At 48.8% G+C, this 71551-nt stretch overlaps 1 protein-coding gene across 1 annotated transcript; it reads left to right on the forward strand.

The window, feature by feature from the left end:
• Positions 1-5170: 5170 nt before the first annotated feature.
• On the forward strand, positions 5171-50373 carry LOC125945908 (alkaline phosphatase, tissue-nonspecific isozyme-like). Its single transcript, XM_049668300.1, has 4 exons — positions 5171-5352; positions 47739-47930; positions 49772-49882; positions 50029-50373. Exons 1-4 carry the CDS (start codon positions 5268-5270, stop codon positions 50235-50237), a joined length of 597 nt encoding a protein of 198 aa, XP_049524257.1. The 5' UTR covers positions 5171-5267; the 3' UTR covers positions 50238-50373.
• Positions 50374-71551: the final 21178 nt, after the last annotated feature.

Genomic DNA, 71551 nt, shown 5'->3' on the forward strand with positions numbered 1-71551 from the left:
TCTGCCCGATATGTTAGCACCGGTAGAATTCAATGATGGTACACTTTTCTTTTCAACGACCGTGGTAAGCTCCCAGTCAGGGTCTGATAATGCCTGCCGTATGCACTCCAACCATAATTTAATTTCGGTAAATTTTTTTCCCATGATCCGGGTCCCCGGTGAGTAATTGACCTAGGTAAACGTACTCCTTTACAAACTCTAGAGGCTGACTGACAATGCTGAATCCTTGTTCCCTTGCAGCGCTATTGAACATTATCTTTGTCTTCTGCATATTAATCTTCCACCACACTCTTACACTTAACTTACACACTCACCTCTACGCGGGTCCAACTAACGCGGACGCGACATACCCGGATGCGTCAAAATTTCTGGCACCCTGAAATGTTTTAACACGCCGTGTAGGGCCTGTGATGACATCACACAGGTGCCAGTACCCAGCCCTTAAAAGCCGCACTAGTAAAATTACATCACTTTCAGGTTCGAACGCTGATATTGGTTTCCACTATTAATATTCAATAGACTTAGAAGATTTAAGATAAAAGGCATGCGCTGTGAATGTTATGTTTCAAGAAATTTGTGTCTGGGCTGCCGTTCGCAATATGTTGCGGAATAATTTAGTTAAGAACGTAAGACCTGTTATCAGCAACTTTGTGATTGAATACTGTGGCAACATGACCCGCATATACGGCATGCATAAGCCTATAGCATACATATACCGAAATATATGCGAAGCCCCACGGCTGCGCCGACCGCGACGACGGCGGAAATTCGCTGGGAGTGCCCATATAATGGTTGTAGCAACATCGTAGTGACGGAGTTATGCGAACTCAGCTAAATTATGAAAATCCCACGAATTGTGGAAATCGGTTTAAGTGACGCTGTCGATGGTGCTTGCGAATAATCTGTTTCTTGTTTAGAGACAATTTGAAAGAGCACACGGCGAATCTGGAGACGTTTTTCTTGTGATAATAATTAGGACGGACACTCGAGGCGTTATCACACTGTCGGAGGCCCCGTCCTCGTGTGTTCTCCCTCGACGGCTCATGCTCGGCACGCAAGCGGAGGGTCATAGCGACGATCTCCAAAAAACGACGAAGCTATGTGGACGCACTGCCAATGCTGCACTCAATCGCCTTGGTGGCGGAGGCAGGTCAATCAGTCGGGCAGGTCAGCCTCGTCGGAGCTGGATTTACATCAGCAGGGTGCCTTTCGAGGAGTTCCAAGGACTTGGAGCTCAACGAAAAAAACCTTGCTGTCGCTATTAATCATTCCCACTTTAGGCAACACTGCCAAGTTTTCGCAGTGAAACAGCTCCCCCCACGTATGTAGCGCTCCAACGGCAAATACATGGTAAGGCGGTAAGATGTTGAAAGCCTGTTGGAATTTGGGAGCGAGGGTGCATGGAAGCACCGTTACTCCAGGGTACCTGTGATGTTTTCTGCGATGGCCTTGGCCCAGAGATTGAACACCCGCGGGCGCTCACGAGTTTTTCCGCGAAGGGTCATCTCTCGCTGTTCCATGAGAAGGATGGGTACGGGCGGGTGGAAAGAGAATTTGGGGCGGGACACTCCACCGGATTATGAAACGCCGTCGGCGAGGCTCCACAGCTCGGGCCGGTGTCCGGGTATAGTGTGCAATACAAGAGGTTGAGGAAATGAACGCTGGGAAAGATATGTGTCTACAGTTGTCGAAGGTGTGTGGGCACCGCTCTTGTGAAAGCTGGTGGAAGTGATGAGTATAGGGGGCAGTTTCTAGTATGGTTTTGTTTGACAGCTTGGTATTTCGGTATCTGCTCGGAACCACATGGGCAGGAGTGTCCTCTAGAGCACTGCACGGGCTCGGGCTTACGCGAAAGCCTGGGCCCGACCCGGCCCGTGGGCCGGGCCAGGCCGGGTAGGGCAGTTTTTTCACGGGCTCGGGCCGGGCTCGGGCACGTCATGTGCTTTTTGACCCGGGCCCAGGCCGGGCTCGGGTATTTGGACGCGGGCCCGGGCCGGGCTAGGACTTTTGTTTTCCGGCCTCGGGCCGGGTTCGGGCCGGTTTCGAGCCGGGCTCGGGCCGGACTCGGGCATAAGGTAAAGGGGTGGCGGGGCGGGCGGGTAACGTAGATTATTTTCGGGCCCGGGCCGGGCCCGGGTCTCGCCATCAAACTTTTGTTCGGGCTCGGGCGGGCAGGCCATCGTAAAAACAGGCCCGGGCCGGGCCCGTGCAGTGCTCTATAGTCCTTCCCGTGTGGTGACACCGCTGCCATCACCACTCTTCCCTCGACAAGCATGACACTGCGCCTTCGTCCTCATGACATCGCTGCGTAGTCGTCTGACACTGTGCATCCACCTTATTTGTTGCATGCGTTTCGCGTAGCTTGTGAGCTGTGTAGTACATCAAAATAAATACTGAATGAGATTACAGTTTTGACCACTCTGCTCGATAAACATAAAGAGTGCATAGGACGCACGCTACATAGGATCAAATAGAACACACTTGTTCGCATAGCCATCACTAGTATATAAATTTATTGCGCACATTTTGACTAATGCTTCGCTTCACATAGTTTCTACATATGCGAAGGATCTGCGTATTTCAAAATTTGTTGCTTAACAGCAGTGCGGAGCTGTGCCTCCTTCGTGAAAGTTCATAATCAGGCATTCTGTACACGATGCAGGCACATGTTTATTGATTATGTGTTAAAATTTGTTTAAATGCCACTAAATATCCTCTGACATTTGTCAAAGGTGGTCAGAACCTCCCCAGAATCTCTTGAGAACGAACGCTTCCAGTGCTTTTCATATTTTACTGAAAGCGCTAGGCAACAACAAAAATTAAGTGTAATTTTCCATCGGACAGTGGGAATGACCACACAGTGAACACCGGAAGCTCGAAACCACAGACACATACTTAGGGCTGCAGTTCATTACCAAAAAACGGCAGACAAGCCACTACGACCGCACTAAAACCACTTAACAAAGAATTCAAGATGTCCCCGTCACACATACAAGTTTGGACAGTGATGGCTAGCAGATGACGTGACTCGAAGTGCAGTCCACATTATAAGCGAGGTTCCAAAATGCGTGAGCATCAAAAAGTCTGAGTGAAAAAATTGTGTAGTTTCCTTTCAAATAAAGTTTTTGTAGTGAAAATAGAAATCTTATTACATTTTGTTTTTTTAACGCTTGGTGTTACAGTGCTACATGTGTAACTTGTGTTGCATATCATCATTGTGTGGATTGTTTGCTGGATACACTGAACATTCAAGCATTTAGATTTCCTCGACATCTTCAGCTCTATGTACAGTTACTTCTGATGCACAATACTACTACGAATAGTTATTCCGTACATTCCATGCATTCCGTCTAGAAACGGCCATAGATTTGGTTTTATATTATTATACATAAAGAACTTCCGTGTTGCAGAAACATATTTCCTTTCGTTTCACATAACGGATGAGACGACCATATAACGCACGGTATAGCAAAGTAACTTGCTTTAAGTATATTGCATTTCATATTTTGTAACGTAATTATTCCTTTTCATTACAGGCATTGTAACCATAATATGCCCGTTAAATAAGATATTTTTTACAGCGTATAGTTTGTCTACGGAGGCAGGATAGTAGAACAGGCACAGCCACAGTAGATTTCATTCGCTCCAGGTCAACCCACTTATTCTTCATCATCAATTACTTATTATCCCTGAACGTTGTTAATATGCCCAGCCGTGAGGCAACGTCTTATGTTAAAATGTTCAGGTATAAGAGTTAAACAAATACATAAATAGTCAAATTTAAGGTAAATAAAGTAAATAAATAAGTAAAATGTATGTTGTTTCTTGTGTTTCTTTCTAGTGCTCTACTTTCCTGTCTCTGTCAATGCGCTTCAAAAACAAAAGCAAACCTTAAACTGAACCGCATATTTGCGTCTGCATTTTCCGAATTTCGGCTTTTCTTTCACTTTTTCGCGATATGCTTGTGTCTAAGCTAATCAGGAGGACGGATAAAGTACAGATAATATTTAAGCAGAGCGTAGCACTTTTGGGGCGCTATAACATAAAATGATTCCAAACCGTTTTGATTCCAAACTGCTGACGTCAAATTTACGTAACCACCGACGCAAGCATCGGGCTGTGCCCCGCAGCGTTGTCTGAACAGCCCAATCAAACACTCTCCTCGTTTATAGGATCTCAGCTTTGTTCGCTGTCAAAACCAATAACATTGTCTACACTCAGCGGTTTTTCTTATCTAATTGGCTGACAAGAGGCGAGGAGCACGCTCTAGTGGAGAGGGTTTCGATGGGGCCGAGCCAGCACAGTGAAAATAGATAACCGCATGAAGAGGGTGGTGCCGGCTTCTCCGATTGGTCCGCTTCGCCTTACTTGGCTAACGGTGGCTGGTCGAAAATCGCGGTGGCGTGAAACGGAAGGATAAGAATGCCGCTAAAACGGATCCTCAACAAGGAAGAGTTAACAGAGCGATGTCGTATGCATGCCGAAAGGGCTCGATAACGTTTTACTGCCACACAAAAAGGTTTATCATGCGAAATAAATACATGCTCACCGGCAGGTGCGAGTAGCGAGGGCCTGAGCGATCAGCGGGCAGCCATCTTTGATTCCTTTCGGAACGGAGCAGTCTGTGGCTATTCAGAAAAGTTTTCAGTTTTGTTCGGCATATTAATGCATTTTTTTCGCGTACACGTCACTTTGACGTGGTGAGTTTTCGCGGTTTTATGACGTCGCGTGGCAGACAGGAGAAGTGGGCGTAGCCAGAAAACATTTGACCAATAGCAGATAGCTACTGGGCAAAAGACATCGAATCAGGAATGATTATTTTTCTTTTGTGCGGTTTAATAATGCATAATCAGTGTGTACACGTTATATCAGATGGGGAGCTATTGCGGTTTTCGTGACGTCACCTGACAGACAGGTGAAGTTCGGAGCAGCCCGAAAATGTTTTGCCCAATCGTGGAGGCTGATTGCAGAAATTGGAATCAAAACAGTTTGGAATCATTTTACGTTATAGCTCCTTGAGCTATTTAGAGTGATTCCTACTTTTAAACTTCACTTCTGTGTGATGTAACACCATGACAGAATTATGTAGACCAAAATGTATATAGCATTTCTTTATAATCACTCATCAGCTAATCATATTTACTTAATTCTTTTAGGTCATCATGGGGGGTGGAAGAAGGAAATTTTTAAATTCTTCAGACTGCGATGAGGATGGGCAAAGGGGTGCTAGAACCGATGGACTAAATCTAATAAATGTTTGGAAGGAAATGAAGAACCACTCAAACGCTGTGTATGTATCGAACAAAACTGGCCTTGAAGCGGTTGACACCAAGTCAGTGGATTACTTGTTAGGTGAGTATGCTCCGCTTGCTAAGCCACAAGTGTCTGTTTCACTTCTTGTCGACATCTATGTAGGCCTTCATTTGGATTGCTTTTTCAAGCGAAGCTTGTATTGGCTCACAAGTTTCCGTGGCGTTGTCGTGATCACGCAAAAATAACGGCTGCTACCCGAGTACAGCAGCTGTCCAGCAGCGCCTGCGCCGGATCACGTGACGTGCGCGGCCAATCGGGGGTACTGTGGATTGGGCAAGTTGGTGCATCGTATTCGGGGTCGTTCGATGTGTCGCGGGGAGAGAAAGGGAAGGAAAAGGCGGCGTGCGCTCCGCCGGGCTTCCCTCGCCTCAGATCAGTATATATCGGCAACGGTTTGGGAAGGCCCCGCGTGGTGCGTTTCGCCGAGGAGCAGGCTGCGTTTGAGCAACGGCGCCGCGAACTCGCTCGGCAAAGGGCTTGTAGCGCCTCAGCATGCGGCGCCCGTCAAGGAAGACTAAGTTGGCATTGGAACGCGCGGCAGGTGCAGAGCGAGAATAAAAAATATCAGTTCGAAAACTCAACGCTGTCAGGGCTGGATCTTTCTCGTGTTAGCTCCGACAGGCTCATCGTCGACGTCCCGATTTCCTCGTGAGGGCTTCCGAAGCACAGGCGAAACGTTAGCGAACGGCCACGGATTCCGACTTGCGGAAGCGCGATGTTGAGGCCAAATGTCATCGAAGAGCCGCTGACCCCGAGTTGCGAAAGCGCTATGTTGAGGCCAAACGTCAGTGTCCTCTTGACCTCCAGGAACCCGACAACGGTGTCACACCTCGGCAACGTCAGCGCCAACTTCCCCGGTGCGACAGCCAGGTTTGAACACGAGTTTCTCAACCGGTACTTTGGAGCCAGTTGCAGTGCGTGTTACCGGTTGTGGTTCGACCACAACGTGGTACTCGTCAGTGCAATTCGTTCCGGAGAACACCGAAGAAACACACGACAAGCTTCGCTTACCCACATTTTTCGGTAGGGGAAGGGTTGGTTTTTTTTTGCGTTCATATATTTCTCACAGTGTGCTGATCTGGCCGACTTGGAACAGCTCCGTAATGATGCCTGTCAGCTCACAACGCAAAACAAGGGATGAAAAACCTAGAAGGTAACAAGAACACAGCGTTGCGTCCTCCTTATTTTCTTGTTTTTTTTCCTTGTTTTGCGTATAGTAGGCTGATCGCCATCATGGCTAATATATTTCAGCATGCGGAATCACAATAGTGCACAAATTTCTGAAACCCCTAGAAAAACAGGTGGGAAAGAAAATACTTATTGCCTGCAGAAGAAGGGCATGCATTTGTGGTGGAACGCGTGCGTCTTAATACCTTACATGGGCATTGAGTGAAAAAATAATAATAAAGAAGCAGGCCGCTATAAGTGTTATGAATTTGCTCAAATCCAGTCCATCTGGCTATAAAGTGTTAGACATTTATTTATATACTTCAATGGCTCATTAGATAGAGCGGAAGAAATATTTGGCGATATGCAGCCGTCATTGCGTGGCAGAATCCACAAGCATGACACATGGTACACACTCTCAAATATGAAATCTCGTCCAAAACGTCCTTGAATTAGAGTCTAAAGTTCTAGCACTCACAGGCATATCAGTTTCCTGAGAGCTTCACCCATAGTCGAGTGCACTGCAGCACTTAATAAAATTCGTAACAATATATGCGACGGCTCAAAGCTACAATTCGCCGAGCGACACCGCTGCAATGTAACTGACGCGGCAAAACGACAGCCGTGCGTATTGACGCAGAATAGGCGCTCCAAAGTCACAAATGAATTTCGAATGCCTGTAAAGTGCTCAAAATTATTGATTAGCGATGCTGCAGGTTGAGAAATAGCGAAAACTCAGAACTGTACTTCTTTTGCGCATATTTCCCCTTGCAACAAGGAATTCTTCCGTTGGAAAAGCGTAGATTGTGTAAAACGGGACATGAATTGTGCGCATATTACATTACTAATACTACTAATAAACATAATAACATATTATTATTATTATTATTATTATTATTATTATTATTATTATTATTATTATTATTATTATTATTATTATTGTTGTAGTGAAGAAGAGGAAGAAGTGCTCTTGCGTGTGTCGCTGTGCGCACCATCAGCGTTCGTGGACTGCCTCGATTGCGTGAGACGTCTAATAAATCGTCGTATCACATTTGGTGGCAGGTGCTGCAATCCCCGACCTCACCCTGGAACTTCGCAGCCGAACGTTGCCGACTGTTTCAGCCGCTACCATGCTCGAGCCTACCGACAATCCGCCTGCAGCTTCCGCCGCGCCCATCATTTGCGGCGCCGTCCAGCGGCAGCGGGACCCCCCCCATCTTCAGCGGAGCCGGTGAGACTGACGTGGAAGATTGGCTCTCTACCTATGAACGCGTCAGTGAGAACAACAAGTGGGATGACCCGACGAAGTTACGTTCCGTCATCTTCCATCTTGCTAACGTTGCGAACCTCTGGTTCCAAATCATGAGCGGGAACTCCAAACCTGGTCCGCTTTCAAGGCAGCATTCACTGAAGTCTTCGGCCGCCCAGCCTTACGAAAGCTCCGTGCTGAACAGCGTCTACGCCAGCGCGCTCAACAGCCCGGCGAGACGTACACCAGCTACATAGAGGATGTCGTCGGTATTTGCGTCCGTGTCGATTCTAAAAATGAGTGAAGAGGATAAGGTGAAGCACATCCTCAAGGGCATCGAGGATGACGCATTTCAAAGGCTTCTCGCGCGAAACCCTTCATCTGTCGCAGCTGTCGTCACTCTTTGCCAGAGCTTCGATGAGCTGCGTCGCCAGAGGGTCCCTGCGCGCAGCGCTGTTCCACCCGGCCACTCTCTCTCGGGCCTCACGCTTCCCTCCAACTCCTCGCCAGAATCCTCACTCTCCGTTCAGATTAAGGATTTTATTCGTGAGGAGGTGGCGCGCCAACTGTCTATGCTGCCTCTCAGCGATCAACCCCTACAGCCTGACACATCTGTGGCTGCTCCCATTTGGAGAGCCATTTGCGAGGAACTTGCTGACTCGCTACCTTTGGCTCAACCATGTCCTCCCGTGGCGGCACCGCTGACCTATGCCGCAGTCGCAGCGTGACCTGCGCCGCCGACATTCGCATTTCCTGCGACAGTGCGACCTCAAGCAGTGCCAACTCCCGTGTCGCCTCCTATTCCGTCTCGAAGCCAAGTTCAGAACCCTTGGCGCACGCGCGACAACCGACCCATATGTTTCGCTTGCGGTTTTGCCGGCCATGTCGCGCGCTTCTGCCATCGTCGCATGCCACCTACTAACCCTGCTGTCTCAACGCCTGGGTATGGATATTCCCACGATGCTACCGGCCATTCCTTGCATCCCGACCCAGAGTATCTGCCGTCTTCTCGACGCCCTTTCGGCAACCATCATTCTCCGCCACCACGTCGTCGCTCGCTTTCCCCCTTACGTCGTCGCCAGTCACCTAGCGAGGGAAACTAGTTGCTGCAGTTCTGCAGGCACGAACTGCCAGCTTCGCGACTTCTACAAGGCCTGCACACTCGCCACGCAATTTACTTGACGTTTTGGTCGAAGGAACCGCCACAATTGCGCTTATTGATAATGGGGCTGCGGTTTCTGTTATGGACGAAAAGCTTGGTCGTAAGCTCCGCAAGGTCACCACGCCGTTGTCTGGTTTTCTACTGCGTACCGCGAGTGCGCAGCATATAGCTCCGCTTGCTCAATGTACCGCAAGAGTGCTCATTGCCGACGTTGTTTATGTTGTTGAATTTTTCGTGCTTCCTTCATGTTCACATGACATTATTCTCGGCTGGGACTTCTTGTCTCACCATCGTGCCATCATCGACTGTGCTCGGGCCGAAGTGGCGCTTTTCCCGCTTTCCGAAGCCTCGCTGCCTGACCCTTCTGAACGTAAAGCCGCCAAGCTCACCGTTGTCTCCGATACGATCATACCACCCGAGATTTCGGTTCTTGTGCCCGTATCTTGCTCCGCCGCGCCAGACGCTACGGTTCTTTTTACACCATCGCCTATTTTTCTACGTCGTAAGGCTCTACCTCTACCATTTGCCGTCCTCAACACTGTCTCTGGATTATCCACTATGCGTGTGTGTAACCAGCTTCAATCCCCTGTGACCTTACGGCGTGGAGAATCCCTTGGCCGTGTTCAGCCCCTTGACCCGCTTCACATTCTCGATACTTCCGACGACATGGCCTGTTATGAGCTCGACTCCCTCACTTCTCGATTGCTGTGCGCATCATCATCATCATCATTATCATCATTGTCGTCATCGTCGTCGTTAGACGTTCTTGAATCTGCCTTGGACGCCGATCTGCCACCTCCGTACCGCCAGCAAGTCCTCGCGCTTCTTCAGAATTTTCGCTCGTCGTTTGATTGCGACCAACCATCCCTGGGACGTACGGCGACCGTCACTCACAGCATCCACACCGGTTCCCATCCACCATTACGCCAGCGGCCATACCGCGTGTCGGGTGTCGGCAGCCGAGCGACAGCTACTTACCGAGCAAGTCGACGATATGCTGCATCGTGGCGTCATTCGGCCTTCCCAGAGTCCTTGGGCATCTCCTGTAATATTAGTACGCAAGAAGGACGGCTCAATACGCTTCTGTGTGGATTACCGTCGACTCAATAAGATAACTCATAAAGATGTCTATCCGCTGCCTCGGATAGATGACGCCCTCGACTCCCTACAAGGCGCGGAGTACTTCTCATCTTTGGATCTTCGCTCCGGCTATTGGCAAGTGCCGATGGCTCAAGATGACTGTGAGAAGACCGCTTTCGTCACGCCTAACGGCTTGTATGAATTTACCGTAATGCCATTCGGGCTCTGCAACGCGCCCGCTACTTTCGAGCGTATGATGGACACTATCCTTCGTAACTACAAGTGGAAAACATGTCTATGCTACCTTGATGATATTGTCGTGTTTTCGCCCGATTTCCCGACGCACCTCGTTCGCTTGCGTGAGATCCTGACGTGTCTCACCTCTGCCGGCCTCCAACTCAACATCAAAAAGTGCCATTTTGCTGCCCGCAAGTTAACATTATTGGGCCACGTTGTTTCGAAGGATGGTGTACTTCCTGACCCAGCCAAGCTTCGCGCGGTCGCAGAGTTCCCGATGCCCACTACACTTAAGGCAGTCCGCAGCTTTATAGGGCTCTGCTCTTACTTTCGGTGTTTTGTGCGCAATTTTGCCACTATTATCGCACCACTGACCAATTTGTTTACGGCTAGCAGCGGCATCTCCGCGTGGTCAACTTCGTGTGACGACGCCTTCAAGAAACTACGTCGTCTACTTACTTCGCCGCCGATTCTTCGACACTACGATCCGACAGCGCCCACAGAGCTACACACGGACGCCAGTGGCATCGGACTTGGTGCAGTCTTAGCGCAACGGAAAGACGGCTACCACGAGTACGTCGTCGCATACGCGAGTCGCACTTTAAAGAAGGCAGAAGCCAAGTACTCTGTCACAGAGAAAGAGTGCTTGGCCATTATTTGGGCTCTCGTCAAATTTCGTCCATACCTATATGGTCGCCCTTTTGACATTGTTACCGACCACCACGCCCTTTGTTGGCTGTCTTCGTTGAAAGATCCGTCAGGTCGCCTCGGCCGCTGGGCACTTCGCTTACAAGAATATGACATCCGCGTTGTCTACAGATCAGGCAGAAAGCACTCTGACGCCGATGCGCTTTCCCGATCGCCGATACCTTCCGACGTGGCTTCAGTGTCAACGCCTTTCACATGCATGTCGACCATCAACATCGCTGATATGCCGGACCAGCAGCGTAAGGATCCCCTGCTTTCCGCTATGCTGAATTTCCTCCAAGATCCATCCGTCACACCCTCTTCTCGAACACTTCGTCACCAAGCCGCTCACTTTGCTGTTCGCGACAACGTCCTTTACCGCAGAAATTATTTGCCTGATGGTCGCAAATGGCTGCTTGTGATACCACGACACATGCGTACTGACATATGCGCTTATTTCCATGCCGCTCCTCATAATGGTCACGCCGGCGTTCTGAAAACGTACACTCGGCTGAGGCAGCGTTTCTACTGGCACGGCATGTATCACTTCGTGCGCCAGTACGTACGCGCTTCCACGGCGTGCCAAAGGCGTAAAATTCAACAGCGCCCTCCTGGCGAGTTACAGCCGCTCCCCTGCCCGGCCCAGCCATTTGATCGCGTCGGCATAGAACTATACGGGCCACTTCCGTGCAGTTCCTCGGGTAACCGATGGATAATTGTAGGCGTCGACCACTTGACGTGCTACGCCGAGACTGCCGCACTTCCGGCGGCTTCTGCGCGTGACGTTGCCTTCTTCATCTTGCGGAACTTCGTTCTTCGACATGGACCACCACGCGAACTGCTCAGCGACCGGGGGCGTGTGTTCCTGTCGGAAGTAATACAAGCCCTTCTAGCTGCATGCAGCATCGTTCACCGCAAGTCTACCGCCTACCACCCGCAAACGAACGGCTTGACAGAGAGGTTCAACCGCACACTCGGTGACATGTTGACTATGTAGGTTGCCTCGTACCACAGTAACTGGGACACTGTTTTGCCGTTCGTAACGTATGCCTATAATACCGCCACACAAGATACCACTGGCTCTTCGCCATTCTTTCTGTTATATGGCCGCGAGCCCCCGTGTACAATGGACACCCTGCTCCCATACCGACCCGACGCTTCTGAATGCACGCCAGTGTCTGAAGCCGCCAAATACGCAGAGGACTGTAGGCAGCTCGCCCGTACCCTTACGACCGCCGCCCAAGGTCGCCAAAAGCTGCGGCATGACAGAAACGTGCCTACCCTACATTTTCCGACTGGTTCCCTTGTTTTGTTGTGGATCCCACCTCACAGCCCTGGCCTTTCAACCAAACTTCTTGCACGCTATGATGATCCCTACCGCGTCATCGACCGTACCTCGGCTGTCAACTACGTTGTCGAGCCTATGACGCCATCACACGACCTTAGACATCGCGGACGTGACACGGTTCATGTCAGCCGACTTAAGCCATACTATGACCCCTTGATCCTACCTACGCCGTAGGTCGCCAGGATGGCTCATCTTCTCTCCCGGGGGCCATTGTAGTGAAGAAGAGGAAGAAGTGCTCTTGCGTCTGTCGCTGTGCGCACCATCAGCGTTCGTAGACTGCCTCGATTGCGTGAGACGTCTAATAAATCGTCATATCACATTAATATTATTTTATACTAGTGAGATCATGATTCGTATATAGCATTCCTGGAAAAGAGCGCCTCTGAGCGGCCGGTTAATATTTGGAAACATATCCGGAATCGCTCCAGTAAACGCGGAGAGTCTTTTCGCCGGCTTGACTCAATTTGGGTAGAAGTCTCAGTGCTTGCTGGCTGTTTTGTTCCTCATTTTTCTGCAGTATATAACATTTCTCATATCAACGTTAGTACATGTCAGCAGCAGGCTTCAGGTACGATGCTTAGTACAGTGTTGTTCGATGAGAAGCTCATGCAAGAATTCATCTGACGTTTGAAACCCTCATTGTCTTGTGGTCCAGATGGAATTCCCTCGGCCATTTCAGAAGCATAGGCCAACATATTGCGCTGTTATTTACATCAGTTTTTATTAGCTAACAAAATTATTGCACCTTTCCACGCATTCGAAAACTGCCTCTGATTTTCCTATATAAAAGTCTGGTTCCAAAATTGATGTCTCGAACTACAAGCCGATTTCATTCCTCAGTGCCACATCCACAATTTTTTAGCTAGCCCTTCCACCATAGTGTCTAGTGCAAAGGGCTTCTTAACTCCAAACCAACACGGATTTCCCTGTGGTCTCTCAACAGTCACCATTTTTACGAGCTTCACGACAGAGATCTCGGCACCAGTATTCCAGAGGGGGCAAGTGGACGCCGTGTAATGCAACCTGAGCAAAAGTGTTGGTGTGTTCAGCCATCCAATGCTCCTCGTGAACCTTGCGGATCATGGTAGTCAAGCTGAAGTTGTTGCTCTCCTTCGCAGCTTCCTTCTAGAGAAGTCCGGCTACGTTAGCGTCAATGAAGTCTCCATTCTAGGACCACTTCTGTTCTTGGTATATGTCAGCGATGATTTCTAGAGTCAATAAATGCCAAGAACCCGTCATACCATCGCACTTTGCCTCTGCTGACCTTCCACGTATGGGTGATGTCCAAAGTACGGGTACGTCTATCTATTCCCGGTATTTCTAACAAATAGCGAGTACCTACTGTCGGCCTCAGACATTGAACTATTGAATGTATGTCGAAAGAATATGGCTCTTCGCTGAATGTGTATACAGACGAATCGTGCATCTGGTGCGGCTTTCGTCGTGCCTGCGCATCAAGTCATTCGACGGTTTCGTCTGCGTAACAAGGCAACTCCAACATCTTCGGAACTAGTGGCAATCAGAGACGCAGTTCAATATATTTCGCGTCAGCCTCCTCAAGTATATGGACAGTCTTCAGGGACGCGAAATTAGCTCTGCAACTACTTAAAGTGAAATTGAAAGAAAGTGCTTACAGAGTGTTGTCTCTTCAAACTGCCGAGCTATAGCGCCAGAGGACGGCCACGACATCACATTTCAGTGGATTCCTATTCACTGTTCTATTCCTATTCCTATTCACACGGCAACGAAATGGCCGATACCGAAGCGAAGAACGCGCTCGAAGAACCACAGTCACTTCTTGCCATTACTTTCTCAAGAGGGAACGCCAACAGCCTTCTCTCCAGTGTCATCCGAAAATCGATCGAAAAGCACTGGGACAATCCAGATCATCGACAGAGACAATTGCAGAGATTGGGCCCTACCATAAAATTTAAGCTACCACCGAAAGTTCAACCCAGCTGTGTCAGCCTTCTGCACATACTAAGGCTGGGGGTAGTGTTTACGCGCGGATACGTGCACCTCATGTGACGCACCGAGTCTCCAGACTGAGTTGTGCAATGTGAATGAGACTATAGGTCATGTGCTTTGTGACTGCCCTAAGTACATGGAAGAGCGTCAAAAGTTCAGCAATGCCCTTGCGCGTCTCGACAGCCCACCGTTGTCGGAAGACGCTATTTTACGCCCTTGGCCTGACGTTTAATCGAGCTTTAAGGCCATCCAGGCGTTACTGGACTTTTTAAAAAGTACGGGCCTAGACTGTAGGCTTTGAGTAAATCAAAAATCTAGCAAAATGTTTCACATCCTGCTTCTCTCGTCATCGCCACTCATCATGCGCCTCTTTCTTCCCTTCTTCCCTTTCCCCCAACGCACAGTAGCTGGCCAGAGGAATGTACCTCAGGCCGACCTCTCTGCATTTTGTATCATTAAAGTTTTTCTCTCGCGCGGTGTACTATATAATGCCTCGTTAAGCTTTTCATCTTATACTCAACGCATTGCTATACGTGGTATACGCTCTCTAGATTTTGTTTGCCACGCTTCACTGGAATTCGAAACTCCCAGTCCTTTCCTAATGCTGCATCAGGCCATATGTCTTCCACAACTCGAATACGCATAGGTGGCGTGGAATGAAACTTCCAAGTCTCACAGAGGTAGACTAGAAAGAGTCCTGAAAAAGTCCGCAGCAATTTACTGCCATCGGTTTTGCGATGGTATTGGTCAATGTTGTAGCGCTTGCATGTACTTTACCTTCACTACGCCTGCCTCGTTTTTGTATAAGGTGCATCAGGGAATCCTGATATGCGCTGAGCTACTTAATTATGTCGCGCTTCGGATTCCGCAGAAGGTCACAAGGGAGCACCGACCATTCTTGGTTCCTGCTTTTCACCGGAAACATTCTGTTATGTATAGACTTCAAAATCGGCCTAATACCTATTTCACTGATCTTGATGTTTTCATGAGTCGCTTTCGTCGTTCTGTTCGCAGCTTCGTATTGCAGTGCGCTAGGTTTCCTCGGTATACGTACGTGCTTTCTTTCGCCGCGTGATTACGTACATTGTCAGTTTGCGTGGCGACATGTGTAATGTTTATTTGGTTTCGTTTTTTTTCCTTATACAATAAATGTTATTGGTTTTCTAGTTGACATTAAGCTGAAAAAATGGAGCTGGGCAGTTCATGTAATGCGTAGGATGGATAACCGTGGAACATTAGAGTTACAGAATGGATACCAACAGAAGGGAAGCGCAGTGGAGGATGGCAGAAAACTATAGGTGGGGTGATGAAGTTAGCAAATTTGCAGGCGCAAGACACGGGTAATTGGAGATCACAGGGAGATGCCTTCGTCCTGCAGTGAACCTAAATATAAACTGATGATGATGTTTGTACCTTTAGCTGTACAGTTTTTTTTTTCATTATATTTGCTCACTAACCGTCTGTTCATTTTCGATTTGCCTTACCTTCGTCGATAGATCTCAGCTTGTTTTAGCAACCTTCCACGCCATTTGTTTTGTGCTAATATTACGGCCAGATGACTTTTCTGTACATGCATATTTTCTTTTGCCTATGTATTCTTTTTTTAAGCTGTAAATTATATTTTAGTTTGATTACCTGTACGCCAGTCTTAAAACCTGATGTTTTTTGGCACATAATGTAAAGGCGGGATTGATTACTTATTTTTATTGACTCTCACGCATTGGTCGTGTATATCCTTTATCTTTCTCTTGTGAGTTCACGCAGCTTTTGTTGATTGTGAACTGTTCGTTCTCATAATTGTAGTTTTCTATTTCATGTTTTTCCTGTATTTGTATTCGTATTTTTTTTTACCGTGCGCCACCACTCAGACCTTAGGGTGGTTCCTGGGCTGGGTACATAAACATGATTCATTGATTGGTTGGTTGATTAATCGATCATTATGCTATTCACCTGACAACAAGTGGCGTCCCTGAAGGATCAGTGTTAAGACAACTCCTTTTAAAAATTTTTATTAACGGCGTTCTTTCCGAAATTTAGAATTCTTAGTTATTTCTGTATTCCGATGACATCAAGATTTTTAAAGAAATTTTTACTGTTAATGACTTTTGCATCCTGCAACTCACCTGTTATCTTTTTCTAAATGATGCCTTGGCGCCTCACCCTGAATGTTGCAAAGACCAACGTCATGACTTTCACAAACAAAGCAGCAAGCATTTCTTTATCTTATTCTGTAGATTCTGTACCACTGTGTAAGGTCTGGAAGATCAATGATCTCGGTGTATTTTTTCATACAACTTTACACTTTACTATTCACACTAAACGCGTTGCGAAGCGGAGTATGCGCTCTCTTGGCCCTGTTTCCTTACTATCGAGGGATATCATTTCTGCTTCACCGTTCCGAAAGTTAAGCGCAGTAACCTGTCTTCCACCACTAGAATACGCGTCGGTCATCTGGAAAGGCATATTTAGATCCAACAGTGACATTATGAATGGGGTCCAAAAAACTTTCTAAGCATATATCATCACCGCTTTGCTAACACGGACACAGCACCTTGTTCAAGCTCTGTTGGACTATTGTCATTGCCCTTACTTCGCTCACCAGATAACATCGACCTTTCCGTGTTCTTGCCTGCTATCATCAACACTTACCCATCTATACAGAAGCATCATCATCTTCATCAGATTATATTTATGACCACTGCAGGACGAAGGCCTCTCCCTGCGATCTCCAATTACCCCTGTCTTGCGCTAGCGTATTTCAACTTGCGCCTGCAAATTTCCTAACTTCATTCAATTTCCATACCTAGTTTTCTGCGTCCTCGACTTCGCTTCCCTTCTCTTGGTATTCATTCTGTAACCCTAATGGTCCACCGGTTACCTATCCTACGCATTACATGGCCTGCCCAGCTCCATTTTCCCCTTTTAATGTCAACTAGAGTATCGGCTATCCACGTTTGCTCTCTGATCCACGCCGCTCTCTCCCTGTCTCCTAACGTTACGCTTAATATTTTTCGTTCCATCGCTCTTTGTGCTGTCATTAACTTGTTCGACAAACCTACAGAATACTGAGTCTTTTTTACGCCTATTTTCATGACTTCAACATTTTCACAAATGACTGTCATCGTTCTTTTCCGTGTTTTGCGTTGTTCTGCGGTCGATTCACACAATGTTCAACTGCCCTTTTTCTCATTTTTCTTTTGTACATACCCTGGGCATTGTTGTATGTGCAGTTTTCTGTTCACAATTGTTCTTTTTATTCATTGTATGCTTTTTTTACTTATATTCCTTTCCACATTTTTGTTTGTTTGTTTGTTTGTTTGTTTGTTTTTCTGTTTTAATGTAGGCGGGTGCCAGATCTCAGACGTTCTGGTTGTTGCTTGGTATGGTAAATAAATGATTGATGGACGGATTAGTCATTATTGATGCGAACGCGTGAAATGGCCCACTGAGCGAAAAAGCCGGCGTCTGTCGTCTGTAGCAGCGAAATGGCACCTACACTCGTATAGCCATTGGCTGAGACGCCACCTCACGAGCTGCGCCTCTACGGATGATAGCGGGTGAAAGGGGACACCTGCGACCTCGCTAGCGCGCCAGTTGTTGAGCGAGGGGAGAGGGCACCACCATCGTCGGTGGCATGCAGGATAGGCCATTTACGAGATATGCGCCGTCAAACTTGTAAAAATGCAATGTCGTTCCGCTTACTTTCTTAACGAAACGTCGTTTTATGCATTGACGCAGACAAGTAACTGCAACGCCAATGCATTTCTCCGCAAAGTTTGGGAATTAATATGTCAAATCGGAAGTCACACTGAGAATTCGTTCCAAGTGGATCCGCATTGCGAACTCCCCAGCTAGAATTTGTAAGTGCCATGTGTCGTAAGTTGATTAGTTAGAAACTTAGTGATTTTTTTAGTCTTCGAATATGCATTTCAATTTTTCTTGGAAGTAATGACCGCCTCTTCGAGTAGACCAGCTCACGGTCTAGAATTGTGTTATCTGCCGCAGGCAGTTCTTAAAAAGTTTTGAAAGTGTTAGCTGAAACACCCGGTGTTTGAGATACCTGTGCTACACCCAAGCCTATACAAAGGGTTCTTATGAAGGTAATTGTACTACTTCAGCATTTGACATTCCAAAATGCAACCTAAACAGAGCCATAAGCTATCTGACGCGACATCATCAACTATACAGCAAATCTTTTTTGAATAAGTGCGCATTATTAAGGCGAAACTACACGTACGCTTGCCGGCGCGCGCAAGCTCGTGACCACGCTCCTCACACATACGCAGATGGTGCAGGACATCGTACTAATCGTACTAATCCTCGAGGCTGGTCAGATTAACGCTGACGCTGAATTCTGTATTAGTCCACCATCAGTGCATCCGATGGACAAAGAATTAACGTTCCTCGCGCTTGGGTGAGAGAGAGAGGTTTATTTGAACAAATGCAGAGAGGTCGGCTTGAGCGTTAGTTTGCTCTGGCCTGCTACTCTACACTGGGGAAGGGGGGAGGGGATAAAAAGTTGTCGCAGTTTCACCTGAAAGGCGAAGCATCAATTGCGATAGCAAATTTGTAGAGAGCTAAACGGAGTAATGATAGTAGCTTTATCAGCTGTATAAACTTGGACATGCAGCAGCACCGGCAACACGCAGAACTCTTGTCGACGCCATCGGCGTTTTGCCCACGTTCGCACAAAATGCGTGCGGCGTTGGTGACTGTTGCCGGAGCCTCTGATATAAATAGGTACTTGGTGCCGCAGCTAAACGTCCCCTCCCATCCCTCCCCCCCCCCCCCCCCGACGGCCTTTCGTGCGTCAGAAGAAGGCGCGTTTGCTCTACATATATGGTGATTGTAAAGGAGGAAAGAGACGCCTACTTCTGCAGCCCTTAAGGGAGCACGGCACAGAACGCGCGTTTGTTCTCCGCCGTGCGTTCACTCCCCGTGAAAGCGCGCGTCCCTCGCGCCCTTTCACTCGCACATACAGCGTTCGGCGGCGCGCGGCGACGATTTCATCTCCATTGACGTCATACGGAACCTCACGGCGACGGCGACGGTGACGCCGACGGCAGAAATCTGCTTTGGAGTGTCCATATAATTGCTATCGCAATAAAAGAGCGATAAATGATGATCATAAGATTAGGAATTGCGTATATACATGTCCATCACGTTGAGGTCATACTAGAGCCGTGCATGGAGCCGCGGGGTGAAGTTTCTACGCGCCCCTCTTCCTTTAACCCCCGACGCGCTTTTTTGAAAATATTTCCTGTAAGCCACTTGCACTTGTCGATGTTGGTATAACCCACACAAGTATATCATTATTGATGTAGTGATACCTGCTCGTTTGTTAGGCGGTTTCTTTTTAAATTTAAAATTTTGTAAAAGATATTGGATGTTAGCGAATGCGCAAGAACGCTCCTGGTGGTCTGTTTCTCAAAATAAACTCAGTTTCAAGTGAGCGTCTTTCCTGTCTTGGTCTCTTTTTAGTGGCACGAGCATCGAGTGACACTCTTGTTTCTTGCCCAGCACTTCCGGTTCACAGCCTGAGACGACCGGAGACGAAATTCAAAATAAATCAGAAAAAAATGGGACGCTAGAAAACTCATGAGTGCCATTATAGAATATGATATCAGAGCATAAGTTTAGTTACAAGTTGAGTTTCTGAAGTGTCTGGAATAATCAGAATTAATTTGAAATACTGATTACCACACACCAAAGCACAGAATCGTAGAATTTAGAGAACTGCCACGTGAACACGACTTTGGCAAACTTCTGGAAACCCGGAAACATAAAGCATAAGTAATGACATCACTAATGACGTCACACACATGAAGGTGGCACGATAGTTAACTGGCTAATTAATGGGAAACAGTTGCCTAGCATAGACTGAACATCAGCCTAGCAGAGCTGATGTGACGTCACTCCTTCGTCTCTCTCTTCTCCTCTCCCGGCGTGCACCTGCTCGCTCGCTCGCCACAGATGCGTGATCCTGCTCGTTACACGTTCTGTCGTCAGCACCGGAGAGGGCGCGTAACTAGGGGGCTACGCCCCGCCCCGTGGCGCGCGCCGCGCTTCCTCGTCGCCCTCCTTCGGTACTCGCGCGCATATCGTGCCAGGGGAAAGTCGTTCGCTCGCTTGCTCCTCTAAGTTCGGTTTGTGCGCTGCGTTCGCCATGAAGGTGGTCGACGAGGAAGCCACCGGGCCTAGCACAGCCTACCCACAAAAAGAAGAAGACCTACAGATGATGGTTTTCTGTGTCTCTGTCGTTCTTTCAAAAGATACACCCACATAATTACCCTAAAGAACACCAGCGCCGAGGTGCGGGTGCCACTAAGAGACAACTAAGTCAAAGATTAGGGTGGATGGGTGGATGGATGGAAAAACTTTATTTTGGTCCATTGGGTCGCGCTAGTTTCCTAGCCCGAAGCGGGCCGCTCCCACGTTGGGACCGAAAGGCCTAGCCTATCGGCCGCTTCGCGGGCCCGTTGGACTGCCCTAGCTGTTCATCTAATGTGAGACTGCGTAGAGCTGCATCCCACCGCTCTTCAGTGTGGTCCTTGTCGCTGCGTAACGCGGGGCAACGCCAGAGCATATGAATTAGATCTATGATGTCGTTACATTTATCACATGTTGTATGAGTAGAGATCTCCGGATAGATCTTGTTGATTAATAAAGGGTTCGGATAAGTTCTCGTTTGTAAGAGCCTTAGCGTAATGGCCTGAGCTCTATTGAGTTTCCTGTGGGGAGGGGGGGAGACCCCGCGTTGTAGGTAGAAGTGCTTGGTTAGCTCGTTGTACGTGAGGAGGTGATCCTTGCAATCAGGAACCTCAGCATATCTTCTTGCCTTGTGGCTGCATGGTTGGCAAGTCCTCGTGTAGCATTGTGGGCAGATTCGAATTGCCAGGGCCTGCCTAGAGATGACTCCTTTGGCATATGCTCGGATGGCTGCCCTAGAATCGCTGTCGATCCTGGATCTCTTTTGGTAAAAGTGCCAATGCGATGGCTACTTGGTCTGCAATGTCTGGTTGCGTGGTGTACGTGGAAGCCGAGTTGACGATTTCACCTTTGCAGTTCAGAAGGGCTACTGTGAAGGCTCCTCTGTTTGGTATGAAAGCCGCGTCTAGGAACGAGCATTCTTCAGCCTGATTTTGAGCTTTCTCTAGCAGGGTTTTGGCGCTGGCTTCCCTTCTGCCCACGTTATGAATTGGGTGAACATTCCTTGGAACAGGCATGACTGTGATATTCTTCTGCAGATCTTTGGGAATTTCTCTATGATTATTGCTGTAATTGGTATACCAATTCGTTTGAGCGTCTGTCTTCCTGATCGCGTGGTAGAGAGTCTAAAGAACTGGGCTCTTTCTTGTGCCTCGGCTATTTCCTCCAGTGCAATATGCCTCCCTAGTTGCATGAGTCTTTCAGTTTCCGTGTACATAGGTAGCCCAAGAGCTACCTTGATTACCTTCCTTAACAATGCATTCAGTTTGTGTCTGTCGGATCTTTGCCACTCGCGCATGGATGCTACGTAGGCGAATTGACATAGCACAAAGGGGTGAAGCCGTCGAACGACGTTGTCTTCTTCAAGCCCATGTCGGCGGTTAGTTACTCATTTGATAAGCCTAATTGAGTTGTCCACTTTCTTAGCGATACGTAGAATCGTTTCATTATTGGACCCGTTGGCTTCTATCACCAAGCCCAGGACCCGGATGGAGTCCACCCTTGGGATGACGCTTCCGCTCCTGGTATAGAGCGTTATATCGTTCTCTCCAGGAGGAATTCATCCCCTGGGTTGGCGGCCTCTTCTCTTAGGTCTGTATAGTAGTACTTCCGATTTGTTGGGTGAGCATCGAGTCCCGTTGGGATGAGGTACTCTTCAGGGGCGTTTACGGCTTCTTGTTATCTTTGTTCTATTTCTCCGTCGCTGCCTCCAGTACACCATATCGTGACGTCATTCGCGTAAATGGTGTATTCTATGCCTTCGAGTCTTCTAGTGAGACCTTTCATGGAGATATTAGAGTGGGCGAGATGACTGCTTCTTGGGGTGTGCCACGGTTGCCTAGCTTCATTGTATTTGATGTTAGGTCCCCAGCCTTGAGCGTAGCCATCCTGCCCCTGAGAAAGGCTTCGACGTATTGATGAACGTGACTACCCAGACCGAGGTTTGAAATGGTTTTGAGTATAAATGTATGGAGGATATTATCAAAGGTTTTCTCCATGTCTAGTCCCAGTATCGCTCTCGTGTCCCTAGTCTTGCGGCTGATTATTTGGTTCTTGAGTAGGAGCATGACATCTTGCGTAGATAGACCAGGTCTAAAGCCGATCGTCGTGTGAGGGTAAACCTCGTGCTCTTCCAGGTACCGAGATAATCGATTCAGTATTGCGTCTTCAGCAACCTTTCCCACGCACGATGTGAGTGAGATCGGTCGTAGATTCTCGAGGCCGGGTGGCTTGCCCGGTTTTGGGATTAAAATGGTGTTAGCGGTCTTCCATTCGCCAGGAACGTCACCGCTCTTCCGCATCTCATTAATCAGCTGTGTCAAATACTCTATGGAGTCGTCATCCAAATTGCGGAGCATCTTATTTGTTATCCTATCGGGAACGGGGGCAGATTTCTCATTAAGATCGTGTAAAACCGCCCTGACCTCTCCTACTTTGAACTCAGGATGTAAAGTTGGGTTGTGTGTTCCCGTATATTCCAATCAAGTAGGTGGCTGCTGCGTGTTCTCGACGGATAGGTACCTATTCACTAGCTGTACAATAACTTCTGACTTGGATGAGTCATTCTGTGCCACGTGCAAGATTTCGCTTAACGTGTTGCGTTGATTCGATTTCGTGTTAGTTTCGTCTAGTAGGTGCTTCAGGAGATTCCAGGTTCTTCCTTTTCTCGTTCGGCCGTCCATAGAGTTGCAAACCTCATCCCACTGTTGCTTAGAGAGTGTTTTGCAGTGCTCCGCTATCACTCGATTGGTTTCGACAAAGATTAGAGTTGCCTACAGTTTATTCTGCAACGCTTCCACGCTCCCCGTAGCAAGACTTTTCTGGATACATACTCAGACACGCGCAAACCCATGTACCTACCAGCGCCACCACAAGATGGCACAATGTGTCCAAAAAAAGCACGGGATATGACCCGTCTGCAGTGCATATCCCGTATACCTCGCGTTTGAACAGTGGCAATAAGTTTTTTCACTACATTTCTTCAATGTTCAATGTATTAAGGTCGACAGACGTCCTGAGATTTTCTGCCCGAACTTTAACGCGAAAGCGTTTCTTGGCTAGGTTGGCGAAAGCGCGCACGCAGCTGGCGCACGCAAAAGGTGTCCGCGAAATCCGCGTCCGGAAAGCACGGTACTGACGCCGGCGTCTAGGCCTGCCGCAGCCACAATCGGGGTGCGTTCCATTCCACCGCAGCAACAACCTGCAGCCGCGGCCGCGTTTTGTGGCTAGGTAGGCGAAAGCGCGCACCTCTCACATTGCCACATTCTTTATAACACAACTCGCCAACACCACTTTGCAGCAGCCCTCCGTAACAACAACCTAGCCAAAAGAAACGCCCTCACGTTCTCATCTCATAAGGATATGCTTAGGGATCCTCTGCAACTTTTTTAAAGGGCCCCTAAACCACCTCAGATATCTTTGAACATTTGAAGTAAACAGGCGCATCGAGTTCAGAATGCCGTCATGATCAACGATGCCAAACGCTGCAGTGTTACGCGCCTAGGGCGCGCCACAAGAAAAAAAATCACAGCATATCCATGGGGTGAATGATGATGAGTGGGCGAAGCTCCGGAGGGAATCATCGGATCTCCCGCTTAAGGGGACGCTAGCACAAACGCGTTAGAAACGTGCAGTACTCTCTAGTAAGGGGGAGCAGCCACAGCGTCTTACGCAGCCATTTACACATGCCGGAACGTGCACCGCGTTTGCCGACGCCATCACATGACTGCTGAGAGAGTATACCCCCCGTATTCATAAACGCTCCTCGACTTGAACTTGACTTGCCACCGCTTTGGGCAGCGCGTTCTAAACGCGTTGAAGGTAAGGCGGAGAAGCCACAGCGTCTTACACCAGCTTCTTACACGGGCCGCAACGCGCTAGCACAAACGCGTTAGAAACGCGCTAGAAACGCGGTCTTTCGTTAATGTTGGGTATTTATTGCCATCGTGGTGCGTGTGTTCATGTCCGCTTCGTGGCGTAGTGGGCTAACGCTGCGCGCTCGGAAGCGAGGGGTCCCTGGTTCGATTCCGCGCTACGGACACAACTTCGGAATTTTTTTTCTCATTTTTCTCAGACTGGTTACACACTACTACTACGACGACGGGGACGGAACGGGTGCCGCTATAAGGAGCTTCGCCCCTAAAAATCACAGCATATCCACGAAGTGAATGATGATGAGTGGGCGAAGCACCGGGGGATCATTCTGGTAATCCACAGCTACGGACGAGAGATATAGAGAGCGCGCGTCGGGAACGAACGCCCTTGTGCAATGCAGTGCCCCTAGCTACGGACGAGAAAGAGAGCGCGCGTCGGGAACGAACGCCCTTGTGCACCGCAGCGCCCCTAGCTATGGACGAGAAAGAAAGAGAGCGCGCGGCGGGAAGGAGAGAAAGAGAACGCGCGCCGGGAACGAACGCCCTTGTGCACCGCAGCGCCCCTAGCTACGGACGAGAAAGAAAGAGAGCGCGCTTCGGGAACGAGAGAAAGAGAACGCGCGTCGGGAACGAACGCCCTTGTGCACCGCAGCGCCCCTAGCTACGGACGAGAAAGAAAGAGAGCGCGCTTCGGGAACGAGAGAAAGAGAACGCGCGTCGGGAACGAACGCCCTTGTGCACCGCAGCGCCCCTAGCTACGGACGAGAAAGAAAGAGGGCGCGCTTCGGGAACGAGAGAAAGAGAACGCGCGTCGGCAACGAACGCCCTTGTGCACCGCAGCGCCCCTAGCTACGGACGAGAAAGCAAGAGAGCGCGCTTCGGGAACGAGAGAAAGAGAACGCGCGTCGGGAACGAACGCCCTTGTGCACCGCAGCGCCCCTTGCTACGGACGAGAAAGAAAGAGAGCGCGCTTCGGGAACGAGAGAAAGAGAACGCGCGTCGGGAACGAACGCCCTTGTGCACCGCAGCGCCCCTAGCTACGGACGAGAAAGCAAGAGAGCGCGCTTCGAGAACGAGAGAAAGAGAACGCGCGTCGGGAACGAACGCCCTTGTGCACCGCAGCGCCCCTAGCTACGGACGAGAAAGAAAGAGAGCGCGCTTCGGGAACGACAGAAAGAGAACGCGCGTCGGGAACGAACGCCCTTGTGCACCGCAGCGCCCCTAGCTACGGACGAGAAAGAAAGAGAGCGCGCTTCGGGAACGAGAGAAAGAGAACGCGCGTCGGGAACGAACGCCCTTGTGCACCGCAGCGCGCCTAGCTACGGACGAGAAAGCAAGAGAGCGCGCTTCGAGAACGAGAGAAAGAGAACGCGCGTCGGGAACGAACGCCCTTGTGCACCGCAGCGCCCCTAGCTACGGACGAGAAAGCAAGAGAGCGCGCCTCGGGAACGAGAGAAAGAGAACGCGCGTCGGGAACGAACGCCCTTGTCCACCGCAGCGCCCCTTGCTACGGACGAGAAAGAAAGAGAGCGCGCTTCGGGAACGAGAGAAAGAGAACGCGCGTCGGGAACGAACGCCCTTGTGCACCGCAGCGCCCCTAGCTACGGACGAGAAAGCAAGAGAGCGCGCTTCGAGAACGAGAGAAAGAGAACGCGCGTCGGGAACGAACGCCCTTGTGCACCGCAGCGCCCCTAGCTACGGACGAGAAAGAAAGAGAGCGCGCTTCGGGAACGAGAAAAAGAGAACGCGCGTCGGCAACGAACGCCCTTGTGCACCGCAGCGCCCCTAGCTACGGACGAGAAAGAAAGAGAGCGCGCTTCGGGAACGAGAGAAAGAGAACGCGCGTCGGGAACGAACGCCCTTGTGCACCGCAGCGCCCCTAGCTACGGACGAGAAAGAAAGAGAGCGCGCTTCGGGAACGACAGAAAGAGAACGCGCGTCGGGAACGAACGCCCTTGTGCACCGCAGCGCGCCTAGCTATGGACGAGAAAGAAAGAGAGCGCGCTTCGGGAACGAGAGAAAGAGAACGCGCGTCGGGAACGAACGCCCTTGTGCACCGCAGCGCCCCTAGCTACGGACGAGAAAGCAAGAGAGCGCGCTTCGGGAACGAGAGAAAGAGAACGCGCGTCGGGAACGAACGCCCTTGTGCACCGCAGCGCCCCTAGCTACGGACGAGAAAGCAAGAGAGCGCGCTTCGGGAACGAGAGAAAGAGAACGCGCGTCGGCAACGAACGCCCTTGTGCACCGCAGCGCCCCTAGCTACGGACGAGAAAGAAAGAGAGCGCGCTTCGGGAACGAGAGAAAGAGAACGCGCGTCGGGAACGAACGCCCTTGTGCACCGCAGCGCCCCTAGCTACGGACGAGAAAGCAAGAGAGCGCGCTTCGGGAACAAGAGAAAGAAAACGCGTGTCGGGAACAAGAGAAAGAGATCGCGCGTCGGGAACGAACGCCCTTGTGCACCGCAGCGCCCCTAGCTACGGACGAGAAAGCAAGAGAGCGCGCTTCGGGAACGAGAGAAAGAGAACGCGCATCGGGAACGAACGCCCTTGTGCACCGGTAGGTAAGTGGTTCTTGAGGGAAAGGGAAAGGTTGGCGCTATCTTCTGCAGCCCTTGAGGGAGCACGGCTCAGCGCCAAATTGTGCACCGCAGCGCCCCTAGATACGGACGAGAAAGCAAGAGAGCGCGCTTCGGGAACGAGAGAAAGAGAACGCGCGTCGGCAACGAACGCCCTTGTGCACCGCAGCGCCCCTAGCTATGGACGAGAAAGAAAGAGCGCGCTTCGGGAACAAGAGAAAGAGAACGCGTGTCGGGAACGAGAGAAAGAGATCGCGCGTCGGGAACGAACGCCCTTGTGCACCGCAGCGCCCCTAGCTACGGACGAGAAAGCAAGAGAGCGCGCTTCGGGAACGAGAGAAAGAGAACGCGCGTCGGCAACGAACGCCCTTGTGCACCGCAGCGCCCCTAGCTACGGACGAGAAAGAAAGAGAGCGCGCTTCGGGAACGAGAGAAAGAGAACGCGCGTCGGGAACGAACGCCCTTGTGCACCGCAGCGCCCCTAGCTACGGACGAGAAAGAAAGAGAGCGCGCTTCGGGAACGAGAGAAAGAGAACGCGCGTCGGGAACGAACGCCCTTGTGCACCGCAGCGCCCCTAGCTACGGACGAGAAAGCAAGAGAGCGCGCTTCGGGAACGAGAAAAAGAGAACGCGCGTCGGCAACGAACGCCCTTGTGCACCGCAGCGCCCCTAGCTACGGACGCGAAAGAAAGAGAGCGCGCTTCGGGAACGAGAGAAAGAGAACGCGCGTCGGGAACGAACGCCCTTGTGCACCGCAGCGCCCCTAGCTACGGACGAGAAAGAAAGAGAGCGCGCTTCGGGAACGACAGAAAGAGAACGCGCGTCGGGAACGAACGCCCTTGTGCACCGCAGCGCCCCTAGCTACGGACGAGAAAGAAAGAGAGCGCGCTTCGGGAACGACAGAAAGAGAACACGCGTCGGGAACGAACGCCCTTGTGCACCGCAGCGCCCCTAGCTACGGACCAGAAAGAAAGAGAGCGCGCTTCGGGAACGAGAGAAAGAGAACGCGCGTCGGGAACGAACGCCCTTGTGCACCGCAGCGCCCCTAGCTACGGACGAGAAAGCAAGAGAGCGCGCTTCGGGAACGAGAAAAAGAGAACGCGCGTCGGCAACGAACGCCCTTGTGCACCGCAGCGCCCCTAGCTACGGACGAGAAAGAAAGAGAGCGCGCTTCGGGAACGAGAGAAAGAGAACGCGCGTCGGGAACGAACGCCCTTGTGCACCGCAGCGCCCCTAGCTACGGACGAGAAAGCAAGAGAGCGCGCTTCGGGAACAAGAGAAAGAAAACGCGTGTCGGGAACAAGAGAAAGAGATCGCGCGTCGGGAACGAACGCCCTTGTGCACCGCAGCGCCCCTAGCTACGGACGAGAAAGCAAGAGAGCGCGCTTCGGGAACGAGAGAAAGAGAACGCGCGTCGGGAACGAACGCCCTTGTGCACCGCAGCGCCCCTAGCTACGGACGAGAAAGCAAGAGAGCGCGCTTCGGGAACGAGAGAAAGAGAACGCGCGTCGGCAACGAACGCCCTTGTGCACCGCAGCGCCCCTAGCTATGGACGAGAAAGAAAGAGAGCGCGCTTCGGGAACGAGAGAAAGAGAGCGCGCTTCGGGAACGAGAGAAAGAGAACGCGCGTCGGGAACGAACGCCCTTGTGCACCGCAGCGCCCCTAGCTACGGACGAGAAAGCAAGAGAGCGCGCTTCGGGAACGAGAGAAAGAGAACGCGCGTCGGGAACGAACGCCCTTGTGCACCGCAGCGCGCCTAGCTATGGACGAGAAAGAAAGAGAGCGCGCCTCGGGAACGAGAGAAAGAGAACGCGCGTCGGCAACGAACGCCTTTGTGCACCGCAGCGCCCCTAGCTACGGACGAGAAAGAAAGAGAGCGCGCTTCGGGAACGAGAAAAAGAGAACGCGCGTCGGCAACGAACGCCCTTGTGCACCGCAGCGCCCCTAGCTACGGACGAGAAAGAAAGAGAGCGCGCTTCGGGAACGAGAGAAAGAGAACGCGCGTCGGGAACGAACGCCCTTGTGCACCGCAGCGCCCCTAGCTACGGACGAGAAAGAAAGAGAGCGCGCTTCGGGAACGAGAGAAAGAGAACGCGCGTCGGGAACGAACGCCCTTGTGCACCGCAGCGCCCCTAGCTACGGACGAGAAAGAAAGAGAGCGCGCTTCGGGAACGACAGAAAGAGAACGCGCGTCGGGAACGAACGCCCTTGTGCACCGCAGCGCGCCTAGCTATGGACGAGAAAGAAAGAGAGCGCGCTTCGGGAACGAGAGAAAGAGAACGCGCGTCGGGAACGAACGCCCTTGTGCACCGCAGCGCCCCTAGCTACGGACGAGAAAGCAAGAGAGCGCGCTTCGGGAACGAGAGAAAGAGAACGCGCGTCGGGAACGAACGCCCTTGTGCACCGCAGCGCCCCTAGCTACGGACGAGAAAGAAAGAGAGCGCGCTTCGGGAACGAGAGAAAGAGAACGCGCGTCGGGAACGAACGCCCTTGTGCACCGCAGCGCCCCTAGCTACGGACGAGAAAGCAAGAGAGCGCGCTTCGGGAACGAGAGAAAGAGAACGCGCGTCGGCAACGAACGCCCTTGTGCACCGCAGCGCCCCTAGCTACGGACGAGAAAGAAAGAGAGCGCGCTTCGGGAACGAGAGAAAGAGAACGCGCGTCGGGAACGAACGCCCTTGTGCACCGCAGCGCCCCTAGCTACGGACGAGAAAGCAAGAGAGCGCGCTTCGGGAACGAGAGAAAGAGAACGCGCGTCGGGAACAAGAGAAAGAGATCGCGCGTCGGGAACGAACGCCCTTGTGCACCGCAGCGCCCCTAGCTACGGACGAGAAAGCAAGAGAGCGCGCTTCGGGAACGAGAGAAAGAGAACGCGCGTCGGGAACGAACGCCCTTGTGCACCGCAGCGCCCCTAGCTACGGACGAGAAAGCAAGAGAGCGCGCTTCGGGAACGAGAGAAAGAGAACGCGCGTCGGCAACGAACGCCCTTGTGCACCGCAGCGCCCCTAGCTATGGACGAGAAAGAAAGAGAGCGCGCTTCGGGAACAAGAGAAAGAGAACGCGTGTCGGGAACGAGAGAAAGAGATCGCGCGTCGGGAACGAACGCCCTTGTGCACCGCAGCGCCCCTAGCTACGGACAAGAAAGCAAGAGAGCGCGCTTCGGGAACGAGAGAAAGAGAACGCGCGTCGGGAACGAACGCCCTTGTGCACCGCAGCGCGCCTAGCTATGGACGAGAAAGAAAGAGAGCGCGCCTCGGGAACGAGAGAAAGAGAACGCGCGTCGGCAACGAACGCCTTTGTGCACCGCAGCGCCCCTAGCTACGGACGAGAAAGAAAGAGAGCGCGCTTCGGGAACGAGAGAAAGAGAACGCGCGTCGGGAACGAACGCCCTTGTGCACCGCAGCGCCCCTAGCTACGGACGAGAAAGAAAGAGAGCGCGCTTCGGGAACGAGAGAAAGAGAACGCGCTTCGGGAACGAGAGAAAGAGATCGCGCGTCGGGAACGAACGCCCTTGTGCACCGCAGCGCCCCTAGCTACGGACGAGAAAGCAAGAGAGCGCGCTTCGGGAACGAGAGAAAGAGAACGCGCGTCGGGAACGAACGCCCTTGTGCACCGCAGCGCCCCTAGCTACGGACGAGAAAGAAAGAGAGCGCGCTTCGGGAACGAGAGAAAGAGAACGCGCGTCGGGAACGAACGCCCTTGTGCACCGCAGCGCACCTAGCTACGGACGAGAAAGCGAGTGCGCGTCGGGAACGAACGCCCTTGTGCACCGCAGTGCCCCTAGTTACGGACGAAAAAGAAAGAGAGCGCGCTTCGGGAACGAGAGAAAGAGAACGCGCGTCGGGAACGAACGCCCTTGTGCACCGCAGCGCCCCTAGTTACGGACGAGAAAGAAAGAGAGCGCGCGTCGGGAACGAGAGAAAGAGAACGCGTGTCGGGAACGAACGCCCTTGTGCACCGCAGCGCACCTAGCTACGGACGAGAAAGAAAGAGAACGCGCTTCGGGAACGAAAGAGAACGCGCGTCGGGAACGAACGCCCTTGGGCACCGCAGCGGCCCTAGCTACGGACGAGAAAAAAAGAGAGCGCGCTTCGGGAACGAGAGAAAGAGAACGCGCGTCGGGAACGAACGCCCTTGTGCACCGCAGCGCACCTAGCTACGGACGAGAAAGAAAGAGAACGCGCTTCGGGAACGAGAGAAAGAGAACGCGCGTCGGGAACGAACGCCCTTGTGCACCGCAGCGCCCCTAGTTACGGACGAGAAAGAAAGAGAGCGCGCGTCGGGAACGAGAGAAAGAGAACGCGCGTCGGGAACGAACGCCCTTGTGCACCGCAGCGCACCTAGCTACGGACGAGGAAGAGAGCGCGCTTCGGGAACGAGAGAAAGAGAACGCGCGTCGGGAACGAACGCCCTTGTGCACCGCAGCGCACCTAGCTACGGACGAGAGAGAAAAACGCCGGAAGCGTTCTCCGGAAGCCGGAAGCTGGCTTCCGGAACCAGAAGCGGAACCGGAAGTGGAAACGGAAGCGGAAGTCGGCTTCCGGTTATACTATACATATACATATATATGTATATATGCGTATACATACATACATAGCGGTCTCCATGCCAACCAGAGCTACGGACTTACTCCATCTAGTGAACAGTTCATAAAACTACAGGTGGCTACATACGGAGGAAGGACAGTCCCACGCCCTAAGGAGCTTCGCCCCTAAAAAAAACAATGCCGTCCTCCTCTCCTGGCCTTTCCGGTATCCCCAGCGGTCGTCACGATGTCACCAGGGTGCATCTGGTGATGTCAACCGGGTCGACGATGTCTATTGGTCGAGCAAGAACCTGCAACTTCGATAAGTCTGCTAGCAGCAGGTACGCGCGCTCCCCGCTCTTCCTCGCCGTGTTTCTCGCTTGTGCGCGCTTGCGAATAGGTAATTACAGCCCGCAACGCAAGTGCCAAATCGCTCGCGTTCCAACACAGTCGTGCTTAGCGGTCTGATTAGCTGCGCGAACAGAGTGCGACAGTTTTGGCCTTTCCATACATGCGCGCCACACAGCGGCACGCTTCGCATGAGCACGGGCCGGCACGCAGAAACAGCGGGTAGCCGAGAAGCGCTGCGCCGCGGCTAAGGCCCGTCCACGTTACCGGCACGGTAACTCACCGCACGCCGTTTACCATTCGCGGGCCGCCGTTCGACAGCGGTTTTTCTCGCGAACGGTGAGATTTCCTTGCCATACGTAGAGAGGATGAGACTGGGACTCATTTGTGCGGCAGCCTCACCGCCGCTGATGCTCGACGGCGCCGATATCATCGCTAGTCCTTTCTGGTTCCCTTCAAAGCTAAAGCGGACGGCGCTTCGAAATGAATTACCCACGCTCACGAGCCGCAACACTTTCTTATCGTTGTTGTCGCTCTTCGCAATAATAGTACACAAAGAAGAAAAATACGCTGATATTAGGAGAGCCGTCCGCTGCGATGCGAGCACAGCCGAGCCGGTCGTCTCGCGTCGGTAGACGTGCGCTGCAACTGATCTCGACAAGTAATGGAGATCTCGTTCATGTTAAACGTTTGACAGCGGATATTGCTTTTCATAAAATGTACAATTTATGCATGGCTTTATCTAGCGGACATAATGTTTGTCGGAACAGAAGCTGCAGCTGATGTTTTCGTCGCCGGCGGCAGAGGCGCGCAGCTTCGCGCGTCGTCGATTGGCGCGTCGATCGTGCAGCGGGCGGTGCGCCGTTCGAACTGCCGTATACTTTGGACAGCGCTCGCGCGGAAGACGTTCTACTTCACTGGTGGTCACTTCGCCGTCGGTATATTTGCCGCTAGCGCGGACGTGCCTTAACCGGAAGTGTACAGTGTATTGCGAAGCGCGCTGGCGACGAGGAATGTCACGTGACATTTGGAGGAGCACTCGGCGAGAAGGAGAGACCAGCCGACGAGGAGAATAGCGAAGAAAAGAGCGAAACAAGCGAGGGCCGTGTTTCAACCAGCAAACGCGTGTAACTCCGATATTACGGCACCATTTCGAAAAATTCTCGCGGCTACGTGTTCGCTGTAGACTCGTGCATAAATGCAACACCACAACTAAATTTCGACCTCTGGGTGGTTTAGGGGCCCTTTAAGCATGATAGGTTTTGCGGCAAACCGTAAAGTAAGAAAAAAAAATTGTCGAACGATTACGAACAAAAAAATCGGTAATATTTCAACATTTTACATAATGCAATACCTGCTGTCTCTAAATATTTACATATAAAAAAATCAACAATATATACCTAAGAACTAATTTGTCAAGGATCCATCTCTATAACCATTGCATTGGCCAGTTGTGCAGATTGAAGTACTCTTGAGGAATTAATGAAAAGTCATTGGCTCAACAAAGGCAATAGATGTGTCTTAAAAGATCCCGAATCGTTATGTAAGAGAGCAACACCGAACAACCGAGCTTATATTGTGGAAATGCGCTGTCATCTCTCGGAATTACGTGAGTCCGGTGTCTAATTTACGTTGTTTTATTGGCTTTCAATGAAAACGCTTCTATTTTTCAATGTAAGGCTAAAGCTAGATTTATAGGTATGACGTTGGTTTTTATTTGCATTTTTGATGTGCACTTGCTTTAATGTACAATATGAAAGCCAACAAGCTCACAATCTTTTGCAAACACATCAGAGTGTCGAGAAGAAAATGGGAAACTATTATGAATATGTTGATAATGGATGTGTATGCTGCACATTTTCTCTAGTTTCGGGGTCAAATGAATGTCCTTAATCTCGCAGATTCTGTATTTCACTACCAATAGGTGAAGTGTACGCTGATAACTGCATTCAAGTTTAGTTTGCATATTTATTAGCATGGTAATAACGGTACCTTGGCCCACAAGTGAGTGTTCATCCAGAACAATAATTTCAGGTCTATTCGACAGTGACTTCATGCCGTACTGGTTAAATCGTCAGCTATACAACAAAACAACACCAGGTCTAGGTGACATGGTAAAGGTTGCAGTGGAAATACTTTCGAAGAACCCTAAAGGCTTTGTTTTGCTCGCGGAAGGTGCGTATGAACAATTGTTTCAACTAAACATTTCTACTGAAATGGCTAGCCCGTCTGCTTCTGCTTGCATCTATAGAATAATTAATTAAAACTTTGGCTAATTTGACTGGTAAACTAGCACTAGAAAAACTACACGCGTCGTGTATTGAAGACATTCTTTATACGTATATAACGCATTATCACCTGTTATCATCAAAAGTATGACTAAAAATTTGACACCGTAAAGCAAAGGATCATTTCTGGACTTCACATTTCACGTTCTCGTCTACAGAATTCCAAACTAGTCTCCGCACAACACTAAACACTGTCAGGGCATCATCCTTGAAACAGCACCAATGGCTACGTACGAAACAGTAGGTAGCTACGGTACAAACAGTACGTAGAGGACATAATTGGCCACATTGAAGAGCGCATCTCCTGTCTCTGATATGACGTGCTACGGACAACCTCACCAAAGAAAAGAACTTGCTCTGTAAGATGTACTCAAAAGAGGTTAAATGCATGGTGTCTTCAATTTATCGCGCCGTAAAATACATATTTTCATTTACGATTAAGCATAAAGCACCTTCATTTATTTTTCGAGACTGCTGCCGGACATGATGTGCAGGAACCCAAGTGCAGTCTAGGGTGCGCTTGTTTTCTCTCTAGCTTATGCTATACATTTCCGGGAAATAAACGCACATGGTCTTCAGATATTTGGCTACAATCTTTGAAAGCACGCCCATTGCACGGCCATGATTGATTGGCTGCCGAGAAGTCATGTTTATAAATATTTGGTCGCGGAAGTCTAAACTTCACAAAAGCTGTTTCTGTGTATTCGTGAGTATAAAATGTGACGCATTGTGGAAGAATATTTCTAAGGAAAACACTTTCTGCGGCTTGGCAGTTACATTGCAATGTCCGCACTTCATTACAAAAAAAATGTGGTTGATCCCTCTTATATAGGAATCGGTATAGAACACGAAAGTGAAACGTGTCTTCACAGAAGTAGTGTAATGTTTATTGCACATTGATATATAATGTCTATTGGTGTTTTGTGGCTAAAGCGCCCTTAGGCGTTGATGCACCCACGCTGACGCCTGGTGGCACGTCTTCCTCCATCACGACTACCAACGTCGATGACCATGAGCAACCGTCGTGCATATGGAAGCTGCACTACGCTGCACACGCTAGCACAACGCGAAAGACGAAGCACGTAACTGACACACTAATACAACGCGCAAGACAAAGCACCTAACTGAATCGTCACCGAGTCAAATCAGCGCGTACAGCGCGTCGTAATTGCAGCCTCCGCGATCAACTTCAGAAACATTTTCAGAGCTAATTGCGGAGGCCACGCTCCGCTGTGCTGAGTACGGTGAACGCCACCTAGGTGGCGTTGGTAGTGCTTCTTGATGCCAGCGTCCCTTCGAATGCTGGCATCGAGGCGTCGTAGTGCTGAGACCACCGAAGCGTTCACTGTCGGTGCGCGTTAGTGTCATAATGCAGTACTTCTCTTTTCTGCTCGTAGGCGGCGGCACCGCCCCGAGCAAGAGCGCGGGTACACGGAGGAGTGTTAGATATATAAGGCGCGTCTGTGTAGCTCTCTGCAAATGCGTTTGTGGCGCAATGGGTTAAGCGCTCGGCGATCTATCGTCGCGGACCGAGAGGTCGTGGGTTCGATTTCCAAATTTTGCATGTTTGTGGAACTTTTTCTTCTGGCTTCTTTCTTTGTATTATGTTCGTGTACATTGTAAGTGTACATTGTACATTGTTCGTGTACATTGGGAGAGCTTCCTGTAGGGAAGCTCTCCCAAGAAACAAAGGACCTAATAAAGAAACGACAAAACATGAAAGTGTCCAACTCAATAGATCAGATAGAATTCGCTGAACTTTCAAAACTGATCAACAAGAAGAAAGTAAGGGATATTCGAAATTATAACGTGGGAAAAATTGAGGAAGCCGTAAAATATGGACGCAGCATGAAATCAGTAAGAAGAAAACTAGGCATAGGACAAGGCAAGATGTATGCACTGAAAGATAAGCATGGTAATATCATCAGCAATTTCGATGACATAGTAAAAGCAGCAGAAGAATTCTATACTGACCTGTACAGTAGCCAAAACAGCCAAGCTTCTTCCATTCGAAATAGTGATGAACCGGATACAGAAGCTCCTTCTATAACTAGCGATGAAGTTAGAAGGGCCTTGAAAGATATGACCAGGGGAAAAGCGCCTGGAGAAGATGGAATAACAGTAGATTTAATCAAAGATGGAGGAGATATCATGCTTGAAAAGCTTGCGGCCTTTTATACGCAATGCCTCACAACTTCAAGTGTACCAGAGAGCTGGAAGAACGCCAACATTATACTTATCCATAAGAAGGGAGACGTTAAAGAACTGAAGAATTACAGACCCATTAGCTTGCTTTCAGTATTGTATAAATATTCACCAAGATAATTTCCAATAGAATCAGGACAATACTTGACTTCAGTCAACCAAGAGAACAGGCTGGCTTCAGGAAGGGATATTCTACGATGGACCATATCCATGCCATCAATCAGGTAATCGAGAAATCTGCGGACTACAATCAACCTCTCTATATGGCTTTCATAGATTATGAAAAGGCATTCGATTCAGTAGAGATATCAGCAGTCATAGAGGCATTGCGTAATCAAGGAGTGGAGGAGGCATACGTGAATATCTTGGCAAATATCTACAATGATTCCACAGCTACCTTGGTTCTCCACAAGAAAAGTAGAAAGATACCTATCAAGAAAGGGGTCAGGCAAGGAGACACAATTTCTCCAATGCTATTCACTGCATGCTTAGAAGAAGTATTCAAGCTCTTAGACTGGGAAAGATTTGGAGTGAGGATCGATGGCGAATATCTCAGCAATCTTCGGTTTGCAGATGACATTGTCCTATTGAGCAACAATGGAGAGGAATTACAACAAATGATTGAGGACCTTCATCGAGAAAGTGCAAGAATTGGGTTGAAGATGAATATGCAGAAGACAAAAATAATGTTCAATAGCCTGGCAAGGGAACGAGAATTCAGGATCGCCAGTCAGCCTCTAGAAACTGTAAAGGAATATGTTTATCTAGGTCAATTACTCACAGGGGACCCTGATCATGAGAAAGAAATTTACAGAAGAATAAAACTAGGTTGGAGTGCATACGGCAGGCATTGCCAAATCCTGACTGGGAGCTTACCACTGTCGTTGAAAAGAAAAGTGTACAATCATTGTATTCTACCAGTGCTAACATACGGGGCAGATATTTGGAGGTTAACAAAGAAGCTCGAGAACAAGTTAAGGACCGCACAAAGAGCAATGGAACGAAAAATCTTAGGAGTAACGTTAAGAGACAGGAAGAGAGCGGTGTGGATCAGAGAACAAACGGGGGTAGACGATATTCTAGTTGACATTAAGCGGAAGAAATGGAGCTGGGCAGGCCATGTAATGCGTAGGATGGATAACCGGTGGACCATTAGGGTTACAGAATGGATACCAAGAGAAGGGAAGCGCAGTCGAGGACGGCAGAAAGTCAGGTGGGATGATGAGGTTAGGAAATTCGCAGGCGCAAGTTGGAATACGCTAACGCAAGACAGGGGTAATTGGAGATCGCAGGGAGAGGCCTTCGTCCTGCAGTGGACATAAATATAGGCTGATGATGATGATGATGATGATGATGACATTGTAAGCTGACGTATTTCCGTGACGGAAATACGTCAGTGAAGTCTTGGTGGACCCCGGCATAAAACACTTTCGTGTTAAAACTAAAGGCTCTGTTATACTCCGGCGTTCACAATGCGCGCGCGCGCCGGCGTTCGTTTCGTCGCGTCACGTCGGCGATCCCCCGCCAGGCGCAAATCCGCCTGCCCTATAGTCCAACGCGACGCGGCCCGTCGCAGCGGCCGGAGCCAAAGCAGCGCATGCTCAGTAGAGCAGAGCAGAGCGCGGAAAGCGAGCGCCGCGCGGAAAGAAACGCGGACGCGGTGCAGTCTGGGTAACGTCGTCGGCGCGAAATGAAGCATGTTGCATTTCGCGCCGGCTGCCGCCGGGCCGCGCCGACGGACGCTGGCCGCGTCAGTCGCGCCTCGCGTTTTGCTAGCGTAACGTCGCTGTGCCCAGCGTGCGCGCGCGTCGACGTTACGTCGGAGTATATCGAGCCCATAATAACAGTAGTTTAGAAGAACTTCTTGCTGGTCGAGTTGGTGCATAGGTGTATCGGGAAGCGTTGAGCATACACACGAACAAACACAGAAAAAAGAGAGACGTAAACGGATAGAGCGCAAACTCTCAACTGGTTTAATTTGTGTAGAGGCTCCTCTATACAGCCAGCTTTAACACGTGCCACAAAAAAGGAAGGGGGAAAAAAAGTTGTCGCAGTTTCACCTGAAAGGCGAAGCATCAATTGCGATAGCAAACTTGTAGAGAGCTATACGGAGTAATGATATTAGCTTTATCAGCTGTATAAACTTGGACATGCAGCAACATCGGCAACACGCAGAACTGTTGAAGACGCCATCGGCGTTTTGCCCGCGTTCGCTCAAAATGCGTGCGGCGTTAGTGACTTGCCGGAGCCTCTGATATAAATAGGCACTGCGTGCCGCAGCTAAACGTCGCCTCCCTTCCCTCCCCCTCCCCCACGGCCTCTCGCTCGTCGAAAGAAGGCGCGTTTGCTCTACATACATAGTGATTGTGAAGGAGAACAGAGACGCCTACTTCTGCAGCCCTTAAGCGAGCACGGCGCAGAACGCGCGTTTGTTCTCCGCCGTGCCTTCACTCCCCGTGAAAGACGCGCCCCTCGCGCCCTTTCACTCGCACATACAGCGTTCGGCGCGCGGCGACGATTTCTTCTCCAAATGACGTCATACGGAACCTCACGGCGACGGCGACGGCGACGGCGACGCCGACGGCAGAAATCTGCTTTTGAGTGTCCATATAATTGCTATCGCAATAAAATGGGGCGGGGGGTGGGGTCGCAAATCAAGCCCACCTCAAATATGTGGGCCGCGTTCTATGTGTGGCCAAAGAGGGCGTTGCGCGAATGAACGGGCGGGGGAGCATGCTTTTTCACTTCGAAAAAAAAGAAGGAGCGCACGTGCTTCGTCATTGCAAAAGATGTGAGCCAATGTTTTATAGCATTAAGATTTTAGGCTGGAGTATTGACAAAACAGCCCGTGAGCTTTCAGAAGCTTTTTATATCAAGAAAAAAGGCGATGCTTGCGTAAGTGACACTTCGGTTACCTGGCATCACGCGGAAAATAATTTTCTGCTCAACTTTTGTTGATTTGAAGTGGGCCTAATTTGTGAACCCTCCTCCCCCCAATTTCCTTGTTCCCTTAATTTTTGTGGCGCGTGTTAAAGCTGCCCATATATAGCAGCCTCTAGACAAATAAAACCAGTTGATAGTTTGCGCTCTATCCATTTGCGTCTCTTTTTTTCCTGTGTTTGTCCGTGCGTATGCGCAACGCTTCCCGATAACACTAATGGAATGAATACATTGCGACGTCCTGAGATCGAAAGGAAATCGTGAGTTGATTTCAGAGAGCGCAGCTATATCCGCGCAGTGCCCCTAGGGAAATGAACAAGTGCCCAGAACAAAGTTTGCTTTTATGTTGCTGGCCAAACCCCTTGTTCGAATCAGTTATACTGATTCATAAATGCTAGTACTTTTGACTACGTCCTTTTTGAATCAATCACGAGCAAAGTTCCGCGTCATTGCTTTGTACTCACACGGTGTTTGGCTTCTTGTTCGTGTCACAGAGAATTTAAAGACGCACATCGCCATTTTTCTTATCTCCTAGTTGTTTTTGCATTCGCAGGTGTCCCCGCTGTCCTTCGATATCATCCCAGACTGCTTTGACAGAATTTAAAAAAGTAAATTGAGTAGATCCAACACATATTTATTTCTATTTCCGATGACATTACAAAGGGGGGGGGATACAAAATCGTTGGCACACTTCTTGAGGTTGTCATCGTTGATTATGGTGGCGATGCAGGCGGGGATGTGGTTCAATTCGTTACAGGTACGAGGACCAAACGAATTCAGGCGAGTGTCGGTGGGGCATAACAAAACCCCTCCCTTAAACTGATGGTCGATGCGGGATGACATGTGGGACGCAGGAAAAATCAATTGGTTGTTAAGAGGGGTGTCATTGTAAATTTTGTGAAACAGACAAAGCCGAAAGTAGGTACGGCGAAGAACAAGGTCTGGAAGTTTAAGGGTAATTTTCATAGAAGATACACTTGCAGTTCTTCAGTAGTTCAACAGAATAAAGCCGGTGGTACGGTTCTCTGTGGATTAAATAGCCTGTGATAGAATGAGATAACTAGGGTCCCAAACTGTGCATGCATATTCTAGTTTGGGCCTTATTAGAGCTTTATAAAGAAGTTTTACGGGCACGGTGGCAGAAGAAAAATGACGGCGAAGGAATCCAGGCATGCGATTATCGTTATTAGATATGAAGTCAACGTGCATTTTCCATGAGAGATTATTGGTGATATGAAAGCCAAGATATTTATACGATGCTACTGACATTATCGAAGAACTGCTCCGGAAATAGGAGGTGGGGTCATCCAATAGGCGGCGGGAGACTCGCACGTGTTCAGATTTACTGACATTAAGGCTCATGAGCCAATCTGTACACCAGGAAAATATTGAGTTAAGGTCATCTTGTAAAGCGGCGCTGTCACAGGTGTCAGAAATGTGATGTATTGTCAGAAATGTAGATAACACAATGGTCTGCAAATAATTTTATGTGGGAGCTTACTTGTGTGGCTAAGTTGCTATTATAAATTAGGAACAGAAGTGGCCCTAGAAGTGAACCTTGCGGAACACCGGATGTTATGCGGCTAGTATCTGAGTGATGATTGTTAACGGTGACATTAACGGTTACTCAAAAATCACTTAGTCCAGCTTAAAATGTTATCATCAATACTAAGAACACTGAGTTTAATAAAGAGTAAATGATGAGAAAGAGTACGAAAAGCTTTAGCAAAATAAAAAAAAACAGCCTGCTATATTTTCGTCGTCAATTGCCTCAAACAAATTATTTGTAAAAGCAACCAGCTGCGTTTCGCACCAAAATAATTTTTTGTAACCATGTTAACATGTCGTGAACAATTAGTTTCAACAAAAAACACAAGGTGCGAGTAGATGACATGGTCAAGGAGTTTGCAGGGGACACTGGTAAATCAAATGGGCCAATAATTAAAAGATGAATGTGTATTCCCAATTGATGCAACGGAACCACCTTCGCTACCTTCCATTCACATGGAATACGGCCAGACTGCAATGATTCGGCATATATTTCACTAAAAAAGAATGACGAGTAAGTAACTGTACTTTTTAGAAACTTGATATTAATGCCCTCAATGCCTGCGGTGGAGGAAAGTTTCTGTCTTAGAATAAGAGAGGCAATGCCACCAGAATAAATAACTACCGGGTACATTGGAAGAAATTCACTATTGCGAACAGTTGGTTGATTGGTAGAGGAAGTGGTTGTAAAACATGAAGCAAATAGATCATTGAGAATATTGCAGCTGCCATGATCATTTTTGGGGTTATTGCACTGCTCGTAAAGAACTATTGTGTTGGGTTTTCTTTTAGTAACCACATTCCACAATTTTTTCCGATCATCTTTAAGTAGGGTTGGTAAATTTCACTGCTAAAGCTCATCTTTACTTTGCTGAATGGCCTCCTTATATGCATCACTAGCAGTAAAGTAAGCATCCCAACGCTCAGCTGTCTTTGTCTTCTTAGCACGCCTAAATAGTCTGTTCTTCTGTTGAGGGAACGTTTTAGGCGTGCATTATACCACGGAGCATCAGAATTCAATTGAATACGTTTTTCAAGATGTGCGCAGTAATTAGCGCAGTGACCTTTTCTTTGAATAAAGTCCAATTTTCTTCGACGGACCGGGTTTGAAAACTTGGCATATAGTCAGCAATAAATTTTTCCAATTCACTGTTTATAACAACACTCAGCATTTTTGTAATCACCAATGAATTTTGATCATTTCTTGGTAGAGACTGAAGTTTGAATGTCAAAGTGAATAATACAGTGGTCACTCAACCCCGCTAGGAATGTTAAGGAAGGAATGAAATTGGGTGCAGTCATTATAATAAGATCTAAGATGTTAGCTGATTGTTGCGTGCATCGGGTAGGCTGAAGTACAAGCTGCTTAAGGATAAAGTCCAGACATAGATTGATGAAAGAAGAGCACTCAGAAGAACTATCACATGTAGGCGAAGAACCACTGAACCAGTTACCTGCCGGAAAGTTTATTCGCCAAGAAGAAAAATAGGAGATGACGGAAAGTGAGTAACAAGCTCGTGTAGTGCATCATGTAGGTCAGCACAAAATGTAACGGGAGAAGGTGGCGGTCGATAGCAGGCACAGAAGATATATCTCTTGCATTCGCTAACTACACGCGCGCATACAAGTTCCGGAGGTGAAGTGATACTCACAGTGCTAGAAACCAGACAATCACGCAGAACTATTAATACACCGCCACCTCACCGCAAGTTACGATCACAACGATAAAACGTGTAAGTACAATCGCACTCAAATATTTGAACGTCATCTATATCGCTATAAGGCCAGGTCTCGGTCAGAATGACGACGTCTGCAGTGCACGTGTCAATGATAGCGGACAGGTCACCGCGTTTATTACAAACACTCCGTACATTGGAAAAGACAATAGAAATGGCTTTTGCTCTAGAACCTTTGTGTTGCTATGACACTGAAATCGAAGAACTGTTAGTGACTGCAGCAGACGTGCTGCTATTAGCAGCGGCGCGATTAGGCGTGGAATACAAGTCGCAAACACGGTCGCTGCCTAAGCAATACATATAGCCGTTATGGTTGATATCTAGTTTGTTTGACCGAAGAGAATACGAATGGCCACTGGTGTTGGCGATTTCGGTTAGTTTACCCCTGGACTACGGAGTGGCGCGACAAAAGTCGTCACTTATGGAAATGCCCGAATTTTTTATATTTAGATCGCTGGGAGAAAAAGTTGTCCTTTAGTTTCGAGGAAGCGAACTTCGCAATAACCGGTTTGCATTTCTTGTCCATGTACGAGCCTAATCTGTAAGTACGACATATGCTTTCATCAGATATTGCAAGGTTTAGAACATCACGAAGAATATCCCGAACATGTTTCTCTGACTGGGACCAGTTTTCGTCACTGCTATCTTTTATGCTGTAAAAGATAAGATTTTCCCGCCGTGATCGGTCTTCGAGATCATCTAAGCGCGCATTTATTGTCGACGATTCTTAGCGCACAGCGTCGGTTACAGCGCTACTAAGGTCACCTGCAATTTTCTTGTCTGCCTAATGAGTCAACCACAAACTCAACAGCGGATAGTCCAGCAGCCAAATCAGAAGCTGCTTGTTCTAATTGCTGCTGATTTCCTTTAACCTGGGAAAGAACTGACAATGGCTCGTCGTGACGCTCATCCAACTTTGCGAATAGCGCGGAAATAGCAGCAAGGATTTCTGAGGCGTCATTCGGCCCTGAGTTTAATTCAATGTCGCCTGCTCATACTAACACTTTTAAAAACCAGTACGCATTCAAAGGCTGTATGGAAAATCACTTATCGGCAAGCAAGAATCAGCGTACAAACATTTATAGTACGTCTATTACGATAATCGCCAACCTGCCGAAGAAGGAAGCAGAACGGGGCGTAAAATGTCCGCATGCCTGCCGCTCTTCCTTACCCACTGAGGAAATCGTACCACAGCACAGTCTTTATCTTCTCGGGGTAAACCGATGACGTAGGCGACGACGTCCTCCAGGCGAGAAAAACAGGGTCCACAGTCCATGACGTGTTGACGGTCTTCTTGGAAGGAGGCGCTGTAAATCACGGTGACGAAACGGCAGCGGCGGCATGATCCCAGGCAGTGACAGTTGAACACGTTCCTATAAAAGTCGAGATATGCAGAAGAAGGAAACAGAACGGGGCGTAAAGTGTCAGCATGCCTGCTGCACTTCCTTGCCCATTTTGGAAGAATCTGTTACAATATATTGGAAGCGAAGCTTTAGGAAACCTATTAAATAAATTCGTGTACAACAACGATGCACACAATTTTGCTTACTTCCATCCTATGGAACCTGTAATCTCATATAATGTTTTTTTATCCTCAGAAAGGTCACAACTTTATTACCATGCAACCTTTATGTGTATGCACTACATCGCTCACAAGCTATGGGGAAGTGCAACCTCCAAACCAAGAAGATGCACAGTGGGACGGATAGCCAGCGATGTCAAAAGCATGAAGGCGATGCAGGATCCTTGTTGCGAGAAGAATGGTGATGACAGGTCTATGTACCGAGATGTACGACAGATATCTGGGCTATATTTAGGAATTCTGTGCCTGCATCAAAGTAGCACACAGATATTTTTAAGGATTGGCCTAGTTTGAGTAAACACCAAGTTGTACATACCAAATCAAAAAAGAATCAATTAAATATTCGATGTTATTCTATTAACAGGTGATCGTGCAGATGCCTGTGACTTGAGAATATTTGTTCCGGTTTTGTGAAGGTATTTATATTTTTTGTGTTGTTCAGGCCGAACAGAGGTGTGCTTACTCGCACTACTATTACCGTCAGCGTATAAGCCCATTCGCTCGTACTTCCCTTCGGCGCAAATATGACCTTCATATATGGTCACATGGCTAACCTCCGAAATACTGACCGACCGAGCAGGCAGCAGCTACGCCACCCGTGAGGGTAAGACAACAAATATTCGCTTGATAAGTTATTGTGCCCAGCAACAATTCAGACTTCGCACGAAAAGATTACCACTCAAACATTCTACCTTCTATTCTTCCACTCCGTCCTAGCTGAAGCAAAGAATAGTGCGCCTTGATAATACTCTAGCCAACCTTTTAAGCGTTCGTATAACAGATTGGCTGGCGCACCACTCTCAATCATTCCGAAAATAAGTGTCGACGTGAAAGATTATAACGAAGTCAATGGCGAGAAGCCAAAGGCTGGGTAGGAAAGAAGAGGAACGAAAATCTGGCAGAACCCTCCTCACAATGAAATTTGACATTAGTGGGATTCGCATTAAAGCATTGTAGCCACTGTTAGCCAAGTGTTGGCCCGATGGTACTTTTTGAACCCAGTTCTATCAGCTGATCTGCTCGATGCTCTAACTGTTCAACCATAAAATACAAAGTGATCCAGGTTGGTGGGAGCACGGGTAGATACATACAAACATACTTAGCCCCCGAAAGTGCAAGAATTATCGTAAGAAAGATACCCCACGTGGAAATGGTTTATTGAATTTTAGTAAGAAAAGTTCACAGGAAATTGGTTTAAACGAAGTGTTATATCCCGTTAACTTGAAAACCGAAAACGCAATCGTTGTAATCTGGAAAATTGCGCGGAGATGCCTGAGGGGCAATACTGAGTTGTAGTGTCAAGTTTCTGCGTAACATTAACGACGTAAGCGGAAGAGGCCTATCACTGAATACTGACGAAGCCATTGCTTTTCTGTTGATTGGTTTGTTATAGGTTATTTTTTCCTTTACAAATGCAACAATAACCATGTTAATAGTAGATCGAAGATGCTGAGAAAAGATGGGGACACGATCAGTGTTACTAGTGAAGACATTTTGGTGGTATAATGGGCCGCGAAGCTCGACGAGTACAACCAGCGATGGGTCATCAACAATACGGCAGGTACCACGCTGCGATGGCTACGTTGCACATCAGCGTACACTGGTCGAACTGGCCTTTAGATTGTGACGAACATCATTGCTTGTCGACACTCCAAAATGTGCCAGAGCAAGCGTGTTTTGTGAAGACGCCTACATCAGCCAAAAGTTAACAATGCGGCCGAATTGACATAAAAACGTTTGTGTAGAACGATATGGCGCGGGATATTGTATCTTAATATGATGAAAATAGCGCAAACACAAATGTAGCCCCTCTTCTCCTGAAGTGGCAGAGAAATGTCGCTCTTGTATACGAAAGTACCTAGCGGGAACATTTGCGCAAGTCGAAGGGCGTCACATCCTATTGCCAAGAAGGTCACAAATGGTCACATTGCCAATGCCACTATTGCCACTATTGCCAATGGTCACAAACGTGGCTTTCTTCCACTCTTATAATACACCGTCTTGATGTAGTAGCGGGAGTGTATGTCCATGGCTGTCTATTCAAATGAAAGGTGCCTGTTTTATTGGCAGAGACTATGTAGATCACATTCACAAGAAGAAGGTTGTAGGAATTTAGGTGTAACGTAAGTTGCACTGGCTTCGGCAGTGACCCATGCACGTTTCAACAGATTGATGGTTTCTTTACAAAATAGATGGAGAAAAGAAATCTTAAACAATAAATACAAGTCTGAATCCTTGTAAAATGGTCTATTCACGTCGAGAGCATCAAAACAAACAAGAGCGAACCATCGTAATTAAGCAAGTGAAAGTTGCACGGTATATGACCTGTCACTAGTTTGGCCCATAAATATTTCATGAACGGTAGACACTAAATGCATCCAGAAGCATCATATAATTGTACATGCGCATCAGCGGCACCTTCAAATATTATGTTAGGCATCGTAATTAACCAAGAAATCTCGCCGCGAATTTACCCGCTACAGCACTTAGCTTTTACATTACATTACAGCAGTGCATTTACCCGCTTAGCACGTGTTGGAGCCGTGTTATTGACGGCTGCAGCTGCGTCTAGTGACTTCGCGTCGTTGTGTTCAGGATGTTCGGTTGGCTGTGACTCGTGCTCACATTGCCTGTGCAGGATTGGGAGTCGCATCGAAAGATAACAAAATCAGCTTGCTTACTGAGCTTGCTCTGCCGCACCCTGTGCATCATGAATTGCGCTGTTGCGTGTTTATCTCTGTATGCATTGAATTCCTAGCGTTGCCAATGCATTCAGTGCATTGTGTAAGGTTGTTTGTGTGCTTCAGAAAATCCGGCGTCGGCGTGGATGTCGGCGTCCGTGGAGGTATCATCGCGAACCATCCCGACCACGCAGACCCTCCGCGTAGTGCCAGGTGTTCGTGAACAAAAATTTTATTTCTCACAGTAAAACCTGTCAGAAAAATGGCAAAGTACGACTTAGCCACCAACTACAGACATAGTGGTGTCGGACGTTTGTTTGAATGTACGAGAAAACGTAAATCTGTTACGAGGAAACTCAAACACAAACCCCTTTTGCCAGCATTTCTACCATACCAATGGCGGCGTGCTCGGGTAGGCTACTTGCGAATATCTTATCCCCATCGCGCTCGCATCCTCGTCAAATGACGACTTGGCCTGCCTAATGCATTTTGGAAACGCGCGCGTGTCGGGGCAATAGCAAACAATTCATAAAATAATAAAAAAAGGTCCTAGGGCATTCACATTGTAATATAAGACGACTTATATTGCCCCTGGAAAATCTTCCCAGCAATGCATTCCTGTTTAAAAGTGAAACCTACTTAGAGGATCGGTGTAAGCTTGGTCTTTGTAAGCTGGCTTTCCCAGGTTCTGTTTTGCAGTGAAGCCTACTGAAAGAAAAATGCGATGCGAACGCGGTCCGATAATGCTATCGTGTTCCACTCTTAAAGGCGATGCTTAAGCGTCCTCCAATTTTTCGCACTCTTGTTGAGATAGTGGCAATGAACTGCTCTGTTCGAAACAATCAAGCCTAAACAATACTCAGGAAAGCCAACATCAGACTTTCGAACTAACACACTGATACAAAAGAAAGACGCGCACATCAAGTAGTATTTCGAAGTGCCGATATTGCACACCGCTGAATTGGGCGGTTATTCTTAACTTGTTGTGATAGTGTCTAATTCCCTTTCCTTTGTAGGTGGACGCATCGACCACGCTCATCACCTTAACCTCGCGCAGCACGCCCTTCAGGAGACCGTGGAGTTTGAAGGAGTGGTTGGAGCAATATCACAAATGCTTCCTGAAAATGAAACCCTTATCGTCGTTACGGCAGATCATTCTCACACCTTAAACATTGCAGGCCACCCAGCACGAGGAACCAACATCCTTGGTATATAGTAACGTTTCTAAGCATTTCTTCTGCTTTAGCTTATCGTTTATAATTTCACTGACTGACTAATGCCTCTCCACGCGCCCTAGAATTAACACTGTTCGGCGTCTGCCGATGCTACTTTCACAATCTCACCATACCAGCTTCTCCTCTGTCGTCCTTGTGTGCATCTATGCTCCATTGGCACCTGTTCTGCCACTCTAGTCTAAACCACCGGTTCACCATCGCAGGCTTGTACTACAAAAAAAAAACAATTGCCGACCCGAATGGGAATTGGCCCCTTTGGCACGACTACCTCAATTGTAAAATTGGCTCTAGCTACAATTTAAATGCTGACGAGTCGAAAGAGCTAAGCTTCTCAGTGACTGCCATGGAAACTCATATTTCCGAAGTTTTTGATGAAAAGGTCGGCTTGAATATTCTTGATTGGTTTAGTGACTCTTGAATAAGTGCTTCAAGAATCTTTAATCACATCTAAACAAATAGTGCATTAGAATATTTCCCAACTTGAAAACTTTTTGTTATGTGCATTCTCAAAACGAATGCACGTGGAACCACAACAATGCTCTACAGTTCATCAATGAGGGGGGGGGGGGTAACATGTCTACCCTCGCTCATGTTGAGCAGGAGCACATGAGAAAATGGCGCAGAAGTATTGAATGCTTGAAGGCATAAATTGTAAAATTGTAGCAGAGCTTTGTACATTAAAATGTAGGCCGGTAATGTTCCATAGAGTGTCATAACATCCAGAGGGCATTCAGCATCTATAAGTGTGGAACGTTTAATATAACACAAAGGGAGACTATGTAGCATAAGTATATTAAGAAATACTGCAAGGATTAAAGTAAAATGTAGCGTCTTTATCACCACTACTCGAAGGTCACGAAAAGTCACTTACCGATATCTTTGAGCAGAACTGTATGTAATCCGTCCTCTCCCAGGCTACCTGATGTTGCCTAAGTATAATGGTCAGCAAGTGTCTTCCAAGGAACTTGAGAAGCACGCTAGCAATGATTGAAATTGAAAGTGTATCCCTAAAGATAAAGGTAGAGAAACAGCAGAGTACGTGGCTAGCACTATACAGTATTGCAATATAGTAGCGATCTGATAACTGGCTTGGCATTGATTTAGGCTAATACAAGAAGAAAATTAAGTATATCTGGTTAGCCATTGAAAGCCGGCACTGTTCTGCGTATTTTCTGGGGCACTACAAAAATACATTCGACTTAGCTCAACTACGATATTTATTGCCACAATGGCCTCTGCGCTATGGGCAAATCTTGGTGAAGATTGCCAGTTCTACCGCAATCAATGATGGGCTCATTTCTTATACATAAAATGTCAACTACCGTTTTTTTACGACAAGGCATTGAACTTCGAGATGCGTAAAACACAGGACTTGCGCTGTCAGTAGCACGAACCTGGGTAATAATAACTGTTGCATAATTATTTTTTAAATTACGAAATAACTGTAATTACAAAACGTTTCATGCATACCTTCGCAGTATGACTTTAATATCTCGCAACTGACGCTAGTGCCTTCAAACCTACTGAGTGGGCTTACCTTCAACACTCACTTGCATCAATTTCTCCACGCAATTATATATGCGCTGAATGGATTATTTCATGGTATTATCAACGTATACTGGTACTAGCAGTTATACAATTTTTGACGTCAACCACTCCTAACATGGCACGGCCGAAAAAGTAGCCTTTTTCTTTTGGTCACTGCTTTCGGGAATTGCTCTTTTCATGAAATTCCAAACAGACAATTGTTTGCACGCCTACGCTTTATTTTTACAATAGCTACAGTTGATTTTTCTATACTTTGAAAAAAAAAGGTTTTGCTGGAAAGACAGAGACAGAAAACCCGGTTGAATACACCGTGCTTTCCTACGGCGTGGGACCAGGAGGGTATGGACCGCTTGTGAATGTGACATTAGAAAACACAAGTAAGTTGTCTTACCTGTAGCTAATGTTTCACTTACCTTTTTCCGCACAACAATATAGTTCGACGCTGAATGCTTTTCTGTTTTATTCTTTCATTTGAATTAATGTTACTTATTACCTAACTTTGATGCACTTTTCTTCCCATCAGCGGACACTTTCTTTCGGCAGCAAGCGGCATTCCCCATGAGGTTCGCCCCTCATGGTGGTGAGGACGTGGCCGTCTACGCCAAGGGAACCTGGGCGCACCTCTTCACTGGCGTCCATGACCAGACGTACATTCCCTACGTCATGGCCTACGCAGCGTGCATAGGGCAGTTCAACGGCACTGAGTGCCACGAGTGCAAGTCGCAAACCTAGGTGATAGCGTCGTGAGAGGGGCACATGGCAGTGGGAATCACTCCGTCAATCGGACAACATCGTCTATGCAAACATGTACCCCTGAGTACTCAGTGAGATCATGGACAGGCGCGACCTACTTTACGTAGCGCGTTCAAATATTCCCACGTATTTGAGTGCACGTCGAAAATCCTAAATCATATAACAAATGACAAATCTGAATCAACATGTGTAGAAAGAAAAACGGCTGTCACGTTCTCAAATATATGGGGCCTACACTACTTCATCAAAAAAACCTGCCATTATACAATAAACCCTTTTCAGAAGCACAAGGACATCCCGCCACACTTGCATCTCAATAAATATTGTACGGACATTCGGTTCCTTCCTCACTCATTTAAACGCGCAATAAAGTGCTGGCTTGTGACCACAAACGAAGTTATAAATAATACAAATGCTGTGCAGCCTTTATACCAAGAACAACACCTGATTACGAATTAAAGTCGTTTTATTTTATTCACACCATTCGCCTTTGTTTATCTATGCAATAATTGAAGCCGCAAAACTTCTGCTGCTGGTAGCATCATTTTTGTGTGAGAGCCAAAACAGTGCATGTCTTGATCTTTACACCAATCTCATTGTACGCAGACACATATACGATACTTATGTGCCCGGAAAAGCCTCGAAGAGTACCCGTTTGAAATGTGGTTTTACCGGCGGCTCTCGTACTTACAGCTACAGAGGTAAACCAAGTGAATTTTGTCGCAGCATGTCAGAATCCTCTAAGCGGGATTAAAGTTTGCTTGAGATAAATTTTTGCTGTCCCAAAATAAACTTCTGATGCCACGAAAGAAATTCAACTGAGAAATTTATCCAGGTTCAGGTAACACGAAAGCGCAATTCTGGTGACGTTAGGAGTGCGGTACTTTCTCTCGTGGTGTCTGGGGCCCCCTTCGGGACCGTGCTGTTTCTCTCGTGACTTGAAATGTGTCGCACTTCTGTAACAACGTTACAATTACCAGGCTCCTGTCCCCACTACTGAATCTGTTCTGCTGCTACAGTAAAAATGATGACGCCCTTTCTGAAGTTAGTGCATTAATGTGGTTTTAAAGCAATAGATAAAGGCAAGATAGCTGTGGATGCACCTTACTGCTCTGTCGAGCCGATCAGTGGCCGGGGAAGTGTGGAAAGAGTCACATGTTTCCCTCCACGTAGGTGAGAGAGGAAGGCTTCTTGGTACTTTGGTCTTCTATGGTACCGCAACAAACGTCCTGAAGTCGGAACACACTGCTTTAATGTGAAAGTCTTATACAACAAGACGGCCGGTCCTCAGTGATATCTGTACCCAAAAAAGGTCACTCATGTCAATAGACACTGGTTGACCGGGAAAAGGAGAGCCTACTGACGGTGCCGCACTTTGTATTCAGAGCTGCTGTGCTTGCATAAGCCGCTGTGTCAACACTAAATGCGCTCAGTAGAAATTAAAAAATGTCACAGTTTCGCCCTAAGGGCGAAGCAATGAATGCGATAGCAACACAGCAATGTCATACGAAGTAAGGTGAGCGGCTTTGGTAGCAATATGAATTGTAGTAAACATAAGCTGATTAAGCAACCAGGTGTGCTGCGGCGTAAGTAGACCGACATGAAGAGAGACTCGATGACCACGAGAAGGCGCGTGTGAAACGGTGGTGTTGATGAGAAGCGCTTCCCGTCGGCAGCGCGCGTGCGAAGGGACACACCTGTAGCGCTGCACTGCCGATCTGGGCAGCATTACATGTGTAGCGTGCGTTGGAAAATGTGGCCCGACTATTACTAACTGAATGAACAAGCGTGGTGTGAGCGCGCACAAACAAACATGAATAGATCACACTGAATGACTGCAGACAACGACTGTCAAAACGCTGGCAGCAAGCGCATATATACGCCGCAGCAGCGGGCGAAGGTACGTGCGGTCTATCGCTTCAACAGAAACTGAGCGGCGAACGCATAGTGCATAAAGGTCAGATCCGTGTGGAGATAAGAGACGGTGCGGCGAGCGACGAGCGCGGTTGTTGGCAGAGGAAAAGTGCGCCCCCCCCGCCCCCCCCCTCGCCCCTCCGGCGCTGGCTTCCCGCTTCCTTGCTTGCGCGTGGGAGAGATAAGAGACCGTGCGGTCGAGCGACGAGCGCGGTTGTTGCCACAGTAAAAGTGCCCCCCCCCCCCCCCCCCGCTCCCTCCGGCGCTGGATTCCCGCTTCGTTGCTTGCGCGTGGGAGATTGAGTGCGTTCGCTCTCCGTGATAGCGCGCGTCCCAGCACGCTTCCGCTCGGGCATACGGCGCGCGGTGAAGATTTTATCTATACGGAACCTCACGGCGACGACTACGGCGACGGCTACGCCGACGGCAGAAATCTGGTTGAAGTGTCCATATAATTGCTATCGCAATAAAATGCTGTGGCGTAGGTTTGGTTAAGCCTGGTTGATAGCGAAAGCTTCACTGCCCTGACTAGGCCCGCAGGGGCGTCTGCGTAAGCAGGCGTTTGGTGTGTTGCGACACCACGGACCCGAGCACACGAGGGTTGGACCCTCCCGCGTGTAGACATGCGCGGCTTAGCCGTGTCTGGGGAAAGGGGGATCCTGGGGGTTGAGCCGATGCCGGGTGTTCGGACTTTTACGGCCCCTCGGCGGAGGCAACACACCTCTTTGGCCTCTGCTTCACATAGACGGCGCCTCCAGACTTAACCACCTGGAGGAAAACGGCCGTTGCCTTTTCCTGTCCTACTCTCCAATCTTTGTCTTTATCTCTCACCTTTTCATCTTTCCTGTCCTCTTTTCACTTCTTCTTACGTCCGAATTTTTAGGTGGCAAGGGTTAACCGTGTGTAACATATCCACCAGTGGCGCACGGACGGGGGGGGGGGGGGGAAATCGGGGGTGTTAACCCCCCCCCCTGAGGCCGAGTTAACCCCCCTTTTGTTTAACCCCTTTTCTTTCCTTACGCATTTGAGTACTGCAACTAAGATGTAAGACGCGCAATCGTCTGCACACTCGCAAAAAGCGCATTTTTTGACAATTTCCCGTGAAGAAATCGAAATTAGTGCTGTTTAGATGGTATTGGCAAACTGTCAACCCCCCGCTGGCAGAGATCCTGGGTGCGCTACTGATATCCACTCTTGGGTATATACATTAGGTTAATGGTGGCTGTGTACTGCTGGCGCTGGCAGGTCTTGTATATGCAGAATCTTGCCGCGTCCCCTTGTTGGGCTCCGTGGTGGGCGGCTGGCACAGCTGCCGAAATTTACATATTTTATGGCTTTAAGCTCCTTCCAAAACTCCCTGATCGCCCTCTTTTGAATAGAGGGCACACCGATGAATCTTTCACCTTTTTTGCCAAGAGCAGGGAAACCTTTTCACGGTTCCATGTGATCCATACTGAAATTCCCCAAAAGTCTGTAAGAACGCTATCACAATTTTTTGTCGCGAAGTGCCTCACCGACACTCTGGGCCCCGGATACAAAATCACAAAAATGGCCAGTGGCGACCTTCTCCTTGAAATTCGTGACAAAGTACAGTGTGAGAAGCTGACAAATCTCGTTTCATTTGGTGACATCCAAATTCCGACGAAACACCTCATTCTCACTTTTTGCACCAGCACACTCCCCGAACAGATCGAAACAGGCTACATGAAAATCAATGTCAGGCCGTACATACCAAACCCACGACACTGTTTTAAGTGCCAAAGATTCGGTCACGGCTCTGAGAGCTATAGAGGCCGTACGACCCACTCCACTGCGCAAACTGCGACGGTGAACACCCTGCTTATTCTCGCTCCTGTCCTTCATGAAAGAAGGAAAAAGAAATAATCACTCTAAAAGTCAAAGAAAACATCTCGTTCAAAGAAGCGCGCAAACGCCTCTCTATTGTACAGGGACCGACATTCTCCGAAGTGGCACGGCAGGGGGCTGTGCCACAACGGTTCTCGGCGACCGTTAGGGCCACGCAGAGTGGACCGGTGGTAGTGCCACCCGCCCCCACTGGGGGATCAGCTAGTGCTGTTCCGCCACCCAGTAAGAACAGCCAGCAGCCCTCCGGGCCTGCGGCATCTAGGGCCTCTGCTCGTGAGAGAAGCCTGAATCCCCCGCGAGCGTCCCCGCGAGCATCCAGCGCCTCGGCAAAGGCAATGGATATATTACCAAGTGTATCGGCGTCTCAGACGCCGAAGGACCGGCGCCGCTCTCAGGAGCGCGCCAAGAAAGACAAACCCCGCATCGCGGGGCCTGGAAAGGGCCCTGTGGGCTAACATAACTTTCCTCTCTTAAACACACAGCACAAAACACATTCATTATGGATACACAAATGCTACAGTGGAATGTGAGAGGACTTCTTCATAACCTCGACGATAATAGAGAACTCCTACATAAACATAGTCCAATGTTGCTGTGTGTTCAAGAGGCACACCTGAAACCCACAAATACAAACTTTCTTCGTCACTGCACCATCTACAATATTTCATCTACACTATTTATTCGCCCACCATGACGTGGCGAACGCCTCGTCTGACGGTGTAGCAATAGTTGCCGACAAGTCTGTAGCTTGTCAATATGTCGCCCTTCAGACGCCCCTTCAGGCAGTGTCAGTTCGGGCACTTCTTTTCAGTAAGTTGGTAACCGTATGCTCCATTTATATACCCCCGAATCATCATCTCGAGAAAAAAGACTTCCATAACCTCATTGATCAGCTTCCCGAACCCTACATACTCGTGGGAGATTTTAACGCTCATAACATGATGTGGGGAGACTCACGATGCGATGCCAGAGGTAGATTCATAGAAAACTTCCTCGTGAACTCCGGTGCATGCCTCTTCAATGAAAAGGAGCCAACCTATTATAACCTCCATCACAATTCATACTCATCAATAGACTCAGCGATTGCTTCTGCTTCCCTTTTTTCCGACTTATAATGGAGTGTAATCAAAAACCCATTCGGAAGTGATCACTTTCCAGTCCCACTAAGTTTAGTAACCCAACATAACTCCCCTCCGCATGTCCCTAGGTGGAAACTAGCCTCCGCCGATTGGAAACTTTTTAAAGAATCGATATTTATATCACTAGATTTTATTGGTCAATTTAGTATAGATGACGCAGTAGCGTATTTTACCGCTTTTATTATTGACGCAGCAGAGAAATGCATTCCACAAACAAGTGGCAGCTCGCTCAAAAGACGAGTGCCTTGGTGGAATGAAGACTGCAAGCAGGCACGCAAAAAACAAAATAACGCATGGGGCATGCTCCGTCAATCGCCAACAGCTGAAAACCTGATAGAGTTTAAACACATTAAATCACAGGGAAGGCGAACGCGACGGCAAGCCAACAGGGTAAGCTGGGAAAGTTTCCTTTCAGGCATTAATTCCCATACCCAAGAGGCAAAAGTATGGAACGGGATACGAAGTCTTAAGGGGCAACAAAGTCATCCGTTACCTCTGGTAAATGACGAAGGGAACAACCGAGAAGACCAAGCTGATGCGCTTGGGGAATACTTCGAACAGGTGTCTAGCTCTGTGCATTATTCCCAATCATTCATCAATTACAAAGAAATAGAAGAACATAAGGCACTTGACCGCAGATGCAGACAAAACGAACCATACAACAGTCTCTTCGACATCGCTGAACTGAAAGCTACTTTGAACGCATGCAAAAACTCCGCGCCTGGAGCTGACAGGATCATGTACGACATGCTCAAGTACTTACACACTGACACACAAATTACGCTCCTCGCACTTTTCAACACAATTTGGGCCGCCGGATATCTTCCAGCTAGGTGGAAGGAAGCTATCGTTGTCCCAATTTTGAAGCAGGGGAAAGACCCATCCTTGGTATCAAGTTACCGCCCAAAAGCACTGAGCATCTGCCTATGTAGGCTGTTCGAAAAGATGATCAATCGCCGTCTGTTGCACTTTCTTGAATCCAAAAAGCTGCTCGACCCACATCAGTGTGGTTTCAGGGAAGGACGGTCGACAACAGACCACCTGGTACGCATCGAGGCTAACATTCGTGACGCATTTGCGCACCAACAGTACTTTTTGTCGGTGTTCCTCGACATGGAAAAAGCATGCGACACCACTTGGCGCTATGGAATTCTGCGGGATCTGTCAGGAATGGGTATCTGTGGGAACATGTTAAACGTCATTGAAAGTTACTTAACAAATCGGACATTCCGTGTTCGAATTGGTAATGCTTTGTCCAGGTCATTTATCCAGGAAACCGGGGTGCCGTAGGGTGGTGTAATCAGTTGTACCCTTTTTATTATAAAAATGAACTCCTTGCGCTCATCTATTCCGCAACGTATTTTTTATTCTGCATATGTCGATGATGTGCAAATTGGATTTAAGTCATGTATCCTCGCCGTCTGTGAACGACATGTTCAGCTTTGCCTAAACAAAGTGTCAAAATGGGCTAACGAAAATGAATTTAAGTTAAATCCCCAGAAAAGCTCCTGTGTGCGGTTTACAAGAAAGAGGGGCCTCGTGCCAGAGCCCACTATTGAACTCCTTGGCCAACGCCTACCTCTAAACGCAGAGCACAAGTTTTTAGGTGTGATACTGGACACTAAACTATGCTTCCTTCCCGACATTAGGTATCTCAAAGTTAAATGCCTAAAAACAATGAACATTCTCAAAATACTGTCACACACAACATGGGGCAGCGACAGAAAGTGCTTGTTGAACCTGTACAAGAGCCTAGTACGTTCACCCTTAGATTATGGTGCCGTGGTGTATCACTCTGCTGCGCCAACCGCGTTAAGAATGCTGGATCTGATTCATCATTTAGGCATCCGATTGGCCACGGGCGCCTTCAGGACAAGTCCTGTACAAAGTCTCTACGTGGAATCGAATGAATGGTCTCTTAATTTACAGAGGTCATACTCAAGTTTCACTTATTTTCTGAAAGTGCATTCGAACCCTGAACACCTATGTTACACGACCATAAACAATACCACATCTGCCACACTGTTTCGCAATCGACTTACAGCAAGAGAGCCCTTTTCGCTGCGTGTCAGAAAGCTAAGTAGTGAAATGGGGGTCCCATTGCTCGAACATCGCCTAATGCCACCAGCAAAGCTGCTACCTCCGTGGCAGTGGCGGGTGGTAGAATGTGACACATCTTTTGTCGAGGTTACAAAACATGCTCCACAGACACACATTCACGTGCACTTTTTTAGAACTTTAGTCAAAGTATTGTTGCCCTGAATTTTACACGGATGCGGCAAAGTCACATGCCGGCGTATCTTACGCAGCTTTGGGTCCTTCCTTCTCTGAGTCCGGCATTCTGCACCCTCAGACAAGTATTTTTACAGCAGAAACCTATGCAGTACTGACTGCAGTAAAACACATCAAAGAATCCAAACTTCAAAAGACAATAATATTCACAGATTCCTTAAGTGTTGTAAAAGCTTGACTGTCTTTAAAAAAGCACAAGATGCCTGTTTTTATTGAGCTTTATTCACTATTGTGCACTATTTATTCATCCAATAAACATGTGATAGTATGCTGGGTTCCTGGGCATAGGGAAAAAGAAGGTAATACGATTGTCGACAAAATGGCTACATCACTTGCATCGGAAGCTGTTATTTCTACCATGACTGTCCCAGCTGGAGATCTTAAACCTTTTGTACACAAGAAGCTAAAAAACCACTGGCAACGTTTGTGGGAGGCTGAAACGAATAAGTTATACTTAATAAAACCACAATTAGGCATATGTACCTCCACAAATAAAACACGGCACATCGATGTCCTATTTTGTCGACTATACATAGACATACATATACATACATAGACATAGGGCACACGTATGGTACCCACAATTATCTGCTGACTGGTGATGAGCTTCCAACCTGTGGCAGATGTGGCGAGAGGCTCACCGACCTTCATGTTTTGCTGGAATGCCAGGAAGCAGAACTTCTACGTAGAAAGTATTTCCCTTCAGCTTACGGAGAACATATTCCTCGCCATCCGGCAATGTTCCTCAATGTTCCTTGGACCAAAGCCGTTTTTCGATAGCAAATAAGTTTTAAACTTTTTAAATGATTTTCCCTATTGAAAGTGATAGGCACGAGACATTCGTAGCGCATCCTTTTTCAAGAGGCTGCTGCTGCGATAGGACCGCTTTGTAACGCCCATGCTTCCATGCCCTTGCGTTTCAAGGGCCTTGGAAATGGAGTAGTGCTACAAACGACATATTGTAGTTCATTTTATCCCCCCTTGTCAATGTATTTCTTGTTTTAGAGTACATTCGTTGGTCATTTCCATAATTTTACTACATACGTGTTTACGTACTATACAGCCAGTGTTTTTAGGCCCCTCTACAGCCATGTCACAACCAACTACATAAATAATTACTTCATTGTTAACTCATTAACTGTGGCCTGGCGCTCTTTGGCCATACTTGGCCCTTGCGCCACAAAACACCAAATTCATCACTGCCCTGGCTAGGCCCATTGTCGAACTGTGGCCGAGGTGTGGTTTCGCCCAACTCTACTCGGGCAACGGCGGCAATGTCTCCTTTCAGGGCTCCGTAAAGACCTAAATATAGTCCGACGTAGCGTGAACGCACGCACACGTTATGTCACGTTGGCGAGAACAACAGCGGCTATAGTTCGACCGACAGTTCGACAGTACTGGCGCCGCCAACGTAACCGGACGCGCGGCCAATGCGCTCCGACGCGCCGGGTGTCTGATGACGCTCACCCGCGTGCCGATGAACTATAAACGCGCCTTAATGATCTGTTGTGGTTTGACCTCTAGCTCTCAAGGTGAAAACTGTTGAGTCGCCGACGGCTGCACGAGGTAGCGTAATGAAGTTTTCGCTTCAATACCGCTCAGGTCTTGCTCAAACAGTCTAACCTCCTCAGTGACCGGCATGCTGAGTTCAACAAGGGAAGTCATGATGGCTGTAATTACACAGCCTTGCAAGACTTCCTGCAAGTTGTAGCATGGCATTCATATTGATAGCTCTTTTCAGACAATTTCTTTATATGCAGGTAAGGCATCCCTCCTCAAAAAAGAGAAGGAAAATATTAAAGCCCCCCTGCTCCGTTTGACAGTATTGGTCTTTATTTATTTATTTATTTATTTATTTATTTATTTATTTATTTATTTATTTATTTATTTATTTATTATTATTTATTTATTTATTTATTTATTTATTTATTTATTCGTCCTTAGAACATGCAGCTACTACAATGCATCAACGCACCGTCTAGTTATTCCTTTTTTAGATATCGTTTATTCACCTTGATGACACTTTTACTAACCGCATCTGGGGGAACGTATAGCTCCGCAGTTTCCCTGTAATTATGGGGCTGCTCATCGGGTTGCGGTCGCTTGCCCTAATAGACGAACCAAGTCACATCCTTACGCAGTGGGCACAAAGTTCTCATCGCGGTGAGAAATTAGGAGCATCTACTCAGGTGAGCGGGTAAATGTTTTTGGTACGGGTACCTCTTCTTTATTTTTCAAATTTATGGCACTGACTCCGACTGTGAGTCGCAATGGCAAACGCGGTGTCAGTATTTTTGAATTAATTCCCATCATTTGTAGCATTTTTACTTGTACTATTTCATTCAGGCGGCAATGCTAGTTCTCTGTTCTGTTAGAAAAGTGTTTGAAGAAAGTGGGGTAGAAGGTATCGTGGCTGCTATTTGTTTACTCGTTTTTCTAGCAAGAAGTTCAGTTATTCTTTTGTTTATTGAATTCTGGCTCACGGTACATAGCAAATCAATGTAGGTCAGGCAGAAGGTGTATAGATTATCAACATGGAACTAAGGCCTGCCTACTGATAATAACAAGAAAACTCTACAAAGAAAATAAATCCCTTCACCCGACTCCCCAGACTGGCTCCATATGATTCGCTTATGCCGCCTTCCCCTCCTGATCCCCCATGCGTTAGCCGAGAACCAAACAAGAGTTTCTTTTTCTCGACAGCTCCACTTTTAAGTCATAACACAAAAGAAATTTATTTACCACACAAGCACACTGGTGTACATAAGTGTTGGGGATGGCAGGATAAAAGCTGCATAATGGCAACAACGACAGCGCAGACAATGTAAGCGGCAAAACATAAACTGGTGTTTTCACTCGTCAACTGAGCCACTGCAGCAACTCATTACGATAGAAATCCAAGCAAGACAGAAGTTCACATGAAGATGGAGTTTTGAATTCGATAACAATGGTTGAAGAAGGAACGTCGCTGGAGCCACGCTTAGCCAAGAGCATGTGGCTCGTCAGGGCAGCGACTGCTTTCAATTGCTGCCCTGACAAAACCCAAACTGTTGTCGAAACACAGGATCGAGCAGCATTCCTTGTTCGACCACTGTTATTCACCGCATTAGGATAAAGGGTGTCCACGGTCTCTCTCACATCATATTCACACTGCTGCCTCCTTGGATCTTTAACTAGTCTCTTAAGCTGAACAATTCTGTTGTGAAAGGCGGCAAAGAGTTATTAGAAGTTCAGATAGTTTTTACGTTTTGCGATCTACACTGCAACTATCGCCACGTTAGTAGAAGCGAACATAACTTAAACAAGCACTTTTTGAAAGCAAGTCTTGAGCGAAGAAATTCGAGAAGCAGGACAGCGAAGCAAAAAGCACAAAAAGCACAGTAAGCCTGGAACAGCGCCGTAACATGCACAGGTATATCTTCCTTCTCGGCAAGCTGAGAGCAATTCCAGGAAGCGAACCTAGTGATGCGCAGATCCCATCCTGTCTCGAAGATTCTTCGCACTAGCGAGATCAACTCTGAGCGCCGCTCGTAATCTCTTCGAACTGGAAACCCACCAATCAAAGTCCGGATTTGCTCTTGCCCTTCTACAATCGTCTTTTGAAATTGTGAATGTCTGCACGGGTCGATGCCGCCTGCAAAGAGCACGTGAGTTCCTCTTCTGGTCCGTTCAAGACAAGACTGGATGCTCCCAGTGAAGTCCCCTCTACTCCTGGCCCACCGCTTGGCGGACTTTGCCATAGCATGCACGACACCGCTAGCATTGCCAGTGGTCGTAGTGAGCAAGACATCGAAAAAAGAATTGCTCTCAGCGCAGGGAAGCAGACGTCCCTGCTGCAACTTGGGCAACAGCTTGTCAAGCGTGTCGTCCGCATCCCAGGTTGGCTGCGCCATGAGGCTGGCAATAAGAAGGCTTCTTGTGTAAGCAGCCAGAGAAAAGCCGGCAAGCATCCAAAACCCCATGGCGACCCGACCACTCATGCTTGTCGCATGGTGCCCGCGTAGCGGCGACGTAAACGACAGCGTGTAGGCCACAAGAGCTAGCGCCACGCCACCAATATCGCGCATGGGTTGAGTTCCGTGCCGTATATTGAGCAGCACAAAGGAACTCGCGGCGACAACCATCGACAGCCCCAGCAGAGCCGTCCAGGGAAACAGGCTGAAGACGAAGTCAGCTTGGTTCTTCCACTTCTTCTGTACGAAATAGACGGCTTGGCCGAATTTGTTGACGGAGAAATCGAAGTGCTTGTAACGGCGCGGAGTAAGACCTACCGAGCTGACCACTATGTCCACCTTCTTGTCTACTAGCAATTTCGGGAACATTCCTCGTTCAACCAGTGTTGCGGTTACACTAACATTAAGTGTACCAAGAGCCTGTACCAGAGTACTTCCATCGAGAGAGGTGCATGTGTCGCTGTATCCTATCTGGTTCAAAATGACGCACGCAACTTGCAGCTTTTTGCCAGAAAGTTGGCTCCAAGACCTTTCGCCTTGAGACAATTCTTGCACCGTAAACACAGCACCAACCATTGCATTTGACTGCTGCATTGTATTATTTATTTCACTGTACCGTCTCTCTCTCGACCATATTCGCGCTCTATATTCTTCTATAGGTCGCCATTCAATATCCCAACACACATCCCTCTCCTTTTTTGTAGTATTTTGCCACATGCTCTTCCAGGCCACATTTGACATGAGTACGACAACATGCCTGAAGTGACGGCAGGACGACTGCAGCACCTCGACGTATTGATCCCAATTCATGCACCAAGAGAGTACCTTAAGAGGTCTGTCGTATACCGTATACAACAGCCGCGGAAATTCAGTGCTTTTTTGACACAACAGATGTATTTCAGCGTTGTCGCGACTGAGTGCTGTCTCTATTTCCACATTCCTGATTGCCTCCAGTCCTTGGGCATAGTAAAGAGACGAGCACAGAACAAGCAACATACATTTTCTAGGAGACATAGTCCAAGCCATCTGCGATGACGACGCCGTAAATTATCTTCGCTGCAGTCTTCTAAACAGTGAAAACATTCAGAGGACACTTCAGGCTGAGGGTGTACGCTAAATGCGTCGCAGCTTCTTTTGTTTCGTAGAAGACTGTGCGAAAATCCAGACTCCAGCGGAACGTTACTTCGACTGTCGGCAAGTCTCGAAATGCTCGAACGAAAGGAGTTCAAAAAGAGAGCGTGCAAAAGCGAAACGTGATGCAGAAATGGGTCGCATGCAGGAATATTGACTTCCCGGGCCAATTTTATCACGGTATACAGCACGGGCTGCACGTAGCCCGGGGATACATTTTTCTTTTGTTTTGATACCAAGAAAAAGGTTTTATGCTTGGAACGAATACATGATATAGAATAAAGAATCTCAAACTGCTATTCATACCATAACATTCCTTTTATAGGATGATTCCTGTTTTTGAAGCGAGTTCTCTGCTTACTCCAAAATGCAGTCCGATAAAAGTGCTCGTGTTTGAAGCCCTTAGAATTATTTAAGAACTCTCACATGCTGCAAGAAATATCATTGTCGACTGAAGGCGAAAGAAAAAAAATATTCTGGTACGCACGGAGCTGAGCCGTAGGTCGATAAGTCAGGCAAGTGCTCAGATGCAATGATTTCGTTGCTTGGATACCTTGCTCGTAGCCAAAGTTTTTATTACAAGGCGACTGGCTTCATCCGCCACGCAGCTACAGCTCCACCAAACGGCATAGGGTTGGCGTATTCTGAGCGGACACAGACATGAGAAAGTGGCAATAAAGGCGACGCCACGACTTAGCCCGCTGTCCAGCCACCTTTACTTTTTGTATTTTACACTTCCTTCACTTCTAGAAATTTTATGAACACGCCATCCTTTCCCGTCCTCTTACCAGTAACGTCTCCATAGAGGTAAGGATCGTCCCCCGTCCACTTTTGTATAGCGGGGAATGATCCGCAACGCAACACAGTGTACTAGCACATTATTTTTGAGGGAGCGAATGGCTTGGCACAATATGCTTCTGTGGCTTTGGAGCGTTTGCTAAGCGGCGCACAAAACCCCCCATTTTGATTAAAATCTCCTCATCCTCCTTCCGCTACTCACATGCCTTCTTTTACATGGCATCATGTATTTGCATTAATTTTACGCGTGGCTTCAGTTATGTTGATCTGCTGCTATTTGCTTCAGCAGAACAGTTGTAGATTACCGCCCATCTTCGTTGATCGGCTGGGTTCCGCCTTTAAATATTTCATGTCGCTTCTCTCTTCCGTAACATTCGTAAAAAGAAAATACCCAAAGCTGGCAAGACTATAGCTTCCAAGTTTCAAAGCAGGTCGCTAAGGGAATTTCAAATTGCGAAAACTGCAGCGGGAAGGTTGAGGAGGAGTGCAGGATGTCGGCGTTCACATTAGAAAGGAATTTCTGACTATGGTCAGTGAGCAGTTGGTGCGGAGCTCCATGCTGCAGAATCTCGTCGCGTAAAAGAAAATCGGCGACATCTGTGGCACAGCTGTTGGAAGCGCTCTGGTGATGGCGTAGCGCGTGGCGTAATCTGTCGCCACAGCGACCCACTTGCTGCCAGAGGTTGATAGGGGGAAAGGGCCAAATAAGTCCAAGTCCACGTGAAAGAACGGGTCCGAAGGAATGTCGAGCTGTTGAAGGCACCCTGCAGGTATCGTCGATTGGTGTTTTTCGGCGCTGGCATTTCTCACACGCCGCTACGTCTTTTCGGACCGAGTGGGCCAGGCCTGGCCAAAAGAAGCGTCGGCGAATCCGGTCGTAGTTTCGGGAGACGCCGAGGTGACCTGCTGTTGGTAAGTCATGAAGTTCTTGGAGAACAGCTGACCGGAGGTCCTTAGGAATGACGAGGAGTAGGGCAGGACCGTCGGGGCGTGCGTTGTGGCGGCATAATACACCATCCGGGAGAACAAATAAGTGAAGGGACGAATAAGATGGCGAAGATTCCAAGCGATAAATGATGGCGCGCAAGGTGGCATCACGGCGTTGATCTTCGGCGACGTGTAGCAGCTTATAAACGGAGAAAACGCAAGCGTCGGCATCGGTATCAGAGTCAGCGGGTGGTTCGTCCACTGGATAGCGTGATAGACAGTCTGCGTCTTGATGTAGGCGGCCCGACTTGGATACTACTGCATAGCAATATTCTTCTAGTCACAGAGCGCAGCGACCAAGCAGGGCGGTAGGATCCTTGAGTGAGGAATGCTAGCAGAGCGCGTGGTGGTCCGGGATTACAGAGGAGTGCGTGCCCTACAAGTACGGACGGAATTTGAAACCGCCCAGACGAGAGCTAGGCATTCACGATCTGTAATCGAATAGTTGCGCTTCGCTGGTGGGAGGAGGCGGCTAGCGTAGGCGATAAAACGATCACGTCCCTGTTGGCGTTGGGCTAAGACGGCTCCAATACCATGACCACTGGCATCAGTACGGACATCTGTAGGAGAGGACGGGTCAAAGTGGGCCAGCATAGGAGGCGTAGTGAGAATGTTGGTCAGGTGGGCAAACGCGGCAGAAGATCAGTAAGTGATCGCGTAATCGCTGCGAAGTGTTCACAAGCCGTCGGAAGTAGGCGCAGAGTCCTACAAAACTTCCGACGTCTTTGACAGACTTTGGTACAAGAGAAGACGTGACAGCACGAATTTTCTCCAGCTTTGGTTGAATACCGGAAGCGTCGACGAGGTGGCCCAGCACTGTAATCAGCCGATGAGCGAAGTGAACGTTCGATGAATTCAATTGAAGCCCAGCCTCGCGGAAGACTGAAAGAACTACTGATAAGCTCTCAAGCTATGTCTCAAATGTAGGCGAAAATACGAGAACGTCGTCTAGTTAGCAAAGGCATGTTTACCATTTGAACCCTTGAAGCAAAGAGTCCATCATACGTTCGAACGTTGCTGGGGCGTTGCATAGACCGAATGGCATAACTTTGAATTGAAATAGACCATCAGGGGTGACGAACGCGGTCTTCTCTCGGTCCTTTTCATCCACAGAAATTTGCCAATAACCAGACCGAAGGTCTATTTATGAAAAGTGGTTGGCACCATGGAGACAATAGAGGGCGTCATCAATGCGAGGCAAAGGGTAGACGTCTTTCTTGGTAATTCGGTTTAGATGACGATAATCTACGCAGAAACGCCACGTGCCATCTTTCTTTTTAACAAGCACAACGGGCCTCGCCCAAGGGCTCGACGAAGGTTCAACAATGCCTTTGGCAAGCATCTTGTTCATTTCATCTTGAATGACCTTACGCTCTGAAGCAGAAACTCGATTTGGCCGGCGATGAATAGGACTGGCATCACCAGTATTTATGTGATGCTTAACAATTTAAGTCTGGCCCAATTGTCGATTGTTGAGGACAAAGATGTCGTGGTAGGAAACCAAAAGGCGACACAGAGCTGCTGGTTGTTCAGGCAATAGGTCCACAGCAATCGTGGGATTAAATGTTGCGGCAGAGCAAATAGTATCCTGTGGACAGGGTGAAGAATCGGAGCAGACGTCTACTGAAGACGCCGAGGCGTGGTCATCTCCTATAGCACGCAGCTTTGCAACCGATGTGCCTTGGTGTAGAACTTGCTTAGTCAGGCCAAAATTGACGACGGGGAGGCATGTCCGGTTATCGCCGACGGTTACGACGGAGTGGGGCACAGTAATATTATGCATCAAAAGGACATCAGGAACAGGTGTGACGACGTAATCACCATCGGGCACAGGGAAAGATGATGCCAAATCGACGAAACTGAAGGCTTTAGGCGGCAGGCGGACGAAGGCAGTCGTACTACAGTTGTTCTGTAATTCGGCACGAATAGGCGCGAGTAGAGGAAGTTCGAGGCAAAGGGCACCGGCAGAACAGTCGGTCAAAGCTGAATGCTACGTAACAAAGTCTACTCCGAGGATTAGGTCATGGGGACAATTGGTCAGCACTGTAAAAAGAACTGGAACGTGGCAGTCGGCGATACTTATACGGGAAGTACACATTCCAGTGACAGCAACAGTGCTGCCATCGGCGATGCGTACGGCTCGTGTAGTAGCAGGTGTGAGAGCCTTCTTCATTGGACGACGGAGGTTATAACTCATTATGGACACCTGGGCTCCAGTATATCTATTGTCACGGGATGTTCTTGTAAGTCCACAGGGCGTCTGACCGAAGTAGCAAGAAGACGGAGCAGTCTCAGCTGGACACCGATCGAGCGCGCACTACTAGTTCGTCAACTTCCTCTTTCACACTTCACCGTGCCGGCACCGATAATCTCCAGTACAATCACCCCCCGCACAGAAAGAAGCCATCCTCGCGACCTAGGGAAAAGACAGCATGGGCGGGTCGTAACACGGTTTAAGCCGTGCTACGTGAACTATTTCGCGCCCTCGGCAACGGCGATCAGAAGACCGGCACGAGCGGCTCGATGACATAGTTCACGGGTGATGCTTGCTGCAGTACGCGGTATGGACCGTGGTAGTTGGACGAAAACTTAGTGGATTGGCCGGGGGAAGTATCCGGGACCCGAAGCCAAACAAGCATTCCGGGGGAATAGCGGGCAGTAGGAGCGGATGCGTCATGACGTGATTTTTGGCGTCACTGATCTTGGGTGGTGAGCGATCGGGCTAGTTGGCGACATTCTTCAGCATAAGCAGCCACTTCTGAAACAGGTGTCACTTCAGAAGCGTCAGGACGGTAGGTGAGTATGGCGTCCAAGAGGCAGAAAGGTTCTCGGCCATAGATAAGAAAGAAGGGAGAGAAGCCTGTGGTAGTTTGCGGGGCATAATTATAGGTGTAAGTGACAAAAGGAAGAATCCGGTCCCAATTGGAGTGATCGCCAGACACATACATCGCAAGCATGTCGCCAAGCCTACGATTGAAACGTTCCGTCATGCCGTTAATTTGTCGATGGTTGGCGGAAGCGGTGCGATGAGCAATGTTGCACTCCTTTAGCAGGGCCCCGATGACATAGGAGAGAAAGACGCGCCCACGGTCACTTAATAATTCACGTGGAGCACCATGTAGCAGAATTAGGTGGCGAAGAAAGAAGCAAGCGACGTCTTTCGCGGTGGACGCCGGCAGCGCAGATGTTTCGGCGTACCGTGTGAGGTGGTCTACGGCAACAATGCTCCACTGGTTACCGTCCGGGGTGCTTGGAAGGGGGCCGTAAAGATAAATTCCCACACGGTTGAATGGTCGAGCAGGGCAGGGTAAAGGTTGCAGGGGACCTGCAGAACTCTGAAGAGGGGTCTTGCGGCATTGACATGTAGCGCATGAACGGACGTACTGGGGAACGAATCTGTGCATGCCTCGCCAGTAGAATCGAAGACGAAGACGGGAATACGTTTTGAAGACGCCGGCGTGGCCACATTGGGGGTAATCATGGAAAGCGGTGCAGATGTGTGACCGTAGATGACGGGGAATAACGAGCAGCCATCGACGGCCGTCGGTGAGGTAATTCCGTCGATACAAAAGGTCGTCGCGGATGGCAAAGTGGTGTGCTTGACGACGCACGGCGCTTAAGAGAGACGCAGGTGAGCGGTGAGACAGGAAGTCCAGCAGTAGAGAGATCCAGGGATCTTTACGCTGCTCGGCCGGCATGTCGTTGAAGCTAAGAGCTGACAAATCGCAAGTGGGAGGTAACGAGCAAACAGAGGCATGAGGTAGCGGAGAACGGGATAGGGCGTCGGCATCTGAATGTCTGGGTCTAGAGCGATAAATGACACGTATGTCATTCTCTTGAAGCTGTAAGGCCCAACGAGCGAGGCGGCCATTGGGATCTTTCAAGGATGATAACCAGCATAAGGCATGGCGATCAGTGACAACGTCAAACTGACGGCCGTAAAGTTGAGTACGAAATTTGCTGATTGCCCAAACAATCGCCAAACATTCTTTTTCCGTCACAGAATAGTTTGATTCTGCCTTCGTTAGGGTGCGGCTGGCATATGCAACAACGTACTCGTCAAAGCCATCTTTGCATTGGGCGAGAATAGCGTCAATTCCGACACGGCTAGCATCCGTATGTATCTCAGTAGGCGCATTGGGGTCGAAGTGGCGCAGTACTGGAGGGGAAATGAGGAGCCGGCGGAGCCTCAGAAATGAGTCGTCACACTCAGAGTTCCAAGCTGACAGGTCTGACATGCCATTAAGAAGCTGCATCAAGGAAGCGATGATCGAGACAAAATTACGGATGAAACGCCGGAAATAGGAAGACAAACCGATGAAGCTCCGTAGTTCCTTTAGAGTAGTGGGCTTAGGGTACTCAGCAACGGGGCGAAGTTTGGCAGTATCAGGCAGAATTCCCTCTTTCGATACGGCGTGGCCTAGGATCGTAAGCTTACGGGCACCAAAACGACATTTTTTTCAAATTGAGTTGCAACCCAGCTGACGTGAGACAGGCAAGAACTTGCTCAAGGCGGGCGAGATGCATATAGAAATCGGTAGAAAAGACCACAATGTCGTCTAAGTAGCAAAGGCATGTGTGCCATTTAAGACCCTTGAGGATAGCGCTCATCATTCTCTCGAAAGTTGCAGGCGCGTTGCAAAGGCCGAAAGACATTATATTGAGCTCGTATAATCCATCAGGAGTTACAAAAGCCATTTTTGGACGGTCGGCTTCAGCCATCGGCACTTGCCAGTACCCGGAGCGCAGATCCAGGGAAGAGAAGAACTCAGCTCCCTGTAGGCAATACTACTGCCTACTACCCCCCACGAGGTAGTAGGCATCGGTCGCGGAGGAGGTCGGTTGAGAGCGGCAGCGTAAGTCAGAGGTGCAGTCACAGGCGGCGGTGAAGAGGGAGGTGGGAGCGCCTCAGAAACTTGTGCTTGGATCACACGACGGAGCGACGGCTCTAGCGTGGAAGCAGGCTCGGCAACACACGCCACAAGAGATAGCTGGCGAGCCACTTCTTCCCGAATGTATTGCTGAATCTGCGGCAGCAAGCCGGAGTGATCAGCACTAAGGCATCCAGGCTCCGCGGATGGTCCGCGGATTGCAAACTGGTGCGCGGGCGAGAGGTCCGCGGATTGCAAACTGGTGCGACGGGTGGAAAGGCGCTGCTTGCGCAGCTCGTCGAAGCTTTGACAGAGCTCAATTACTTGTGCAACTGTCGTAGGGTTCTTGGCCAGGAGCATATGGAAGGCATCGTCGTCTATGCCTTTCATAATATGCCTTATCTTATCGGCCTCGGTCATATACGCATTCACGCGCTTACAGAGGTCGATGACGTCCTCAATGTAGCTCGTGAAGGTTTCGCCGCTTTGTTGAGCGCGACCACGCAAACGGTGTTCAGCACGGAGTCTGCGCACAGTGGGACGACCGAAGACCGAAGTGAGGGCCTCGGTGAAAGCTGACCAAGTTGTAAACTCGGCTTCGTGGTTTCTAAACCACAGATTTGCCTCATCAGTCAGATAAAAGATGGCGTTGGTCAGCTTGTCGCGGTCTGCCCACTTGTTATGCGCGCTAACGCGGTCATACTCTGCAAGCCAGTCCTCCACGTCGTGATCGTCGGTGCCGCTGAAGATGGCAGGTCGCGCTGACATAACGCACCAGAACGCATGACAGCCGGGGGGGGGGGGGGGGGGGGGGAGCGGATTGCGAAGGGCCGGCGCCGTCGGTCATTGTGGCCGCAGATGGCAACGTACGGCTGCGGAGCTCCAGGTCGGGGAAGACGTTACCCAGCACCTCCACCAAATGTCACGGGATATTCTTGTAAGTCCACAGGGCGTCTGACCGAAGTACAAGAAGACGGAGCAGTCTCAGCTGGACACCTATCGAGCGCGCACTACTAGTTCGTCAACTTCCTCTTTCACACTTCACCGTGCTGGCACCGATAATCTCCAGTACACTATTAACGCCGTCCACGTGAACATCAAGTAAGTTCTGGTTCGTTGGGAGCGTCAATTTTGACACGATGAAGATTATGCAGCACTACCCCCAGGAGCTACATGGTCTAGTTTTCCGTCCGGGAGTTGTCCATAATTGGTCGACGACGAATAGAGGTGTGGCTGGGGCGACGGGGGCCGACGGCGCTGAGGTGACGGCGAGCGAGCGGGATGACTGTCATCGACCGATACGTCAGAGGTAGGAGACACACGGCATATGGGCAGTGGCGAGCTACGTGGCCAATTCAGACGCAACAGAAGCAGATTGGCTTGTCGGCCTGAGTTGTCTACTCTGTAGGGTTGCGGTATCTGAGAGGGGAATACAAATCGCTGCGAGGCCCAGCTGTCGGCACCGGTCTGGCATCAGGTCGGGAGACACAGAAGGCAGCAGGAAAACCGAGGTTGACAAATTCTCGCCGCACAATAGCCTGAATGAGGGATATCGCTGGGGCTGGTTGGCCAATGGTGGGATCAAGTGGGTGTGGTTGGAACGGGACAGGACTTGCAGCCTCGAGCTCGCGGCGAACAATGCGTGTTACGTTCTCATTGAAGGGGGTGAAGCGGTAAGCTCGACGCAGGAAGACGTCGCAGCCGTGTTAGGGAGCCGGGAGAACGGTGGAATGACGCGGCGACTTTTGGCGAGCTGGTAGCGGCGGCATTCCTTGACAATGACGTAGATGGTGGTAACATTGTTGAAGATCAACAAGTATACCGCCTCGTCCGCGATCCCTTTGAGAAAGTGGCCTACTTTGTCAACCTCGGCCATGTTCGCGTCGACTTTGCGGCAAAGAGCGAGCACGTCTTGTATGTACGAGACATTCGATTCACTGAGAGACTGTACTCGGGTAACAAGCTCTTTTCTTGCAGCTAGCTGCCGACCGGTCGGCTTTCCAAAGATGTCGCGGAGCTTCTCCTTAAAAGCATACCAGCTAGAGATCTCGTCCTCGTGTGTCCAGAACCAGACATCAGGTGTTCCGCCCAAGTAGAATAGTACATTCGCTAGCATTATGGTAGGGTCCCAGTGGTTGTTCTGGCTGATACGCTCATACAAGCTCAGCCATTCCACAACGTCGACATTATCTTGGCCGGAGACTATGCCAGGATCGCGGGGATTGGTAACCGTGACGTACGTTGTTATTGGGGTCGTGGGAGAAGCAGACGAGGAGTCGTCATCCGGTAGTCATCGGTGGAAATCTTTACGGTGCTGGCCGCTGCGGAGCTCCGTGGCGAGA

The sequence above is a fragment of the Dermacentor silvarum genome, chromosome 5 (genome assembly GCF_013339745.2).
Source record: "Dermacentor silvarum isolate Dsil-2018 chromosome 5, BIME_Dsil_1.4, whole genome shotgun sequence".
NCBI lineage: Eukaryota > Metazoa > Arthropoda > Arachnida > Ixodida > Ixodidae > Dermacentor > Dermacentor silvarum.

What these genes read in the sequence shown, in the direction of transcription:
- LOC125945908 (XM_049668300.1), top strand. Translation starts at nt 5,268, where the DNA reads ATGAAGAACCACTCAAACGCTGTGTATGTATCGAACAAAACTGGCCTT. An exon ending in GTCAGTGGATTACTTGTTAG is followed by an intron (nt 5,353 to 47,738) that starts GTGAGTATGCTC and finishes TTTCCTTTGTAG; the next exon opens with GTGGACGCATCGACCACGCT. An exon ending in TGTGACATTAGAAAACACAA is followed by an intron (nt 49,883 to 50,028) that starts GTAAGTTGTCTT and finishes TCTTCCCATCAG; the next exon opens with CGGACACTTTCTTTCGGCAG.